Source organism: Vicia villosa, linkage group LG7 (genome assembly GCF_029867415.1).
Source record: "Vicia villosa cultivar HV-30 ecotype Madison, WI linkage group LG7, Vvil1.0, whole genome shotgun sequence".
Classification (NCBI taxonomy): Eukaryota; Viridiplantae; Streptophyta; class Magnoliopsida; order Fabales; family Fabaceae; genus Vicia; species Vicia villosa.
This window is the reverse complement of record NC_081186.1, coordinates 133,833,142-133,905,230: the sequence shown is the minus strand read 5'-3', so window position 1 is coordinate 133,905,230 and position 72,089 is coordinate 133,833,142. Positions and strand designations below refer to the sequence as shown.

General features: G+C 38.2%; 3 protein-coding genes across 3 annotated transcripts; 1 reads left to right on the top strand and 2 right to left on the bottom strand.

The window, feature by feature from the left end:
• The first annotated feature begins 3,646 nt into the window (after positions 1-3,646).
• Positions 3,647-4,741, top strand: LOC131620222 (uncharacterized). The gene has a single exon (XM_058891226.1). It carries the CDS (start codon positions 3,647-3,649, stop codon positions 4,739-4,741), a length of 1,095 nt encoding a protein of 364 aa, XP_058747209.1.
• A 40,270-nt stretch (positions 4,742-45,011) lies between these two features.
• On the bottom strand, positions 45,012-47,540 carry LOC131620221 (uncharacterized). Its single transcript, XM_058891225.1, has 4 exons — positions 47,130-47,540; positions 46,814-47,033; positions 45,355-45,691; positions 45,012-45,075 (listed from the first exon to the last, which is right to left on the bottom strand). Exons 1-4 carry the CDS (start codon positions 47,538-47,540, stop codon positions 45,012-45,014), a joined length of 1,032 nt encoding a protein of 343 aa, XP_058747208.1.
• Positions 47,541-65,054: 17,514 nt separating this feature from the next.
• On the bottom strand, positions 65,055-66,047 carry LOC131618577 (germin-like protein subfamily 1 member 7). The gene is made up of 2 exons (XM_058889769.1): positions 65,854-66,047; positions 65,055-65,720 (listed from the first exon to the last, which is right to left on the bottom strand). Exons 1-2 carry the CDS (start codon positions 65,969-65,971, stop codon positions 65,173-65,175), a joined length of 666 nt encoding a protein of 221 aa, XP_058745752.1. The 5' UTR covers positions 65,972-66,047; the 3' UTR covers positions 65,055-65,172.
• Between the last annotated feature and the right edge of the window lie 6,042 nt (positions 66,048-72,089).

Here is a 72,089-nt window from a genome sequence, read left to right as displayed (position 1 = left end):
CTTACATTCACGATTCACAAACTCACACACTCTCTTCTCTCTTCCTCTCATTTTACACTATTTCTCTCCACATTCTCCCTCTCCCTCAGTCTCTCTCTTCTCCCTCACTCATTCCGCCACCACTTGCCACTATAACAACCTTCTCCGGCCGCCATAACCAACTTCCCTAACTACCTTCGGCCACCACTCTTCCAACTCAACTTTCAACATCAATCACGTTCATCTATTGCCATCATGAAGCCATACTGAACAAGGTCATCATCTTCATCACGAGCTCAGAATGCTCAGCCAGCTAAGCTCACTTCTCGGTTGTTAGAGGAACTAGCTAGCGCACGCTCACTGTTATCATCGGAGGCTTGGATTTGTGCAGCTTCCTCTCTATACTGAATCAAGAAGTGCTCAGGTAAGCATCTGAAACTCTTTGAACCTTGCATTCAAATGCTTCAAAACTATACGCATCTGTTCATAATCTTGTAGTGTATGTCAAATCTTGATTCTGAGAATGTGATTCGTTTTACGTGCTATGCTTGCTGTTTGAATGATTGGTTCGCATGTTTGAGTTCAATGAGACGTAAGATTCATCTTGATGCCATTAGCATGAGTTTTGATGAATATGCTAGATGTTAGGATTTTTAGATTTGTACTCGGTTTTGAAGATCAAGCAAGAATCAATGAAAACTAACGCCGGATCTATCATCTACGCAAGAATCCGAGTGGAGCGGTGGTACTTTGATTAATTTCTGGAAACTTTGACTCATCTCCGCCGTAGGCTGGCCGGAGAAGATGATCGGAGCTCTGCTCCGGCGTCTGTGTTTGTTTTGGTATTTTTTGCACCGACTGGCATACGTGGCGCGTTTACATTGGCTTCTTTCCCATTGATTTGTGATTTTTGTCTTATTCCAATCATTAGCGCATGAGGTGGCATTCTGTGATTCGCTGGGAGCTTGTTTTGTCACTTAGTGACTTAAGTGATTAATTGACCAATTGAATTCTTTCTATGAACCATGCATGTCACGTATTGCAGAATAAAACCATATAATATGCATGCTGATTAAATAAACCTGAATAAAAAATAAGTGGAAATAAAGTGCAATAAAAATAGGATGGTGCAAGGCTGGGCTATGCGCCTTTGGGCCTGTAATTTTTCTGAACCACACCACTTAACTGCTAATACACCACCCTGCTCTGGACTGGGCCCTTGTGCGCCCATACTATCTTCACCCCCTTGTTTTGAGCCTTTTTTGCTATAACTGTTTTAGTTCATAATACTAATTGCTTTGACACCCCCTCTGCTGTTAATAAAAACAAATAAGAATGATCCTATTTCTTTTATTATTTTTTGCACATTAATTGTTTTTCTCCTTAAATAAAGATAACAAAAATATTTTTCAACCAATTAGATTTTTAGAAACTTTATATTCTTTTAATTGATTTTTTTAGTTATTGTTTCCTTTGGTTTTTGATTGGTTAGTAAAACCATAAAAAAAATTACTTAGTTTCTTAGTTTTAATTTCAAAATAGCTTTAGAGCATGAATAAAAAAAAATGCTATTGTTTGTGATTGATTTTCATGGTTGACTTGGATTTTATTTCTTTTAGTTTTGTGAATATTTTCAGTATTTCGTATTTTACTATTAGAATAATCCACAACAATAATTCTAGGCTTAGAAATTAGGCTAGTCTCCCCCTTTCTCATTCTTTTTCTTTTCAACACTAAAACACCTAACAAATACTCAAATAAAATCCCCATAAAACATACAAAGAAAACACTTAAAACATTAATAAAAAAGTGAAAATCATTAAAAAGGGAATGGAAGCTTGAATCTCCCTTGCTTTAGGGAATCATTCGAGTGCTTGGATCTCCCTTGCTTTAGGGAACCATTCGGGCGTAAGTTCCCAAATTCTAAAAGACACAAACCAAAGAGTAACTCGAGTTTCCCTTGCCTTAGGGATTTCCTCGAAACACTCAAGCTCTCTCTTCTCTCCTTTCTTAAGGGCATTGTTATCTCCGCTCTATTGCATCCTAGGCTGTCCCCTTATGCAAGAGCGCGAGCGTTAACTCCGCCCAACTAAAAAACACAAAAACAAACAGAAAATCATGAGCCGAACTACGGCGCTCTGATTCCTGAAAAGGATACGTAGGCATCAAGTCGCGGGGCTTGAACGAGCACATTTGTAAATAATTCCTTCTTTTCCCCGTATTTCTTTTTGCATGCATTCACATGTAGACATAGACATAGTACACACCCTTTAGATAGAAACAAACATAGGTGGATACCATCGAGTACGATGGGCGCGAGGGGTGCTAATACCTTCCCCTTGCGTAACCGACTCCCGTACCTTGATTCTCTGGTCGCAAGACCTTGTTCCTTCATTTGTTAGGTTTTCTGATATTCCTTTCCCTTATGGGATAAATATATTGGTGGCGACTCTATTCATTTTTCGCGAGCGTGCGACAACTGGCGACTCTGCTGGGGACCACCTAAGCAAGTCGATCCTAGCCTTTGTTTGTTTTATTTTTATTGGGTGTTTACTTGTTTTTTATGTCTATATCTTGTATATATGTTTGCATGTTTATTTTCTGCTTGCATATCATGTTTATTTCTGCTTGCACATCAAGCATCTGGACTATATTATGGGTCCCCGTGGGGGCCACATATTTTTTTGCTTTGTTTTGCAGGTGGGGGGTTTTTGTGAGGTAAAAGGCCCACTACCCAGGCCACTGACACATAGGATTAGCGTGGATGCTCATGTTGACTCCCGTGGCTCTTGCTACGATCGAGCTTGACATGGGGTACCACAACTGGGCGAGGTTCTTTCATGGAACACTGTGTCTGACACGCTTGTTGCCTCAAACACTTTGTACCCCACGGGAACTGTAGACCCTAGTGACCATTAGGGACCACCTGTCCGTGTCTAGAATTCATACCTGTGAGTTTGGGGTGGGACAGGACACTAGCCTTCATCATACCCTGATTTCCATTTTGCAATCTGAAGCCGGAATTTTGAACCTGTTACATTCAGTGTTACCCAGATATCCAGAGCTGCGAGGGACATTCAGTCTCTCACCACATCACACACATGACACATCATGCTATTGCATCCACCTCACTTCATTCGTGGAGAATCCTAAAGTCTATTTCCAAAAAAAAAAGGGATGTATACACTCTTTTGCAAAAAAAAAAAAAAAGAAAAGAAAAAAAAAGAAAAGAAAAGAAATAATGAAAAGACTTTAGGATTCTCCCAATGAAATGCATTCCACCATATCATTTAACATGCATGTTCATTTATTTTCAGGAATTTTTGGCTTTGTCTCCGACCAACACATGGCCCCACCAATGAAGACTGGTAGACGCAACCCCTCTTATTCTTTCCTGGATCCGAATCTGGATTCCCTTGGGTGTTTAGCAAAGAAGATTACGCCTGATGAGTCAACCAAGTTCCGAGAAAAATATGGGTATATTCTGAGCCTTCTCAAGATGCCGTTCACCAAGTACGAGCAGGAGGGAGTTCATACTTTGCTTCAGTTCTATAATCCTTCCCTTCGCTGCTTCACGTTCACCGACTAACTTTTGGTTCCAACATTAGAAGAGTATTCCCTATTTCTTGGCGTTCCTATAAAGAAGGAAGTACCATACTATGGCACCATGAAGGCCCCTGATTCCATTGAAATTGCTAAGGCTCCTTATTTGAGCAAGTCGGTCGTGGAAGCAAATCTCACCAAGAAGGGAGGAGGTCTTGGTTTTTGCATGGAGTTTTTGGTCAAAAGGGGTTGTGAGGCTGCTGAAGCAAAGGAATGGGACACATTTAGGGCTATCCTGGCTCTAAGTATCTATGGTATCATGATGTTCTCGAACGTTCCTAACTTTATTGACATGAATGCAATTCATATGTTCATTCTGCAGAATCCGGTTCCTACACTTTTGGGGGATGTTTATCACTCCATTCATCACAAGAGTAGTCAGAAGGGAGGTTTGGTTAGATTCTGTGCTCCGTTGTTATATCGCTGGTTCAGGTCACATTTTCCTGAGCGTGGCGCTTTCGTTGATAATAGGCACACATCTAAGTGGGCTGAGAGGATTATGGGGCTTAGGGCCAAAGATATTGTCTGGCACAACAGATCTTTAGATGACATGGAAGTTATTATGAGTTGCGGAAAGTTCAAAAATGTATCTCTCATGGGTCTTAGAGGTGGAATCAACTATAATCCCGTCCTGGCTAGGAGAACATTTGGATATGCTTTTATCAGTCCCCCTAAGCAGACAGAAATTGCTGAGAATATTTTCTATCATTCAGCCACCGACGGTGGGCTGATGGCAGAAGCTGTACAAGCCTGGAAGAGTATTTGTTGGAGAGATAAGAAACATTTTGGTCAGCGAGATTGTGCTACTTACGAGGATTATACTAAGTGGGTCGAATCTGTGGTTGTTGTTCGAGGGATGCCCTTCCTTCCCAAAGATCCTTTGTACCCCCCTGCTGGTGAACAACCCAACATTGGTTCCATGCCTCGTTATAATCAAACTGTGGATCAGAATCGGAAGTTGACTGAACAGGTGGAAACAATGCATGTTAAGATGAATACTGCTCGGCAAGAGAAGCTTTCCGCACTTCATAAGTTGAAAATAAGAGAAATAGAGCTTGAAGAATTGTATGCTAGAGGAAGTACTTCTCAGAAAAGGCCAAGGATGACTATAGGTGCTAAACCTACCGAAACTCAAGAAAAGAAGCTGAAAGAACATTAAGAGGCTCAGTTGGCAGATTTGACTAAAAAACTCCAGATTCAGACTAAAGAAGCCAATTCAGAAAGGGCTCGTCGAAAGAAAGCAGACAAACTCTTGTTGGAACGCCAAGGACAGATAGAGAAATGTTATGAAGAGATCCGAGAGCTGAGGGGTCAGATAAGAGAAAAAGGTCAAGGTAATACCCAAGCTCAAGAGGAAGCCAGATGTTGGGAGTTGAAGAACCGCTACATGGAAACAATGCATTTCAGAAAGGACCTGCTGATTCAAGAGATCATTAAGAGACCAACCCGTGCTGAGACAAAAAAGCTTTTTGAAGAAATGAAGACCTGGAGTTATAAGAACATTGGAGACAGCCCCCTTCGTCATTTGGACGTGGGAGATCCTGCTTAGTGTTTACTTTGTTGTAGAATCACCACCAGACTTGTTGGATGGGATTCTTATTTCTATTGCTGTATTTGTTGGCTCATGGGAGCAGAATATTTTGTACTTCAAGAACTTGGTTGCAGAATTAATCGATTATGTTTGCTTACCTTGGTTGTGCTTATCTTGGTTATGCTTCACTATTTTCTCCATTATCCTGTGTTGTTGGCCTGAGACAAAGCTAAAGAGTCTTGAAAATAATAAAACATGCACACATGCACCCATGCACTCATATCATATTGCATTTTCAGGTTTTTATCAGATTCTAATTGGGGTCCCTTCCAATAACAGATTTCTTTTTCGACGACGAAGCTGACTTTCTTACATCCTTACCGCACCAGAAACAACGAGAAGAGAATCATGGACCAATTTGAACAGAATCAAGCTGCCCTCCGTAGGGATATGGATGTTATGGGGGAAAGAATGACCCAACTTATGGAGACTCTCCATGTCGTTGTCCAAGGACAAGAAGAGCTCAGAAAGAGCGTTGCTGGATTGATCAAAGATACTCCTACCAATTCTGTTGATGGAGGGATGAAGACTAAGGAGACTCCTATTAATGAGACACTTAAAGTAGTGGATGACCACCATGAGGTTATTGATCTTGAACATGATCTTACTGCTAAGTTGACCGAGACTGCTAAGATGTACCAAGCTCTTGAAGAACGCCTTAAGGCTGTTGAGGTTGCTAAAACTTCAAGTTTCGACACTGCTGCTATGTGCTTGGTACCTGGGATTGTTATTCCCCCGAAGTTCAAGGTGCCAGATTTTGATAAGTACAAGGGAGTTACCTTCCCAGAGACTCACATTCGTTCCTACTGCCGTAAGATGGCCGCTCACGCTGAGAACGAACCTCTGCTTATGCATTTTTTCCAGGACAGTCTCACTGGAGCCCCGTTGGAGTGGTATATGAAACTCGAGAGGTCTAATGTCAGTACTTGGGGAGAACTTGTTGATGCCTTCTTAAAACAATACCACTACAATACTACTATGGCTCCTAGCCGTGCACAGCTGCAAAATATGTCATAGAAATCTGAAGAGTCCTTTAAGGAATACGCCTAGAGGTGGCGTGAACTTGCTGCTCGAGTCCAACCTCCTTTATTGGACCGAGAGTTGATTGATCTATTTATGGGAACTCTGAAAGGGTCGTATCTTCAGCACATGGTTAGTAATACTTCTCATTCCTTTTCGGATGTGGTCATCATTGGTGACAGAGTTGAGAACTGTGTCAAAGCTGGTAGCATTCAAGGTGTTACTAGTCCTAGCAACTCAAGTGGTAATGGTAAGAAGCCGTATTTTGGGTTTGTGAAGAAGAAAGAAGGTGAAACTAGCACCGCTTCTGTTGACCAAGGCCGAGCTCCTGCATATTCTGCTGTTCCACCTCCTTATTATCCGATGCCTTATGCTGTTCCTGGTCCATATGTCCCTCAAGCGTATGCTGCTGCTCTCCCGCAACCATGGATGGCACCCCAGCAGCCTTTCATACCACAACAACAAGCTGCTGCTCCTCAGAATCGTCAACAAAATCCTAGGCCTCAAGGTCAAAGGGGTCCACAAAGAACAAGGTACCAAGATAGGCGTATAGATCCGGTTCCGATGTCATATGCTCAACTTCTTCCTCAGTTGCTCGCTGGTCAGTTGGTACAACTTTGTGAGCTCGGTCCTCCACCTAGTCCTCTTCCTCCCGGTTATGATGTTAATGCTCGTTGTGAATTTCATTCAGGGGCTCCAGGCCATACAATTGAAAAGTGTAGAGCATTCAAGTTAAAGGTTCAGGATCTCCTCGACGACAAGCTAATTTCATTTACCCCCACTGGTCCTAAAATGCAGAATAATCCTATGCCTCCTCATGCTGGCACGACCAGTGCTATTGAGTTATGTGACGACCAAATCCTAGTAACTGATGTTAATGAGGTTAAGATGCCGCTTGCAACTATCAGAGAACATCTCATGCAACAAAAGGTTTTGTGTGAATTACATGACTTCTGTTTGAAATGTTCTTCTAATCCGGAGGAATGTGCTAAATTGAAAGAAGAGATTCAAAAGCTGATGGATGAAGGCGTTCTTAGAGTGGAAAGGGTTGTTTCTGGTGAAGATGTGGCCACTTTAGAGATCCCTTACTATTCTGCTGAGGTGTCAAAGACTCAAAGTACTTCTTTGGTCATTCATGCTCTGAGTACTCCTTTGGTTATTCAAGCTCCAAGAACTCTGTTGGTCATTCAGGTTCCAGATGCCCCTCTGACCCCTTCAACCTCATCTCTCGTTCTCTCTTCTGTGAGTAATTCCAAGGCTGTTCCTTGGAGTTATAATGTTGTGTATATTCGAGGGAAGAAGTATGACTGTCCTCTAGTGGGTAAGTCGAGTGTCACTAATATTGCTGGGACTAGTGGTATCACTCGTAGTGGTCGAATCTTTGCTGCCCCTCCTCCACCTCCTAAAGAGACAAACAAAGATGCCAATGCACAAGCGAAGGGGAAGCAAGTTGTTGTTGATCCTCCTGAGACCCGTACTGCACAAGATGCTGAGCAACTTCTGAGAATCATTAAGAAAAGTGACTATAAGGTGATTGATCAACTTGACCAAACTCAAGCTAAGATTTATATCTTATCTCTTTTGGTGCATTCGGAAGCTCACCGTGATGCTCTGATGAAGGTCCTGGCGTCAGCCCATGTAACTCAAGACATTACTGTGCCTTAATTTGAAGGGGTCGTGACCAACATTGCTGCTGGTAATTGTTTGGGTTTTTGTGATGATGAACTTCCACCCGAGGGTAGAGCACACAACAAAGCGTTGCATATCTCCGTCAAGTGTCTGGATGCTGTGTTGTCTCGAGTTCTGATTGATACAGGTTCTTCTCTTAATGTGATGCCCAAAGCTAGCTGAGTATGGATGGGGTTATGATGAGACCATGCACTATGAGTGTCAGAGCGTTTGATGGTTCTAGAAGGTCCGTAGAAGGGGAAATTGATCTGCCTGTCTTGATTGGTCCTCACATGTTCTACATTGCCTTCTACGTTATGGATATACGCCCTTCGTACACTTGCCTCTTGGGTCGTCCTTGGATTCACGCTGCTGGAGCTGTCACATCTACTCTCCACCAGTGTTTGAAATTTATTGTGAATGACAAGATTGTTGTGATCACTGGTGAAGAGGTTCTGATAGTCAATAACCTGGCAACATACCTGTGGACCTCCATTTTTTCGGGCCATACCTCTGAGCGGGAGAGATACGTGAACTGACTCTTTTTTATCGCTTAATGCTTTCGCATTTTTTGAAAATTCACAGAGTCGCCACCGACCTTTTATTTTATCAAATTAAGGAAAGGTTTATAAAAGAAACAGAAAAAAGACCTTTAAGAAATTCTGGGTAAGGGGGTAGGTTATACAAAGGGAAGGTGTTAGCACCCTTTGTATCCATGGTTATCCATGGGCTCTTAAGTTTGCTTAGCTCACTTGTTTTTCGATCACTTTTCAATTGCTTTAGAATGCTCATATGTGGTTTCAAATACCTTTGTAAATTGAATTTTGTAATGATCCTTGTGCGGATGTATACAAAATGTTTGTTTATCTTTCGAAAGATGTTTTGAAAAGAACGTTAACTTTGTAATGATCCGTGTTTGGATGTATACAAAATATTGTCTTTTTGGAAAGTTTTGTTTTGAAAAACAACAGTGTATGAGAATTTTGTTTGTTTTGATTTGAGCAAGCAAACTAGGAGGTCTACCCTGAGTTGTAAGGTCTTTATCCTTATTTCCTTTAGAAATCTATCCTTTCACCGGATACAAACAAAAGGTTCGATTTTGTACTCGAAACAGTAGAATTTTGACTTTGATTTTGAAAAGAATGAGAAGGGATTACCTTAAGAGGTGCAAGTGTGATTGTGTTTGTATTCAGATATTTTATCTTTGAAGTTAGTGATCTAACGATTCAATTTTATCTTTGACATACACGCAGTTTATATTTGCTGGAAATTAAAATGCGGAAATGTAAAGTGCGGAAAGTAAATCTACGCTATTACATCGATTGTGCAGGAAATGTAAACTAGCCTATTTACATGAATTTGACATCCTATACATTTATCTAGGAATTTAAATTGCAAGAAAAATAAAAGGCATGTTTTTGGATTTTTTATGATTGATTTTAATTATAATTAATGCATGATTAATTAAATTAAAATGAAGAAAAAAGATGAAAATAGATTTAAACCTAGAAATTAAGTTTAAAATACGTACAAAATATTTGTCAATTAATTTTAAAACAAAACTAATTTTTTGGAATTTTTTGAAATTGATTTGAAATTGATTAAGCTAATTAAAACATAATTATGCAAATAATTATACAAATAATTAAAACTCAGAGAGAAAACTATTCAAAAATATGTACAAAATTAGTTTATAATATATAGACAATATTTTATATAAAGAACAATTTTTTTTATGATTTTTGATTGGTTAGAATAATTAAAAAGCAAATATATAAATATATACTAATTAATTATGCAAAATATTGAAATTTTGAAGAAAATAAAATATTTTTATTTCAGAAAATAATATATTATTTTAGAAGTCTAAAAATATTTTTTGTGTATTTTTTGGATTTTTAAAACTATTTTTAATTAATTTTGCAAAGAAAATTAAAATAAAATAGAAAATAAAAGGATACATGATCATGTATGATTAATCTGAGAGTCCATGGTATGAGGATTCATTCTGGGGCGTTGGATGGTTCATTAAATGAGATCATATGGTCCAGACATTGAGGCACGTGGTAAAAGTTACACCTGCAAAGCACAGAATCAGAGACAAATTCAAAAAAAAAACACGCGCGCGTCTGAACCAATGGGGGGAAGACACGTCTTCGTCTTCAACCTCCAGACAACACTTATAACAGCGCTTTTGTAAAAAAGCGCTATAATACATGATGCTCAAACCTGCAAAATAGCGAATAGGGTCAAACGTAAAAATAAATTTGGCGCGACCTATCCATTCAACTCGTCTGATCCATACGAACTCAATGGTACCACTTAGATCCTCTAATTTTGCCTATTTCAGAAAGCCCTAATTTTGAGATTATGAACCCTAGAATGGTAACTTTGTGTGTAAGCGTCTAAAACTCAATTAAAGTTCCAGAAATGATCTACACACCACACCAAGTTCAAATATATGTCTACATCGTGCTAGATATGCTTGTGTTATGAGATACAAGTCAGTTTTAGTTTGGACAAATCGTGACCTGTAGTGTTTGATTCAATGAGTTTCAAAGCTTGCAAATGATCTGGATAGGTTCAGTGAAGTTCAAGGAACGTGTTTGAGTGTTTATTTTGTATTGAAACTAACTTAAACTTAGAATTCGAATTTCAAAATTCTTTGAATATTTTAAGAGGTTACAAATGTATTACAAGCAAGAGTCTGATTCTGAATTCGTTCCCCCTTCATTGCTGAAGTATTGTAGCCTATATATAGGCATTGAAGTGCTTAGAATTGAAGCTAAGAAGCCTTTAGTTGCCTTTGTGGAATTCTTGATTTTTTTATATTAAAAACCTTTGAATTGTTGACCAAGTCTTCTTATCTTCAATGTACTTGCCTTGCTCTTCAATTCTCTGCAGAAAATCAAAGATTCCTTGGGTGAGTCATGCTTAGATTGTAAGCTAACCATTATCCATTCATTTTTCCTTTTAATTTAATCTTAAAATAAGATAAAATTATGCCAAAAATGGATAAAAATGGTATGGGCCTTGTCTTGGTCGTGGGAGGCCCATAATATTATGGAAATGATGTTTGAACCATGAAAACTTGGCCCCATTTGAAAAAAAATACATTTTTGAGCAATGTTGGTTTCATGCATTTTCCCAAAATTTAGCCAACTTCAACAAGGTGTAAATCCCTCAATTTTTGTCATATGAAGGAGTTCTTGCACTTTTTGGAAACCTCAAAGAGTCCTCTAACCAATGCCTTTGGTCTCATGTCAAAATGATTTTTGATGCTCCTTGTGTGTCCTTTTGAAAAAAGTGTCTTTTTGTTGACTTTGAAAATGACTTGTAATGTCTTTGTCATATTTTTCAAATGGTGAATGCAATGACCATGGGATCAATTGCATTTGAAAGATAATTGAATTTCCTTCAAAATGATCAGTCAAAGTTGAGTTGACTTTTCAGGCAAAAACCCTAATTTTGAATCTTGGGGTTTTGTTGATTTTTGATCTTTCCTTGATGAATTATGATCATCCAATGATCAAATGATGAATCCTTTGACAAAATATGGACTTTGACAAAAAATTCATTTTTGACTGTCTGTTGACTTTTTGGTCAAACGGGTTGTCTGTTGACTGTTTGAGTTGCTGACGGTGCGTCTGAGTGAATTGAAGTTTGAAAATTTGTTTGATGGTACTCTGAGATATATGGATGTGCATGAAATCCATTTGAGGTCTCAAAAGCTTGTTTCTCCTGTAAAACAAGAAAACCCTAGTCAGGGACTGTTTGTGTAGGAGACAGTTAAGCGTACCTGATTTTTGTGCAGTGTTGAGTCTCTGCTAATCGCGTGATATTCAGAAGACTTATAGAACAAAAATCTTGGAATTTTGAATTGTGAAAGATTGATTTGATTGATGGTACAAAACACTGAGAATTGTACTGCCAGCAGTTTGGCTGTCAACTGACTGTTCAGGTATTGACGTAGCAGTTAGAGTGAAAAATCAACAGTCAAAGTTAATTTTCTTTTTTCTTTTTTGTTTTATGTGTAAAATTAAAGTTTATTTACATGACTTGTTAAAAACACAGACATAATAAATAACTAATATATACTGTTACTAGTACAGTCTGAGTTTCCTGATTCTGCGCCTGCAAAAAGATTTAACTCTGTACCAATTGTGTCAGTACTATTTATCTGTAAATAAATAAAATAGCATATGTGAAGTAATAAACAGTATTTGGCGTTTGCGTAAGAATAAATTCAATTGCAAGCCAAATTACTGTATAAGAAAAATTCTAAAAACTAAGTATTTCATATGTCAGGATATTTGTTGAAATAAAAATCCATGATTATATGAGACTCTTAATTTTCAGATTGGAGTTTTCTTGAAAAAAGATGCGGGCAAATTTTGGGGTATAACAGTTGCCCCTATTCAATCTTCTTAAACCTGAAGAGATTGTCTGAAATCTGAAGGTAGAAGATGATTGAATATTTAGATGCCCTGAAAATTTGCACTTACCTTGATCAGAAGAGATGTTGGAAGTTGCATTTGAATGTCGTCTACGAAACGTTGTTGGTAGATTGAAACATTACCTGAGATGGGCTTTCAGATGCCACCTGGTAAATGTGTTGATGGTTTGTTCATCAGGATGAATCCATTGATTATATCTTGATGAAGGATTTGAAAGTCTTTGTGTTGACTGTTTCGGAACCGTCCAAGGTTACCGCTTTAAGTCTAGGAGGATGATTGCTACGGAACTTGTCCAAAGTTTTTCCGCTTTAGATTTTGACAGTTGATCATTGTGGAACCGCCTGAGGTATCAGTTTTAGATCTTTGATGTTAGACCATTCTTGAACCGTCTGAGGTATCGACTTTAGATCTGCAATGTTAGATCGTTCTGGAACCGTCTGAGGTATCAACTTTAGATCTGCAATGTTAGATCGTTCTTGAACCGTCTGAGGTATCGACTTTAGATCTGCAATGTTAGATCGTTCTGGAACCGTCTGAGGTATCAACTTAGATCTGCAATGTTAGATCGTTCTGGAACCGTCTGAGGTATCAACTTTAGATCTGTGATGTTAGATCGTTCTGGAACCGTCTGAGGTATCAACTTTAGATCTGCAATGTTAGATCGTTCTGGAACCGTCTGAGGTACCAACTTTAGATCTGTGATGCTAGATCGTTCTGGAACCGTCTGAGGTATCAACTTTAGATCTTTGATGTTAGATCGTTCTGGAACCGTCTGAGGTATCAACTTTAGATCTGCAATGTTAGATCGTTCTGGAACCGTCTGAGGTACCAACTTTAGATCTGTGATGCTAGATCATTCTGGAACCGTCTGAGGTATCAACTTTAGATCTGTGATGTTTGTTTTTGAGTTGATAAGTGATCAGAATGAATCTTCGGCTTGATTATATCTGAGAGAACCGTTCATGGAATTCAGGTGAACACTGCATGTGATTGAGAACATCTTTGTTGAAGATATCTGTCTACCTGAAAAATCAAGTTAGTGATATGCAATGTTTATGATGCATGTAAATGTGAGATATTCCCGGAGAAATATGCATGTGATGTTGTGTATGAATATGCGCATGATGCATGATGTATGATGTATGATGTATGATGTATGATGTAGGACGTATGATGTATGAATGTGATGTCAAGCTTCTATTTGGGAAAATAAATTTCCGTCAGTCATCTGAATATGACTATATTGTGATTGTTGATGATCTTTTGTCTTGTTTGAGTACCCTCGGCTGGGGAAATTCTTTGAGAACCACGGTACTCTATTGAAGGATCTTTGACTATCACTTGGGGATGAAAGGTAGCTGGAAGCTCTGATGCCCTTTCAAATGGGAATGAGGGAGATGTATAATCCTCCGATGCACTATCTGACCAAGTCCGGGTGCGGGGATCACACCTTCTAAAGATAGCAATCTGGAACAACCCTGCTGGGGGATAAGACTTCTTTTGAAGAGAAAATCTTTTTGAGGAATTTGCTGAGAAATGCGTTTCTCTTGGAGACTTTCTTCTGATGGGATGATGTCCAGATAATTGGGACATTACCTGAATGCTTTTCCTGTTTTTCCTGGTAAACATCAATCATATTTAAATGCACATGTTCATTCAGAATTATCATTGGGACGTTTACGTATTTAAAACAGAAAAAGTGAAAATAGTGATTTTTGAGCCTAAGCTGCATTGATTTTTGAAAAAGAGCCATGATAGGTTGATTAGCACATGGAGACAACAATCCTAGAAGTAGGAAATTGTCATAAAGTTTTGGAAAATATTTATAAAGATAAATAGCTATGTGAAAACAATCCAGTCAAGTTTCAACTCTGCTATTGCCAATCTGTCTTCGAGCATCTCATCCCTCACTTGTTGGAAGAAAGTGATTGGACTGATCGGTGTCTTTGAGGTGTTGAATCTTGATGGTGAGTAGGCAGCTGAACGGAACATAGTTGTATGCTTCATTCCCTAACTTTTGCCTAGGCTGCCCTTTCAGGTTTTCAGCCTACCGGGAGAGTATTTGTTTAGTCTCTAATTTTTGCCTGGACCGCCCTTTCAGGTTTTCAATCCACCGAGACGCTCATTTTTTGCCTAAGTTGCCCTTTCAGGTTTTCAACTTAGCGAGCTGTTTTTTCTTTTTAAGCGAAGTACTTTTTGACTATGTCAGCATTCACAGGGTGTGGGAAATCCTCGCCATCCATGGTGGTAAGCAACATGGCGCCGCCGGAGAATATTTTCTTGATTATGAATGGTCCCTCGTAGGTGGGAATCCATTTGCCTCTGGGATCACCTTGTGGTAAGATGATGCGTTTGACAACCAAGCCACCAGTTTGGTATGCTTGACTTTTGACTTTTTTGTTGAAGGCTTTGATCATACGCTTTTGGTATAGCTGACCATGACAAATAACTGCGAGCCTTTTCTCATCAATCAAGTTTATCTGGTCCAACCGTGTTTGAATCCAATCGTCTTCGTCTAGATTGGCTTCTTTCATAATCCTTAGGGAAGGAATCTGAATTTCAATTGGAAGAACTGCCTCCATACCATAGACTAAGGAGAATGGAGTTGCCCCTGTTGAAGTACGCGCAGATGTTCGATAACCATGAAGAGCAAAAGGCAACATCTCATGCCAGTCTTTGTAGGTTACTGTCATTTTTTGTATGATTTTCTTGATGTTCTTGTTGGCAGCTTCCACCGCGCCGTTCATCTTTGGTCGATATGGAGAAGAATTATGATGTTTGATCTTGAACTGTGTGCAAAGTTCAGTAATCATTCTGTTGTTTAGATTTGTGCCATTGTCCGTGATAATCCGTTCAGGGATGCCGTACCGACAAATGAGATTGTATTTGATGAACTGGGCCACCACATTCTTGGTAACAGAAGCAAATGAAGCTGCTTCTACCCACTTTGTGAAGTAGTCAATAGCGACCAGGATAAATCGATGTCCGTTGGAGGCAGTAGGTTTGATTTCTCCAATCATATCAATACCCCACATTGCAAAAGGCCAAGGAGCCGTCAGGACGCTTAATGGAACTGGAGGTACATGTACTTTGTCAGCGTATATCTGGCATTTGTGACATGTTCGGGAGTGATGATGGAAGTCTGTTTCCATGGTAGACCAGTAATAACCTGCTCTCAGGATCTTTTTAGCCATTGTATGTCCACTGGAATGAGTACCGAAGGCACCATTGTGTATTTCTTCCATGATCTGTTCTGCTTCCTTCTTGTTTACACAGCGAAGTAAAGTCGAGTCATGGTTGCGTTTGTATAAGGTTCCATTGCTTAGAAAGAATTTGGCAGCAAATCTCCTTAGAAACTTTCTGTCGTTAATGGATGCCCCTTCAGGGTACTCCTGAGCTTCGAGATATCTTTTTACTTCATGGAACCATGGTTTTTCTTCTGTTCCCTCGGCATTGATCTCATTGCAATAGGATGGTTCATCTTGCCTGTAAATGGTGATCATAGGCGCCTCGTTGTCCCACCTGACTTTGAACATGGATGACATGGTAGCTAAAGCATCAGCTAATTGATTTTCCTCGCGTGGGATGTGTTCGAAAGTGATTTCTTCGAAGTAAGGAATCAAACTCAGCACATATTCTTTGTAAGGAATTAGATTCGGGTGCTTTGTGTCCCATTCCCCTTTGACTTGGTAGATAACCAAGGCCGGGTCTCCGTAGACTTCCAGGAATTTGATTCTTAGATCGATTGCAGCTTTAAGACCCAGAATACATGCTTCGTATTCGGCTATATTGTTAGTGCAATTGAAGAATAATCTGGCAGTGAATGGTGTATGACCTCCTGCGGGGGAAATGATCACAGCTCCGATGCCATTGCCAAGTGCATTAGAAGCTCCGTCAAAAACCATAGTCCACCGGGATCCTGGCTCGGGTCCTTCTTCTGGTCCTGGTTGTTTGTAGTCATTGACTAGCATAATGTCTTCGTCTGGGAAGTCAAAGTTCAATGCTTGATAATCATCCACTGCTTGATGAGCCAGATGATCAGCTACCACACTTCCTTTGATTGCTTTTTGTGAAGTGTATTGAATGTCATATTTTGTTAAGATCATTTGCCATCTCGCTATTCTTCCAGAGAGAGCAGGTTTTTCGAACACGTATTTGATGGGATCCATCTTGGAGATTAGGAAAGTGGTGTGATTTAGCATGTACTGTCTTAGTCGACGAGCCGCCCAAGCTAAGGCACAACAAGTTTTTTCGAGTAGTGAGTATCTTGTTTCACAATCGGTAAACTTTTTGCTAAGATAGTAGATTGCGTGCTCCTTTAGGCTGGATTCGTCATGTTGTCCTAGTACACACCCCATTGAGACTTCTAACACAGTTAGGTACATTATCAGAGGTCTGCCTTCCACAGGTGGCAACAAGATTGGAGGTTTTTGGAGATATTCTTTGATTTTGTCAAAGGCTAACTGGCATTTGTCATTCCACCTTTCCACTTGATCTCTCTTCAACAGTTTGAAGATCGGCACACAAGTAGTAGTCATGTGGGCAATAAATCGGGCGATGTAATTTAGACGTCCCAAGAATCCTCTAACTTGTTTCTCGGTACGAGGTATAGGCATTTCTTGAATGGCTTTAACCTTGGCGGGATCAACCTCAATACCTTTGCTGCTGACGATGAAACCTAAGAGTTTTCCGGATCTTACTCCAAAGGTACACTTATTTGGGTTCAGTCGCAACTTGTATTTCTTGAGTCTGTCAAACAACTTTTGTAAATGACCCAGATGTTCTTCCTCGGTGTTGGATTTTGCAATCATGTCATCGACATACACCTCTATTTCTTGATGAATCATATCATGAAATAGCGCTACCATTGCACGTTGATAGGTTGCTCCTGCGTTTTTCAGACCAAAGGGCATTACTTTGTAACAAAAGGTTCCCCAGGGTGTTGTGAAGGTTGTTTTTTCCATGTCTTCGGGTGCCATCTTGATTTGATTGTACCCTGAGAATCCGTCCATAAAGGAGAATACCTTGCATTGCGCGGTATTGTCAACCAGTACATCGATGTGTGGTAAAGGGAAATCATCTTTGGGGCTTTCCCGGTTCAGATCTCTGTAGTCCACGCACATTCTGACTTTCCCGTCTTTTTTAGGTACAGGCACGATGTTAGCTATCCAAGGAGGATAACTTACAACTTTTAGGAATCCGGCATTGAACTGTTTTTCAACCTCGTCTTTGATCTTTTTTGACATATCAGGCCTACTCCTTCGTAGTTTCTGTTTGACTGGAGTGCTACCTTCTTTGATTGGCAGGCGATGAACTACAATGTCCGTGTCAAGGCCTGGCATATCTTCATAGGACCAGGCGAATATCTCGACGTAGTCTCGCAGCATTTGAATCAGCCTTTGCTTGATGCTGTATTCTAAGTCAGCCCCTATTTTGACTTCTTTCTTTTCTTCGTTGCTGCCCAAGTTGATGACCTCAATTGGCTCCTCGTGGGCTGTATGGCCTTGTCTTCTTGTTCTAGCAGCCTTGCAATTTCTCTTGGCACTTCACAATCTTCCTCACTTTCGTCCTCAGTTTGGTAGATCGGACTTTCAAAGTCATGACGGGCAATAGCAGAATCGTTGTTGACTGGATCCAGAGTGTATGTGAATCTGCATGTTAGTTATGTGAGTGTGTGTGAAGAAAAACATAGCTATTTGAAAGCGAAGAAAGAAAGAAAAAGGATCACAAAATTTAAATATGCAAGCGTCCCATGATTTTATTGAATGCACATGATCATGATATGATAAGTCCTTATAGAAGGGCCAGTGTGCTTTGGGCAAGGCACACGACTTTCAGGCTCATGGTTCGATTGTTCAGGAACCATTTTTATCTTTGCATAATATACACAAAGAAAACAGGAAATGGCATTTACTCCTGGTCAAAGGAGATCACATCCTCAGCTTTCCAGTTGTTCAATCCACTGTTGTGAGCAGGGAGTATCCAGCTGTTCCAGTTGCAGTTGTCTTCTTCATCTTCCACAGCATTGATTTCATTAGTGGGAAAATGAGCCGGTGATCCTTCGGGATAAGGGATATACTCTGTTGGATACGAGAGCCCAGGCTGAGATATCTCTGTTGGCTGAGCGAGATGCTCGATAAGGCCGTCCCATGCAGTCGGGATGATGTTTTGAATAGAGACTTGTGCATCCTGATGAGGAGTGTATGCTGACAGAAAGCAACCCTCGTTATTTGGTATTTCCCTGGCTTTTTCAAGAGCGAAATTGTCATCGTACTGTTCATCCCATCCAGTTGGGACAATGTCCTCCATAGCAATTTGTGAGCTCGGAGGAGCGGAGTATTTCACCATATAGTCATATTTGCCGCTGGGTTCTCCTAGCGTGTCCCATACTTCTTTGGGTGGATTTTGATATTGCTCAGTGACGGGACTTGTGAAACTTTCGTCATTTCCAAATTGATCACCCCATCCAGTCGGGGTAATGTCTTCCATAGCAATATAAGAATTCTGAGGTGTGGTATACTGATAATTATACCCGTCACTTGGTTCTCCCACAGCATCCCACATTCCCATGGAAATGGGTGGAATTTCATCTGGATATGGCTGAATGATATGGTTCAAGAACACTCCTTCATCTTCAATAGCGTTTACTTCTTGGCTGACGAAGTGTGACATTAATCCTCCAAAACGAGGACCTTGATCATTCTTTTGATCTTCACTATCATAACCTAGGCCTAGCTTGTTAGACTTGTAGGGTATATCGGGAAGCTGTCCCCATACTGTGCAATCACCCTGTTCAATCAAGGCTTTGGCATCTTTGAGAGAAGCCATAGTTGTAGTTGGAGTAGCAGGAATATGCTTGGTGGTAGAGACATCTGGGGAGACCACCTCAAATGATTGGCATGGAGTTTCGATGAATTCGTCCTCCAACTCGACATATTTGGAATTGCTTAGGTGACTAACCACATATTCCTCTTCGCCATAGACTGTGACAATCTTTCCTTTTACTGGATATTTTAACTTCTGATGCAGGGTAGAAGTTACAGCGTTTTCCCCATGTATCCAAGGGCGTCCAAGTAAACAGGAGTAGGCTGGGTGAATTTCCATTACGTAAAAGATAGAATCGAAGATTTGAGAACCCACTCTGATTGGGAGATTCACTTTTCCGTATACCGTTCTTGTTGACCCGTCAAAGGCTCTTACCACAACATCACTTGGTTGTAACACAATTCCTTCGAAGTCAAGCTTTTCTAGTACTGTTTTCGGTAACACGTTCAAAGAAGAACCGTTCTCTACTAGCACATGAGATAGAGTGGTGCCATTACATTCAATGGAGATATGTAAGGCTTTGTTGTGATTTTTTCCAACAGGGGTCAGATCCACATCAGAGAAACCGAGGCCATTGTTCACGGTTAGATTGGAAACACAATTCTCAAATTGGTCGACTGAGATCTCTTGAGGCACATGCGCAGCTTTAAGGAACTTCATCGGAGCTTTGGCATGAGCTTCTGAATATTTTAGCAGAGATAGCATTGAGATTTTTGAAGCAGTGTGCCCCAGTTGCTCAACAATATTGTAATCACTCTTGTAGATGATTTTCAATATTTCCTCCATTTCTTGCTTTGATGGATCCTCAGCAGTGATCTCCACCGGGGTTTGAACTTGTTCAACTTGTGGCTCTTTGCCTCGAGCGCTGTCATCTTGATTAGGAACTGGGACTCGGACTGGACCAGCAGCAACATTTGGAGAAATTTCTGGTGAAAAGATTCTTCCACTTCTCGTGATCTTGCTGGTACCCACAATATTACCCACAGTTGGAGTAGTTAACTTTGCGGTCTCTTCAGTCGAGGTACCCTGCTTAACTCCATGAACATAAACATTAGTGTCGTATCCCCATGGGACAGCTTTGTCTGAGGAGTATGGAAATGGAGTTGGACTAGCAATGACTACTGATGCCACTTTGAGTGTAGCAGAAATTTTCAATGGAGCCTTGGCAGAGATTTTGAATGGTAAGCTGGATATCACTGAGGCATCCTCTATTCTCATCCCGTTTGCAAAGACTTCGCACAGCACGTCCATAGAAGGGAGCCTCTCAAACATAATGATACGGCGATCCATCCATTTTTGAATTCCCATCCTAAGATTTTCACAACCATTGGGCAGGCAGGAGCAGTAAAAGCAGTCGGGGTCACATCCTGGGAAGTAACCAGCTCGGATTAGCTTTCCTTTGACTTCGCAGAGTGGAGTTGATAATTCGTTCACATCATAGATGTAAACAGTGTCCAGGATAGCGTTAACAGTTTTGTCATGCTTTGGCATAGGTGCAGTGATGACATTTGGAGTTTCTGGAGGATCGAACTCAATTTCCCCATCATCTATCATATCTTGTATTTTATTTTTCAAGGCCCAGCAGTGATCTGCGTCATGTCCTGGACAGTTTGAGTGATAGGCACATGTCGCATCAGGGCGATAATTCGGAGAGGAAGTGTTGACATTCTTTGGAGGACCCTTTAATGTGATCAGATCTGCTTTTAGCAAGTGCTGCAATGCCTGAGAGATTGGCATGTTGATTCTGGTGAAATTTATTCTTGGTGCATCTGGTCGATGCTTATATTTTGGCTGTTGATCTTTTTGAGGTGCAGATGCGGAGATCAGAACTTCCCCTACAGATTGATGCTGCTCACTTTTGTGACTTTTCTGAATTTGTGTTGCATTGACCTCATTTCTCCCGCTGATGGGCCTTTTTGTAGTACCAGAGGAGGAACCTATTTGAATTTTTCCATTTTGAATGCCACTTTCGACACATTCTCCGGTCAGTATCAGGTCAGTGAAACCTGATGATGAGCTTCCCAGCAAATGGCTATAGAAAGGGCCAGTTAAAGTGCCCATGAACATGTCGACTAGTTCGCGAACAAATAAGGGTGGTTGAACCCTTCCAGCCATATCTCTCCACTTTTGTGCATATCCTTTGAAACTTTCTTTTGGTCCCATAGACATGCCCCTTAGTTGAGTACGGGTTGGCGCAAGATCAGCATTGTATTGGTACTGTTTGTAAAAAGCAGCAGCTAATTCTTCCCAAGTATGAACCTTGGTATTTTCCAGCTGGTAGTACCACTCGAGTTGTGTACCCGACAGACTTTCTTGGAAGAAGTGAATCCACAATTTGTTATCTGTTGTATGAGGTTGTATCTTCCTCACATAGGATCTCAGATGTAGTTTCGGGCAAGAAACTCCATCATATTTTGCAAAGACAGGAACTTTGAATTTTGGAGGGATAACAACATCCGAGATGAGCCCCAGATCATTGAAATCTAAGCCAGGTACTTTTTGTATCTCCATAGCTTTCATACGGTCTTCCAGCTGTTGGTATTTGTCATCATCCGGTTCGTCCCCATAATGATCATCTTCTTCATTTGAAGAGAGAGAGGGTTTAGCAGAACCCTGGTTGCTTTGATTGTCTTCTTGTTCACCATCACCGACTGTTTCAGGGATCGGTGGTTTTTTGAACTTTTTGACTGGGATTTTGATCTTCCTTTTCAGGTGACTCAAGCCTACAGATCCTTTGGGCTTCTTTTTCTTCTTGATTATCACGGCTTTCAGTTCTTGTTGCCCCTTTTCCAGTTCCAGAATTGCCACTTGAACTTGGGCATTCTGTGCTTCGAGATTCTTGATGCTTGTCTCGGATTCCATCTCTTCTGACTGAAATAAACAGCAAGGAGATGAGAAATCCGTCATGAGAACCTGTTACGCAATGTGTATGACTGGATGCAATGTATATGAATGAAATGTATGAAATGTATATGCAATGCATGAAATGAAATGTGTATGCAATGCATGAAATGAAATGTGTGTGCAATGTTTCAAGGATCTTAGAGTTTAGATTTGTTAAAGAAGAAACAAACGTTAGTTAATCAATTTATTCTTTTTTTTCTTTGCCTCATTTGGGCTTACAAGACAGAAATAAAATAAATGATCCTTCAGGTCTCCCTTGGACGCTTTCTCTTTGCCCCCAGGAATGTGTTGATCTGCCGTTCTTCTTGAAGCTGTCCGGTGAGCTCCAATATCCTTCTCTCATAGTCCTGACAGTGTGCTTTGAATGTGTCTCTTTCCTCTTTTAGTTGAACCCAAGATTTTTGCAACTCTTCTAGGTCAGTTGGCATATCCGGGTGTAGAATAACTTGAGGTTCGTATCCTTCGACCTCTGGTTCAATAGTCACAGGTAGAATAGCGGGATATGGCATGATGAGTTTCTGAGCATGAGTACGGACCCATCTGAGGTAAGGTTCCATAGGGATAGAATTCCATTGCCCCAAAGTTTTGCTTTGTATTCTATAGACACTGTCCCATGCATGTATGAACCTTCGTCGGTGTCTATGAGAATCATTCTCGTAATCAAACACAATGCCACGGATAATCATGTCATGAGGACCGTTGCTCCTTGCATATCCGAATTGGCGTAGAGCTAAAGAGGGATTGTAAGTGATGCCTCCTTTGATGCCAAGGAGTGGCACATTAGGGTACTCTCCACAATGATCAATGATAGTAATGTCTTTTTGAAAGAAGTTGTTCCACCGGATATCTGAATGAGACAAAGACATAATCCTGCGAGACCATTGCATTCTTTGATCATTTCTCAACACTAATCGGGGAAGATGAAATGTAAACCACCTAGCCAGTAGTGGTATACAGCACATGAGAGTTCCTCGTTTCTTCATGGTACGAGTGTGTAGAGAATGTAGAATGTCTCCCAGCAATGTTGGTACCGGGTTACGGGTTAGGAAAAGGTTGATGATGTGTACACTTATGAACTGGTCGGGATTTGGGAATAAAACCAAACCATAGATCAAAAGGGCCATAACTTCCTCAAAAGCTGGATAACTTTTGTTTTCTAGCAGTAGTCGAGCCTTTTCCAATAAGAACTTGGCAAGCAAACCCTTAACTCTACTCTTTGTTTCCCAATTGGACTCGATTTCTGACTTTCGCAGATGTAAAGCAGCAGCAATGACTTCAGGTTTTGGAATCCTTTCTAAACTAGTGAAAGGTAATTGATCTCGAATAGGTAATCCAATTAGCTCAGAGAACTCTTCCAAAGTGGGTACCAACTGGTTATCTGGAAAGGTAAAGCAATGATGTTCAGGGTCAAAGAACTGGAACAGGACCCGTATCATGTCTTCTTCAAATTTTGAGGTAACCAAATGGAGTAGGTGACCATGCCTTTCGGTGAATTGAACATTCCTGGGGAATTCTGACACTAAGTCTTTTAGTTCAGATGGTACCGTTGAGATGTTGATTCGGATGTAATCTCGGGTGGCGGGAGCCATTACCTGCAAAAACAAAGGTAAACTCTTTGATCCTTGAAGTGTTTTGTGAGAAAATGATATGCTTATGATGCAAACATGTGGCACACAAAAACAAATCAAACAATAGCCTTAGGTTTAAAGGCTTGCATGGAGCTGATAGGTGATACCCTCCCCACTGAAGTTGAGTTTGTTAAAACCTGTCCTAGAATAGTATTCGGGTTCTATGATCCTTGGAGGTAACATCTCAATACGGCGCTCGAGCGGCCGATCAAAATATTCCTCGAGGATAACTAACTTCGATCAATTTCAAAGCTAGCCACTTAATAGGCCACAAGTCAAGTTCAACTAAAAAGGTTCTAAGACAAATTAGTGTTTAATGACATTTCGGAAGCCTAATATACTCCTTGATCGTTTTCAAGGGACATCAGTATAAACCAAAGTATCGCACTAACGATGACTACCAGATCAACCGTATCGGTACATGCCGTACAGTTTCCTTGGTCTATTGTCATATACTTAAGGTATCTCGAGATTCGGGTTAGAATCTTTCACACAAGAAAAATACCCAAACAAACCTTTGAAAAATAGAGCAATCAAGTCAAACAATTGAAAACATCGAAGTAATCTATTCTCTTAAGGTAACCCCTTTTGAAAACATTTTGTTTTTTTGAAAGTATCTCCCCAGCAGAGTCGCCAGTTCTGTGGACCTCCGTTTTTTCGGGCCATACCTCTGAGCGGGAGAGATACGTGAACTGACTCTTTTTTATCGCTTAATGCTTTCGCATTTTTTGAAAATTTTAGAGTCGCCACCGACCTTTTATTTTATCCAATTAAGGAAAGGTTTATAAAAGAAACAAAAAAAAGACCTTTAAGAAATTCTGGGTAAGGGGGTAGGTTATACAAAGGGAAGGTGTTAGCACCCTTTGTATCCATGGTTATCCATGGGCTCTTAAGTTTGCTTAGCTCACTTGTTTTTCGATCACTTTTCAATTGCTCTAGAATGCTCATATGTGGTTTCAAATACCTTTGTAAATTGAATTTTGTAATGATCCTTGTGCGGATGTATACAAAATGTTTGTTTTTCTTTCGAAAGATGTTTTGAAAAGAACGTTAACTTTGTAATGATCCGTGTTTGGATGTATACAAAATATTGTCTTTTTGGAAAGTTTTGTTTTGAAAAACAACAGTGTATGAGAATTTTGTTTGTTTTGATTTGAGCAAGCAAACTAGGAGGTCTACCCTGAGTTGTAAGGTCTTTATCCTTATTTCCTTTAGAAATCTATCCTTTCACCGGATACAAACAAAAGGTTCGATTTTGTACTCGAAACAGTAGAATTTTGACTTTGATTTTGAAAAGAATGAGAAGGGATTACCTTAAGAGGTGCAAGTGTGATTGTGTTTGTATTCAGATATTTTATCTTTGAAGTTAGTGATCTAACGATTCAATTTTATCTTTGACATACACGCAGTTTATATTTGCTGGAAATTAAAATGCGGAAATGTAAAGTGCGGAAAGTAAATCTACGCTATTACATCGATTGTGCAGGAAATGTAAACTAGCCTATTTACATGAATTTGACATCTTATACATTTATCTAGGAATTTAAATTGCAAGAAAAATAAAAGGCATGTTTTTGGATTTTTTATGATTGATTTTAATTATAATTAATGCATGATTAATTAAATTAAAATGAAGAAAAAATATGAAAATAGATTTAAACCTAGAAATTAAGTTTAAAATACGTACAAAATATTTGTCAATTAATTTTAAAACAAAACTAATTTTTTGGAATTTTTTGAAATTGATTTGAAATTGATTAAGCTAATTAAAACATAATTATGCAAATAATTATACAAATAATTAAAACTCTGAGAGAAAACTATTCAAAAATATGTACAAAATTAGTTTATAATATATAAACAATAATTTATATAAAGAACAATTTTTTTTATGATTTTTGATTGGTTAGAATAATTAAAAAGCAAATATATAAATATATACTAATTAATTATGCAAAATATTGAAATTTTGAAGAAAAATAAAATATTTTTATTTCAGAAAATAATATATTATTTTAGAAGTCTAAAAATATTTTTTGTGTATTTTTTGGATTTTAAAAACTATTTTTAATTAATTTTGCAAAGAAAATTAAAATAAAATAGAAAATAAAAGGATACATGATCATGTGTGATTAATCTGAGAGTCCATGGTATGAGGATTCATTCTGGGGCGTTGGATGGTTCATTAAATGAGATCAGATGGTCCAGACAGTGAGGCACGTGGTAAAAGTTACACCTGCAAAGCACAGAATCAGAGACAAATTCAAAAAAAAAAACACGCGCGCGTCTGAACCAATGGGGGGAAGACACGTCTTCGTCTTCAACCTCCAAACAACACTTATAACAGCGCTTTTGTAAAAAAGCGCTATAATACATGATGCTCAAAGCTGCAAAATAGCGAATAGGGTCAAACGTAAAAATAAATTTGGCGCGACCTATCCATTCAACTCGTCTGATCCATACGAACTCAATGGTACCACTTAGATCCTCTAATTTTGCCTATTTCAGAAAGCCCTTATTTTGAGATTATGAACCCTAGAATGGTAACTTCGTGTGTAAGCGTCTAAAACTCAATTAAAGTTCCATAAATGATCTACACACCACACCAAGTTCAAATATATGTCTACATCGTGCTAGATATGCTTGTGTTATGAGATACAAGTCAGTTTTAGTTTGGACAAATCGTGACCTGTAGTGTTTGATTCAATGAGTTTCAAAGCTTGCAAATGATCTGGATAGGTTCAGTGAAGTTCAAGGAACGTGTTTGAGTGTTTATTTTGTATTGAAACTAACTTAAACTTAGAATTCGAATTTCAAAATTCTTTGAATATTTTAAGAGGTTACAAATGTATTACAAGCAAGAGTCTGATTCTGAATTCGTTCCCCCTTCATTGCTGAAGTATTGTAGCCTATATATAGGCATTGAAGTGCTTAGAATTGAAGCTAAGAAGCCTTTAGTTGCCTTTGTGGAATTCTTGATTTTTTTATATTAAAAACCTTTGAATTGTTGACCAAGTCTTCTTCTCTTCAATGCTCTTGCCTTGCTCTTCAATTCTCTGCAGAAAATCAGAGATTCCTTGGGTGAGTCATGCTTAGATTGTAAGCTAACCATTATCCATTCATTTTTCCTTTTAATTTAATCTTAAAATAAGATAAAATTATGCCAAAAATGGATAAAAATGGTATGGGCCTTGTCTTGGTCGTGGGAGGCCCATAATATTATGGAAATGATGTTTGAACCATGAAAACTTGGCCCCATTTGAAAAAAATACATTTTTGAGCAATGTTGGTTTCATGCATTTTCCCAAAATTTAGCCAACTTCAACAAGGTGTAAATCCCTCAATTTTTGTCATATGAAGGAGTTCTTGCACTTTTTGGAAACCTCAAAGAGTCCTCTAACCAATGCCTTTGGTCTCATGTCAAAATGATTTTTGATGCTCCTTGTGTGTCCTTTTGAAAAAAGTGTCTTTTTGTTGACTTTGAAAATGACTTGTAATGTCTTTGTCATATTTTTCAAATGGTGAATGCAATGACAATGGGATCAATTGCATTTGAAAGATAATTGAATTTCCTTCAAAATGAGCTTTGGTTTGAATTTTTTGGATGAAGGATGAGAGAGTTATGATCAGTCAAAGTTGAGTTGACTTTTCAGGCAAAAACCCTAATTTTGAATCTTGGGGTTTTGTTGATTTTTGATCTTTCCTTGATGAATTATGATCATCCAATGATCAAATGATGAATCCTTTGACAAAATATGGACTTTGACAAAAAATTCATTTTTGACTGTCTGTTGACTTTTTGGTCAAACGGGTCGTCTGTTGACTGTTTGAGTTGCTGACGGTGCGTCTGAGTGAATTGAAGTTTGAAAATTTGTATGATGGTACTCTGAGATATATGGATGTGCATGAAATCCATTTGAGGTCTCAAAAGCTTGTTTCTCCTGTAAAACAAGAAAACCCTAGTCAGGGACTGTTTGTGTAGGAGACAGTTAAGCGTATCTGATTTTTGTGCAGTGTTGAGTCTCTGCTAATCGCGTGATATTCAGAAGACTTCTAGAACAAAAATCTTGGAATTTTGAATTGTGAAAGATTGATTTGATTGATGGTACAAAACACTGAGAATTGTACTGCCAGCAGTTTGGCTGTCAACTGACTGTTCAGGTATTGACGTAGCAGTTAGAGTGAAAAATCAACAGTTAAAGTTAATTTTGTTTTTTTTTTTTTTTATGTGTAAAATTAAAGTTTATTTACATGACTTGTTAAAAACACAGACATAATAAATAATTAATATATACTGTTACCAGTACAGTCTGAGTTTCCTGATTCTGCGCCTGCAAAAAGATTTAACTCTGTACCAATTGTGTCAGTACTATTTATCTGTAAATAAATAAAATAGCATGTGTGAAGTAATAAACAGTATTTGGCGTTTGAGTAAGAATAAATTCAACTGCAAGCCAAATTACTGTATAAGAAAAATTCTAAAAACTAAGTATTTCATATGTCAGGATATTTGTTGAAATAAAAATTCATGATTATATGAGACTCTTAATTTTCAGATTGGAGTTTTCTTGAAAAAAGATGCGGGCAAATTTTGGGGTATAACAATACCGTTATGTGGAAATGGAGGGAGAGATACAAGAGACACCCTTTCAAGCCTTAGAGATTGTGTCGGTTGACAAACTCCCTGTGGTCGAGAATAAGAGGGAACCTGGAGCACCCCTCTCATCCTTGAATGATGCTAAGGCTTTCTTAGAAGCTGGTGTTCCCCATGGTGCCTGGGGCAAGCTGATTGATGTCTATGAGAAGCGAGACAAGTATGGGCTTGGATACCAGCCATCCTCTTCTACTCAGCTCAGCACAACCCTCGGAAAGAAGGTGATCCCCCCAATTTCTCAAGTGTTCGTCAGTGCCAGTACTAGTTCTGGAAGTCAGGTTCTCGCCGTGGATGATGATGATGAAGAAGACCTCTCCAGATTCATTTTCCATGCTGCACCTGGACAGGAACTCAACAATTGGACCATATTGGACATCCCCAGAGTCACTTTTATGGAGATGTAATTTTCTTGTTTCAATAAATCATGTGCTTCGCCCCAAGCATTTTGATCACTTGTGTAAAGAAGGGCCCCCCATGTGTTTCAATTTGTTTAATATTGAATGAAAATCATATTTTCGCATGCAATTACTGTTCCATTTCTTTCATTTTTACTTTAAAAACTTTTTCAAAAATGGCAAAGCTTTTTCTTTTTCTTTTCCTTTACGTGTTGCATTCTAAGGCATAAATCATCCATCGTGCAGATCCGGCTCGGATTCCATCAAAAATGATAATGTTATAATTCCACGTCCTGATATCCTTGAGAATCCGATTGACCAAGCTGATGAGGATAGTGGGGAAGATTGTGAAGTCCCTGAGGAATTGGCAAGACTTTTGAGACAAGAAGAGAAATCTATTCAGCCACATCAAGAAGCCATAGAAATCATCAACCTCGGTACAGAAGAAGCAAAGAGAGAAGTCAAGATAGGGGCCGCTTTGCAAAGTGATGTAAAAAGAAGGTTGATTGAGCTGCTCCAAGAGTATGTTGACATCTTCGCCTGGTCATACGAAGACATGCCTGGTTTAGACACGGATATAGTTGTGCACAGGTTACCGCTCAAACCAGAATGTCCGCCTGTAAAGCAGAAACCACGAAGAACTCGACCTGATATGGCTTTGAAAATCAAGGAGGAAGTTGAAAAACAGTTGAAGGCTGGTTTCTTATCTGTATGTGAATATCCTCCTTGGATTGCAAACATCGTACCTGTTCCTAAGAAGGACGGAAAGGTACGCATGTGTGTCGACTACCGAGATCTGAATAGGGCAAGTCCGAAGGATGATTTTCCTCTCCCTTATATTGATGTGTTAGTCGACAATACTGCTCAGTATTCAGTATTCTCATTCATGGATGGCTTTTCTGGCTATAATCAAATAAAGATGGCTCCTGAAGATATGACCAAGACTACTTTTACCACTCCGTGGGGTACGTATTGTTATAAGGTGATGCCTTTTGGTCTTAAGAATGCTGGTGCAACATATCAACGTGCGATGGTGACCCTTTTCCATGATATGATCCATAAGGAGATTGAAGTATACGTTGATGATATGATTGCAAAATCCCAAACTGAGGAGGAACACTTGGTATATCTTGAAAAATTGTTTGCTCGTCTGCGAAAATTCAAGTTGAGGCTTAATCCAAACAAGTGCACTTTTGGAGTGAGATCTGGAAAGTTACATGGATTCATCGTGAGCCAACGAGGGATTGAGGTTGACCCTGATAAAGTAAGAGCAATACAGAATATGCCAGCACCGAAGAATGAAAAAGAGGTTCGAGGGTTCCTTGGGAGATTGAATTATATAGCCATGTTCATTTCTCATCTCACTGACACTTGTGAACCCATCTTTAAATTGTTACGCAAGAATCAAGATATCCGTTGGGATGATCATTGTCAAGAAGCCTTCGAAAAGATCAAACAATATCTCCAAGAGCCGCCAATTCTCATGCCTCCGGTTCCTGGGAGGCCGCTTCTTATGTACTTAACTGTGCTTGAAGGATCTATGGGGTGTGTGCTAGGCCAGCATGACGAGTCTGGTCGAAAAGAGTGCGCCATTTATTACCTGAGCAAAAATTTTACCGATTGTGAATCCCGTTACTCACTACTCGAGAAAACTTGCTGTGCTTTGGTATGGGCTGCTCGCCGACTAAGGCAGTACATGTTGACTCACACCACTCTATTGATCTCCAAAATGGACCCGATAAAGTACATCTTTGAAAAACCGGCCCTTACAGGAAGACTAGCCCGGTGGCAAATGCTTTTATCAGAATATGATATCCAGTATGTCACACAGAAGGCCATCAAAGGAAGTGTCCTTGCAGATCATCTTGCTCATCAGCCATTAGAAGAGTATCAGTTAATGAAGTTTGACTTTCCTGATGAAGATATCATGAAACTGGATGATAATGAAGGACCCGAACCAGGAGAGCGATGGACTCTCACGTTCGATGGTGCATCAAATGCTATGGGCCATGGTATTGGGGCAGTTTTGACTTCTTCTCGTCAAACTCACATCCCTTTCACAGCTAGAATATGCTTTGATTGCACAAACAATGTCGCAGAATATGAAGCTTGCATAATGGGCCTCGAAGCAGCCATTGATATGAGGATCAAGATCCTTGAGGTTTATGGGGATTCCGCCTTGGTCATACATCAAGTAAGAGGTGATTGGGAAACACGACACCCCAATTTAGTTCCTTATAGGGACTATATCTTGGAGTTGATGCCCGCTTTCGAGGAAATCACTTTCGATCACATCCCGCGAGAGGAGAATCAATTGGCAGATGCTTTGGCTACTTTGGCAGCTATGTTCAAAGTTAGTTCCCCTAAAGAAGTGCCAGACATAAGGATCCTCCGTTACAAAGAACCTGCACATGTATTTCCTGCTCATTGTCTCACTACTGAAGATGTGTATGACGAAAAGCCATGGTATTATGACATCAAAAGGTATGTTGAGAAGCAAGAGTATCCCGAAGATGCTACGATTGGTGATAAGCGAATGCTTCGAAGGTTAGCATCCAAATTCTTCTTGTCAGGAGACGTCCTGTACAAGAGAAACTATGATTCAGTTTTGCTCAGATGCGTGGATAGACACGAAGCAGAATTGATCATGCAGGAAATTCATGAAGGATCTTTTGGAACTCATTCCAGTGGACACGCTATGGCCAAAAAGATCTTGCGAGCAGGATATTATTGGATGACGATTGAAAGTGATTGTTATGTGTATGTGAAGAAATGTCACAAATGCCAAGTGTATGTTGACAGAATTCATGTTCCTCCAACTCCTTTGAATGTCCTGACGTCGCCTTGGCCCTTTGCTATGTGGGGTATAGACATGATTGGACGAATTGAGCCACAAGCTTCAAATGGGCATAGATTTATTCTTATTGCTATCGACTACTTCACCAAATGGGTTGAAGTTGCTTCTTACAAAAACGTGACCAAGCAAGTCGTCACTCGCTTCATCAAGAAAGAGATCATATGCCGATATGGGGTTCCAAATAAGATCATCACTGATAACGGGTCCAATCTTAATAACAAGATTATGGCAGAGTTGTGCGAAGAGTTCAAGATTGAACATCACAATTCATCACCCTATCGGCCAAAGATGAATGGCGCAGTCGAAGCTGCTAACAAGAATATAAAGAAGATCGTCTAGAAGATGGTTAGAACGTATAAAGACTGGCATGAAATGTTACCGTTTGCTTTGCATGGCTATAGAACTTCGGTTCGTACTTCAACTGGGGCAACTCCCTTCTCTCTTGTCTACGATATGGAGGCCGTACTTCCTGTCGAAGTGGAAATTCCTTCGTTGAGGGTTTTGATGGATGCCAAACTTGATGAAACAGAATGGGTTCAGACGAGGCTTGACCATCTCAATCTAATTGAGGAGAAACGCTTATCCGCCATTTGCCATGGTCAACTATACCAAAAGAGGATTAAGAAAGCATATGATAAGAAAATCCGGCCTCGAGAATTCCACACAGGTGACATGGTCGTGAGGAAGATCTTGCCAATTCACACCGATCCAAGGGGCAAATGGACTCCCAATTATGAAGGACCATACATTGTGAAGAAGGCATTCTCAGGTGGTGCTTTAATCCTGACAAAGATGGATGGGGAAGACGTTCCACTTCCAGTCAATTCAGACTCAGTCAAAAAATACTACGCATAAAAGACCCGCTAGGTCGACGTACCTAGGCAAAAATAAGGGCATCCCGGCAAACCAAAAGGGTTTGGGCAAAAATTAGGGATAAAACAAAAGAGAATAACCCGCTAAGTCGAAAAACCCGAAAGGGCGACTTAGGCAAAAAGGGGTATCCCGCTGGAATGAAAACCCGAAAGGGCGATCCAGGCAAAAGTTAGGGATCAAAGGCGAGAGGCTGCAGTCTGAATACCCTTCACAAAGACCACTATACACCCTTGGCAAAGCGGACAGATCGATCCAACCATTACGCTTCTGAAGCAAAGCATTGAGAGGATCAAGGATATGGGAACTGTAGCAATACCAGTCGAGCATTTCTCTTTGCCATTTTGCTCTTTGCATTTTATTTTCTTTTTCGCAACTACCTCATTTAGGAGTTGCTTCCTTGTACAGAAGCCTATTCATAGGCATTCCATCAATAAAATGATCTTTTGATAAAAAGCTTTCCTTCCTACTTTTCATTTTTCGCATGCGAGGTGTGATTTAATTCGTTATTAAACATTGCATTGAGAGCATGGGGGATAATAATCACAAATCAAAACGAAACATGGCGTTACTTAAACATAAAAGTGCTCTAAGGGGCACCATTTGCATCCAAACATTGTTTTCTGTGCAGGTTGCAGGTTCTAGCCTTCATCTTGGCTTATGATATGTCATAAAGGTCGTCATCATCCCGCGTGAAATTTCAAGCGTATAATTCATCAGTACCGGTAAGCATGGGGCACCTGAAGAGGTCCATGTCCCTCTTCCACATGGCAGACGAAGAATGGTCTCTCAAAACTCATGATTCCCCAAGCAGTATAGGATGTAAGGAAAGTCGAGCAAAGTCACTTCCTCCCCAACAGAGTTATGTTCTAATCCTCCACACAGTTGCCAATAATCTTTGGCACTATGAGGTTTCCAACGCCCACCCACAATGGCATCTCAAGAGAACAAGCAACGGACCCCAATGATCCCGCTCCGCTATCTCTTCAATGCCTTTATTTGGCAATCTGCATATAGTGTTCACTGCATATAACTTTGCATCCTCAAAAGCGTAGCGTATCCATTACAGTGGATCATTACGCCATAAACTCAAACATGCATACGAAGCATAAGCCAGATAATGCGATTCAATGTTGAATCAAAACAATGACACATCCCTACAGAAGTTGTCACCATTACAAACTCCACATGATATCTGCTGTAGTGCCACAAACACTTTTAAGCTGCGGTGCCGATACGAGGTATCCTCAATCCCCGATAAGTGCCTGACACAATGACTCTCTGCTTGTATCTTCTCTTGTTGTCGAGTCGATGTTGAGTCGTAGATCGCACGAGATCTATTCCCCTTTTCGTCCTAAAGATCGTACGAGGTCTTCTCCTGATGTTGAGTCGTAGATCGCACGAGATCTTTTCCTTTCTGTCCTGAAGATCGTACGAGGTCTTCTCCCGATGTTGAGTCATAGATCGCACGAGATCTTTTCCTTTCCGTCCTGAAGATCGTACGAGGTCCTCTCCTGATGTCGAGTCGTTGATGAGTCATAGATCGTACGAGATCTTTTCCCTTTCATTCCTGAAGATCGTACGAGGTCTTCTCCCGATGTTGAGTCATAGATCGCACGAGATCTTTTCCTTTCTGTCTTGAAGATCGTATGAGATCCTCTCCTGTTGTCGAGTCGATGTTGAGTCATAGATCGCACGAGATCTCTTTCCTTTCAGTCTTGAAGATTGTACGAGGTCTTCTCCCGATGTTGAGTCATAGATCGCACGAGATCTCTTCCCTTTCAGTCCTGAAGATCGTACGAGGTATTCTCCCGATGTTGAGTCGTAGATCGCACGAGATCTATTCCCTTTCTATCCTGAAGATCATACGAGGTCTTCTCCCGATGTTGAGTCATAGATCGCACGAGATCTTTTACTTTCAGTCATTGTTTCATACAACCATTCCCTTTGAAACCCTGTATTGGCACCGTTACCACGTTACATACTGCCACCATTCAAATCAATTACTCACTGTAAATGCTTCCACCAGAAAAAACAAAAATTTCCATTTCCCCAGCAGATATCAAAACAAAAATAAATATAACACTTACACCATCCTTTCAGGACAAATTTCCGGTCTTGGTATTTAATCTTCTTCCACCTCGAATGTTCGAAAGGCTAACGCCAATCTCACCTTCAGGTTTAAGATGATTAAATAGGGGCAGCTGTCATACCCCAAATTTGTCCTACCCATTACTTCTAACTGGCTTAGGCTTTGCATTCATATACATACATCACTTAGGTCATAATCCATACCCATGCATACATATCATTGGTACTAATCAGAGACTAACAAGAAAGAGCTCTATTGCAAAGAAGTTTTGATCAGAAAACAAGAGGACTGAGGTGTAATCTTGTGGCTCTATGTTCATTGAAGTCCTCCTGGATTAAGGTTTTCTCAGTCTTAATTCAAGGCATTAATTGAAGGGTACAAGCTCACAAATCATCTGGTCTCCCAAATCAGGGTTTCTTTGACCAAAGTCAACCAGTTGACTTTCTGGTCAACATTTGATCAGGAATGGACTCTATGAGTGGGAAGCTTCTCATACTGACTATTGGGAATTTCATCAATAGTCGGAAAAATCAGAACAGTTGACTTTTGAGTCAAAATCAGAAGAATTATTCAAATATTGACTTTTGGTGGAAAATCAATCAAGAAAAGTCAAAGAATGGAAAAAATCGGGAGTTCGACAAAAGTTGCCAAAAATAGCAAAAAAGACAAAAAAAAAAGAATGTTTCAACACTTAGAAAATATTTTGGCATTTTGAACCTTGGTGAGCAGTCCACTTCAGCCCTGATTTACACGTGGCAAATGACATTTCTTGAAGAAATTTCCAACATCAAAGTTATTCCCCTCATGGAGGAGAATAACTTTGTAGTTGGACACTTTTTCATTTGAAGCTTGTATGAAGAGTTAAAGTTGCTTGAAGTTACGGAAAATTCATTCAACCCAAGTAATAATCCAAGTCACAAGTCAGGTCATGACCAGGCATTTCAACAAACACATGGCATGCCAAATCTCAAGCCAGTTTCAGAGCTCTACAAAAAGGCCGTGGAAGCAAACTTGGTATCATTCTAATCCTTGCCATGTCTTCTTTCCAACAAGCCAAGAATTGGGTCAATTGAACAAGTATTGAGTGAGATGCAAGTTTTCAAAGTTGTGCCCTTACACTGACTAAGTCCTGCATCCAGCCAAGGCAGATTTCTAGGGCACACGCATGCATTTCAGCAAACACATGGTGTGCCAAATCTTAATGCATTTTTCTTCCTCCACAAGTCTCCACATTGAACAAGCATGATCTTAAATTGTTCCTTGCCATGTCCCCTATCTATCGAATCTAGTTTCATTAATTTTGGACATGTATTGAGCAAGTTATAAGGCTTTGAAGTCACCCCTCGACCCAGTCACATTCCTGCCAAAGTACATGCACAAGATTCAAGCCATGCTTGTGAGTCTCATTCCAGGTGCATGAATCATGTTCCAACTTATTTTTTTGAAGGATGTAGGCACTATTACTTGAGCATACCAACATCAAACTTGCTCTATCACACACCCTCTTTGCAATGAGCCCAAGAATAGCTCAATTGATGAACCATGGTGAGAGATATACGCATGGGAAGAAGGCACCTTGAGCATTCCTCCTGGCACGAGGCATAGGTGTAACATCCCGATTTTTATTAATATTTTTATTAATTATATTAGTAATTATATTGTTTGGTGTTTTTAATAATAACTTATTTATTTAGTTATTATGTGATATAATAATTATTTAAGTATTTAATTATGTGAGTGTTTGTGTTGTTTGACTTAATTGAGTTATTAGAGAGATATAACTAAATGGGCCTAAGTGATAGAAACATAATGGATGGATTGGTGGGTTAAGCCCAATTGACATAAGTGAGATAGTAAGAGAAGGTTAGGGTTTTAGAGGTTACTATTTTCATTTGGGGGAAAAGATAGGAAGAAGAGAAAAGAGGCAAAAGGGAAGAGAACAATGGTGGAAGAGAAAAGCTAGAAGAAACCTCATTTTCGCAGCAAGTTTCAGCATTGAGTCACCTTAGCAAAACGGATGTATCTCTCAATCCAACCGTTGGATCGTCGCGTGGTTTTGACACAACGTTCCTGACTCATAGAGGTAAGTTCTGACCGGAGCGATTTTGATTTTGAGGATTTTAAGTTCGCCTGATAAGCTGATTTCCGAACTGGTTTTTAGGTGTGTCTCCAAATTATGTTTGAAGGATTTATTTTGGAGAAAAGCTTAGAGTTATGGTGAAAGATTTCATATTTGCCGAGGTAAGGGTGGGGTTCTTTCATGCTAAAGGGTTGTATGATAGTATGTTATAGTGGGTTTAATTCTATACTTTGATATCCATGTTCTTCTATGTTGCAATTTTGGGTATTTGATGATTGTTGGAATGTGATGATATAAATGTGATAAATTGTGTGCAATTGATAATCTATGTGTATTAGATTGTTATGTTTGTTGTGAGTAAACCATTGATAGTGAAATAATGGGTTTTGTTATAGAATTGGAAAATAATGGAATAGAAATATAATAGTTGAATTGAAATTAATATAGTTTAATTATTAATTGGATAGTTAAATTATTAGTTGAATTGATTCCAATAAGTCTATGTGATTGGAATATACTTGAACTTGGACCAATTATTCGGTTTATCGGTAAATTACGGTATTTTGAGAAATTGTTTGTAATTGTGTTTTGGCTTGAATATGTATGTTGAGAAATATATATTGTCATGCCAATGATGTTTTGATATTGATTCTTTATGGTTAGTTGGTTAGCATTAATTCTAATGACTAATTGCTTGATGTTGAAAATGTGTGTTCATGTATAATTGATAAAAATGAGAATTAACATGAGATAGTATGATTACTAGTGTTAATTGGATTGTGTGAATCGTAATTGATTAATTGGCCTCTCATATGTGAATGATGTGTGTGTGTGTTGTGAATGTTGTGTACAATTGGTGGATAATTCATAGAGTTGAATTGTTGTGATATGTGGAAAGTTAAGATGGTAGAGATGATCTTAATTGCATATATTTGTGAGATTGTACATACATTCATATCATAGTGTGCCTTGAAACATAGGTGGAATTGCTTTGAAACACAAGCGTGGCTTGGATTCTAGAGTGAATCGGAAAGCGGTAAACTATATGTTTACATTTGGTGGCTTTGGTCTTGTCCGGATCTGAAGCGTGGCTAGATTCTATATGAATCGGAAGCGGTGGAACTTTGGGTCCATATTGGGTACCACATGCATAGAGTCACATGTCTTGCATTGAGTTACATTGGAGTTATGTGATGTTTGAATATATGTAATTATGTGATTAGGTGATTTTTATGTGTGCATGAGATGTGATAATTAAATTTGGTGATGTTTGATACATGATTTTGGTGATATATGTAAATGAAACGTATATGATGAGAATGCAAATATATATATGTATTAATGATATATGTATATATGTGGAATATATGAACCATGTTTTGCCATTGTTGATAGTTGTATTAATTTACATTGTGATTATGAAGTATATGTTATTATGTGCTTGAATGACATACTTGTAAACTTGAATACATTGTTATAGTTGATAGTTAACATTATTGTTGTGATGCAAATTGCTTATATTGAGAAGTGGTGAATTGTGTATGATTTTATCTTTGCTATATGTATTATCATACTTTCCTTTATAATGTTTGATATCTCACCCCTTCTGCTGATGTTTCCCCTACCATGGGAAATGGGCAGGTACTCAAGTATAGCTGTGGAAGTTTGTAGATTCATCGTGTCTGGTTGGTGTGTCGCTCTGATACGTAGCACTCGGGGGTTGTCTATATTGTTGTTTCTATGTTGTTCATGTTTTAGTTGTTGAGTTCCAAATTGGATAATGAGAAGTACTATGATGTTTGAAGTTGTTTCCGATTAAATAAGATGATTTGTTTATAAATTCGAATGTTATGATTCCGCTGCATATTAAAATGAAGTTGGTTTGTCTAAGAGATGTTATAGGTTGTTTTGTGCTTCTCTGAGATTAAAGTGCTATGTATCTGTTTATGAGTTGTTTATAGGAAGTAAATGTGATATCCCAAATGCATTGTTGATAGTTTTTAAAATACTCTGATTTCTCGCATGATATTTTTGGGTAGAATTTGGGGTGTTACAATAGGCATGGTTGAAAGCTGCAGCATGCTTTGATAGCATCAATGCACCACCACCAACTTTTCCTCATTGAACCATGCATATATGACATATGTGAAAGCATTGGGAAGACTTACCACAAGTGTACAAAACTTGCTCACTAAGCATTACTTCCTTAGTCCCACACCAAGAAAAACAATGCTACTGCAAGATGCTTATTCACAAGCCCCACACTCATGGAAGCCTCACCACTCTTTCCACACCTGCCCTATAAATAAAGCTGCATAGCCCTCACACTTACATTCACGATTCACAAACTCACACACTCTCTTCTCTCTTCCTCTCATTTTACACTCTTTCTCTCCACATTCTCCCTCTCCCTCAGTTCTCTCTCTTCTCCCTCACTCATTCCGCCACCACTTGCCACCATAACAACCTTCTCCGGCCGCCATAACCAACTTCCCTAACTACCTCCGGCCACCACTCTTCCAACTCAACTTTCAACATCAATCACATTCATCTATTGCCATCATGAAGCCATACTGAACAAGGTCATCATCTTCATCACGAGCTCAAAATGCTCAGCCAGCTAAGCTCACTTCTCGGTTGTTAGAGGAACTAGCTAGCGCACGCTCACTGTTATCATCGGAGGCTTGGATTTGTGCAGCTTCCTCTCTATACTGAATCAAGAAGTACTCAGGTAAGCATCTGAAACTCTTTGAACCTTGCATTCAAACGCTTCAAAACTATACGCATCTGTTCATAATCTTGTAGTGTATGTCAAATCTTGATTCTGAGAATGTGATTCGTTTTACGTGCTATGCTTGCTGTTTGAATGATTGGTTCGCATGTTTGAGTTCAATGAGACGTAAGATTCATCTTGATGCCATTAGCATGAGTTTTGATGAATATGCTAGATGTTAGGGTTTTTAGATTTGTACTCGGTTTTGAAGCTCAAGCAAGAATCAGTGAAAACTAACGCCGGATCTATCATCTACGCAAGAATCCGAGTGGAGCGGTGGTACTTTGATTAATTTCTTGAAACTTTGACTCATCTCCGCCGTAGGCTGGCCGGAGAAGACGATCGGAGCTCTGCTCCGGCGTCTGTGTTTGTTTTGGTATTTTTTGCACTGACTGGCATACGTGGCGCGTTTACATTGGCTTCTTTCCCATTGATTTGTGATTTTTGTCTTATTCCAATCATTAGCGCATGAGGTGGCATTCTGTGATTCGCTGGGAGCTTGTTTTGTCACTTAGTGACTTAAGTGATTAATTGACCAATTGATTTCTTTCTATGAACCATGCATGTCACGTATTGCAGAATAAAACCATATAATATGCATGCTGATTAAATAAACCTGAATAAAAAATAAGTGGAAATAAAGTGCAATAAAAATAGGATGGTGCAAGGCTGGGCTATGCGCCTTTGGGCCTGGAATTTTTCTGAACCACACCACTTAACTGCTAATACACCACCCTGATCTGGACTGGGCCCTTGTGCGCCCATACTATCTTCACCCCCTTGTTTTGAGCCTTTTTTGCTATAACTATTTTAGTTCATAATACTAATTGCTTTGACACCCCCTCTGCTGTTAATAAAAACAAATAAGAATGATCCTCTTTCTTTTATTATTTTATGCACATTAATTTTTTTTCTCCTTAAATAAAGATAACAAAAATATTTTTCAACCAATTAGATTTTTAGAAACTTTATATTCTTTTAATTGATTTTTTTAGTTATTGTTTCCTTTGGTTTTTGATTGGTTAGTAAAACCATAAAAAAAAAATACTTAGTTTCTTAGTTTTAATTTCAAAATAGCTTTAGAGCATGATTAAAAAAAAATGCTATTGTTTGTGATTGATTTTCATGGTTGACTTGGATTTTATTTCTTTTAGTTTTGTGAATATTTTCAGTATTTCGTATTTTTCTATTAGAATAATCCACAACAATAATTCTAGGCTTAGAAATTAGGCTAGTCTCCCCCTTTCTCATTCTTTTTCTTTTCAACACTAAAACACCTAACAAATACTCAAATAAAATCCCCATAAAACATACAAAGAAAACACTTAAAACATTAATAAAAAAGTGAAAATCATTAAAAAGGGAATGGAAGCTTGAATCTCCCTTGCTTTAGGGAATCATTCGAGTGCTTGGATCTCCCTTGCTTTAGGGAACCATTCGGGCGTAAGTTCCCAAATTCTAAAAGAGACAAACCAAAGAGTAACTTGAGTTTCCCTTGCCTTAGGGATTTCCTCGAAACACTCAAACTCTCTCTCTTCTCTCCTTTCTTAAGGGCATTGTTATCTCCGCTCTATTGCATCCTAGGTTGTCCCCTTATGCAAGAGCGCGAGCGTTAACTCCGCCCAACTAAAAAACACAAAAACAAACAGAAAATCATGAGCCGAACTACGGCGCTCTGATTCCTGAAAAGGATACGTAGGCATCAAGTCGCGGGGCTTGAACGAGCACATTTGTAAATAATTCCTTCTTTTCCCCGTATTTCTTTTTGTATGCATTCACATGTAGACATAGACATAGTACACACCCTTTAGATAGAAACAAACATAGGTGGATACCATCGAGTACGATGGGCGCGAGGGGTGCTAAATCTTCAAAAGGCAGAATCGGATATTGATAGGAGAGTCTACAAAACTCAAGACGATCAACCTGTGATTGAAGTTTCAGATTATTTGTCGGAGTGAGGCGAGGATGAGTCAAGTGCGGAAATTTTAACAGGAGAATACCATAGCCACTCATGCATCTGTACCTTCACATAACAACCACATGACAAGGACCTTCTCCATACACCGTCACCAATTCATTCAATTCACCCTATCCTGCATAAAATACAAGGCTGCAAATCAAAAAAATAAACCTCATAACATCAATAATCATTCAAAAACAACAGCCCTGCATCAACAAGAAAAAACCAGCTCAGTGCAAAATCTACAAAATTAAGAAATCCATAATAGGAATAAACCAGATCAACCAACATAAACCATTCAGCCCCTGCATTAATCACCCCAAACTCCAAACAGCTTCAAACCTACAAAAAATCCAGCAAAGTCATAAACCACATAACTACCAAACTAGAATTCATAACTGTCTCAACCAAAAAAACAGAACTCTAACTGAATCCCTAACTTCCTAACCAACTTAAAACAGTTTTCTAACTAACCAATAACTACTTCTTAACCTCCTAACCGATTCTATAACTGTCATAACATCCCTAACTCACAAAAACCTAACAGAAAATAACAGATTGGTAACAGAATTATCTCACTAACCGATTCAGTTGTAAGCATAACAGAAGAGCAATTGCAAGAGATTGATAATAGAGATCAGAAGAGTTCAACAGAAATCAGAAGAAAACTCACTTCTATAAATCAGAATCTCTTCACTTCATCACTCTCTTCACTTCATCACTCCCTTTACTCCCACTCTCCACCATTTTCACCAATTCTCCACGGTTCCTCACTTTCTCATCATCTTCACCATTCACACACACCATTATCAATTCTCACAGCTCTCATTCTCCACACTCCATTCACTCTGAAATTCTCTCTCAAATCCCACTCACAGAACCTCACCCATAGCTGTCTTCCACGGCCGTGACAGCTTCCACATTGGAAGCTCTGCACGGTTGAGCTTCAACCTCAACTTTCCCTAATTCAGAGATACAACAACTATTCATCTCACTCAACAACAATTTCGACACTCACGGAGAAAGAATCAGAAAGAAGAAAAGAGGAGAAGAAGTGTATGCAAGAAGGAGAAGAACAAGAGACTACCTGAACTGATTTGTCGCGTTTATTTCGCCAAGAATCTCTGGTTTTCTGCTCCATCGTCCTCAATCATCATCCCAGGTAAGCTCACATATCATTCATTCTTCATCTTTATGTATCGTTGTCATTTCTCCAATCGTCTCCCAATTTGAGCGAAGCTGGGGCAGAGAGAATAGAGAAATTGAAGATGAGAGTAGACAAGGTGCGACGAGTTCATGGTGGTGTTAGGAATCTCCGATCGGAGACGGAGAGGACGCCTCCGCGAGAATCATGAGAGAAGGGATTGGGATCGTCGCTTTTGATTAACCCTAGCCCCTTTTTTGTTCGTTTCAATTTCTTCTTCTATTATTAATTAACAAATGAATTAATTAAGTTAATGGAAAATGTTGATAGGAGTTAAGTCTCTGATTAATTGTCATTAATTGCTGATTTAAATTAGTTATGATAATCTGAATAAAACTAGATCAAGACAATGCACATTGGGACATAAGAATTCATTTCCTACACCTCCCCCTAAGGCCCATGTTGTTTTTTGGCAATTCTGAACAATACCACAAAAACTATGCTGTTGGGCCTGCTCAGACTGGGCCCCGCGCCCCTTTGCTAATCACACCACTGTATTCAGTCCTCACCCCCCGGTGTACATATTTTCATGTTAGATTTAAGTTCTTTTTTCATATAGTTTTGTATGCTAATTTTAGGTGATGAAGGATAGAAAAACACTTAGAAAGGGGGGGGGTTTGAATAAGTGTAGTATCAAAACTTGTAAAATAAAAACAACTTGCACAATTATTTTTATCCTGGTTCGTTGTTAACTAAACTACTCCAGTCCACCCTTATCAGGTGATTTACCTCAACTGAGGATTTAATCCACTAATCACACGAGATTACAACGGTTTTCCACTTAGACACTGCTAAGTCTTCTGATCACAACCTGATCATTCTAGGAACAATCTGCTTAGATACCCTCTAAGACTTTTCTAGAGTATTCTAATCTAACTGATCACTCTAGTCCTTTACAACTTAATGTAAACAAATTCTAAGAGTATTACAATGCTTCTTAAAAGCGATAATCACAACTGTGATATTTCTCTTACAGTTTAAAGCTTACTCTCACTATATTATTATAACAGCAATAAGTGAGGTTGAAGATGAAGTTTGAGAGCTTTCAAAATGAACAGCGTTTCAGCCAATTTTTATTAAGAGTTGTATGCAGTTTCGTTAACCATTGCTTCTCTTAAGAACTTCATTTTATAGGCGCATGAGAAGATGACCGTTGGGAGCATTTAATGCTTTGCGTATTCCGTACAGCATTGCATTTAATGTTTCACACTTTTGTCAACTACCTCGAGCCTTGCTTTTGCTGTGACTACTGACGTTGCCGTTAATAGCTTCTAATGTTCCTTTTGTCAGTCAGCGTAGCCTGCCATCTTGTACTTGTTTCTGATTGATCTTTTGTAGATACAACGTTTGAATATCATCAGAGTACAAACAGCTTGGTGCATAAGCATCTTCTGATCTTCTGACCTTGAAGTGCTTCTGAGCGTGATACCATTACTTCAGTGCTTCTGCTTCTGAACTCTAGTCCTTCTGATGCTTCCATAGACCATGTTCTGATTCTGCTTGACCATCTTCTGATGTCTTGCCAGACCATGTTCTGATGTTGCATGTTGAACCTTCAGAGTCAAAGCTTCTGAGCGCTGATTTGTGCATACTCTTTATATATTTCCTGAAAAGGAAATTGCATTGGATTAGAGTACCACATTATCTTAAGCAAAATTCATATACATTGTTATCATCAAAACTAAGATAATTTGATCAGAACAATTCTTGTTCTAACAATCTCCCCCTTTTTGATGATGACAAAAACATATATAAATGATATGAATTTGCAATCAGAATAACAGACGGCAAAAGACAATTACACATTTATAGCAATAGCATATAAACATAATGTGTGAATGTGTCTCCCCCTGAGATTAACAATCTCCCCCTGAGATAAATAATCTCCCCCTGAAATAAATACTGGAAGAAATTTTGCATAAAGAACTTCCCTGAGTATCTTCTATTTCAGTTGAGACGATCACACATGCTTAGATCTTCAGAATATTCACAGCTTCTGCTTCTTGCTTCCAGAGGACAGCTTCAGAGCTTGAATTTCTTCTTGAATCATTTCATGCTAGATTGTATCAGAACATTGTTGAATGTACCAGAGCATCATCAGAGCATCTTCTACATTCTGAAATGTTACAGAACAAACTATACGACAAAAGTCAGAGCATGAATGAATCAGAGCATAACACCTATATATATCAGAGCATAAAATATGTATCAGAACATACAGAATGCATCAGATCATATATATATATATATATATATATATATATATATATATATATATATATATATATATATAGTAAAGCTTAAACAAATATATCAGAGCATATAAGGACAGAGAAAAAGTTAGTGCATATTCCATCATTAGAATATCATAACATCCTTCCTTCTTGCTTCTGATTCTGAAGCTTCATAGCACTCAGCTTGCTTCAGTTTCCATGAGATTATTCCCTTTTACAGAATTGCGTTTCCCCATGGTTTTGCTTCTAGTGTTGAGCTTTGAAAGATGTCTTTAATCCTGCAAAACACTTAAACAACACAGAACTTACAAGTTCTTGTTAGAAATGTGGGGACTTTCACCCAGTAACTGATAAAATAAATCAGATCATTTATCACATTTTCTCCCCCTTTTTGTCATAACATCAAAAAGAATATAAAAGATTCAGATGTAGAAAACGACAAACAGAAGAACTTTTCATTGATCAAACAAACAGAGGTACAAAAGATATGCAGAGAAAGATAGATGCAAGAAGCAAAGAGATAACTAAGACTCAAAGACTAAGACCCTAGCTTATACATAATCTTGGCCAGCATAGCTTGAATCCCAGCATTACTCTCATTCTGACTTTGGATGAAGGTGCGAAACTCAGCATTGGTTTCATCTTGCATATGCATCCGAGAAGCCATCTCAACCTGGGTCTTCTGAATGACCTCTAGAGTCCTTGCCAGAACAGAGGGTTCACCAGAAGAAGCTTCACAACTTCTGTTCAGAGGATCAGCATTGATCACCATTGCTTCCATGGCAGTCTTCTGAGAGAGATCATGAGAAGGATTTTCCTCAACAGGAATTTCTTCAACAGAATGATCTTCAGCTTCAGCATCAGCATCTTCCATCTCAACATCATCTCCGTACACTGGAGTAGGAAGATCAGAAACTCCATTCTCAAGAGCTTGCAGAATGGCAGCTAGATTCCTTGGGGCAGAAGGACCTTCAACATCTGGAGGAGCAGCAAATTTTGGAATCACCATGTCAGGATCTTCTGCAGAAGGATTTGCTCTCAGAAGGTCAAACAGCCATCTGAAATCTCCAAGCAGCACTGGATACTGAGGTCTCCAGACCATCATATCTCTGCAAGGGTTAGCTTCCATTGCAGCAGCAAGTCTTGCTTCTTCAAGTCCATCCACAAATGGCTTCTCTTCAAGACAGAATCTTCCACCAAGATGAGTAAACAAGAAATCTTCTGATTGCCTTAAAAAGCCATTTGGTCGAGGAGCAAGTTCTACGCAAATTTCTTGCAGTTCTCGAAAGTAGGCATCTGCTTGTCTTCTAAAGAATCTCCAGAATCTCCTCATAGCAACATCATTGAGTCCTCCATGATGAGCTATTTTGATGGTGTCAAAGACTCTTCTGACATTCCTCTTTACCATTTCAAAAATTTCACCAATAGGATATGCTCGACGGGTTTTTATTTGTGTACGGGCAGAGACAGGTGTTAGAAGGGAATAGGGTTGAGGTTTTCTATCAAGACACAAAGATGATTCTGCCTCATTATCAGGATCTAACACTACAAGCTCAGGCTCAGGTCGAGGCTTGGGAGTATGGTTGCAGTCACGGAGCAATTGCTCATGTGATGCAGAGTCTGGTAGGTCAGATGAGGGAGATTTATTTTGAGGTTGAGAAGAGATGGGTTCAAAGTTCGCATGAGGTGGGGGTTGAGAAGAGAAGATATTTGTGTGAGGTGGAAAGAGAGTTTGAAGGGGTTCAATCTCAAGAATAGGATTAGCAGGGGTCTGGTCAGAAACATGGTTTGTTTTGGATGGAGAAGAATGGATGGGATCATTTGTGACAGGTGAAAGAGAAGGAGCAGGATTATTGGTTACAGGGGTAGAGGGAGGTGTGAGAACACGGACATTGATGGGTGATTCTGATGGGGCTTTTTCTGGTTGTTTTACTGGTTCAGGGTTTTGAGCAATATTAATTGATGCAACTTCTGAACGTAAAGCAGGAACAGAATCGGGTTCAGAAAGATGTATACCTTTGGACACCTTCTGAAGAGCTACAGTCACAGCCTCCAGTTTCCTCTGCTTCTTTCTCTTTGGCATTTCCACAACCACTGACTTCCCAAGAGAGATTTCTCTTCTCCTTGCAGACTCCGGATTCTCCTTCTCACACTCAGCAGTCTTCTGACCTTCAACAGTTTGAGTTGTTGGTCTTTGACTAGAGACTTCTGGCTGATTCTGAGCTTCTTCTTCTTCCTCTTCATCAGAATCTCTTAGAATCAGTTTTCTTCTTTTCTTGGTTTTCTTCTTCTCAACAACAACTTTCTTTGACTTCTTTTTCTTTTTCTTCACCTCCACTTCTTCTTCTTCTGCTGCTTGCACAGGGACAGGATCTGCTTCAACAACAGCTTCTTGTTCCGCAACATTAACAGTAGCAACAGTAGCAGCTTTTACCTTTTCCTGATTATCAGAAGAAGGATCAAACTTTCTTTTTGTTCTCTTTTCTTTGTTGACAGCAACAGTTTGAGTATGATCAGAGGCTTCTTCTGACACAACAGTGCTAGAAGTGGATGGCCTTTTTCTTTGGACTTTCTTGGGAGCTTCTTTAGGATCACCAGTATTGAGAGAGTTAAGATACTGAGTCTTAACTTCTGGAATTTCACTTCTGAAGAATTCTTCAAATTCAGCAAGAACAGGATCTCTTCTATCAGTGGTTCCGGAAGGAGGTGTTGGAGCATGACTGATAGTTTTAATAACATTCATCTTTCTCAAGGTGAATGCATCCAAACAACTTCCAGTACAAACAGTAATATCCTTGATGGTTCCTTCAGCTTCCAGTTCCTCAACAATCTTGGAGTGTACCAGAAGATTTGTAATGATTCTTTCAAAAGGAATAATATTACTCTTCTTTGATCTGAAGGCATCTCTAGATTCCTTCACAGTTTTACACATGTGTTTGAAAATGATATAGATGATATCCACCTTCTTCTGAGTGGCAATGCAATACAGAATATATTGCTATTCTTTGTTGATGAAATCTGCAGAATGAGTGACTTTTCTGTGGTAGAAACAGCCTAGCAGAATTTTTGTCCAGATTTGATAAAGCTCCTTCAAATCTTTGACAGGCTTGTTATACTTCCCATTTGTATACAGAGTAGACAGAACATTATCCCATTTTTCTCTCTTATCAAGTTCGTAAACTCCTTCAGCAGATTTGAGATCAAACATTACTCCCAGAATTTCTTCAGTAACCACCACTAACTTCCCATGAACAAACGATAAAATTGATTTGGGGCCAACAATAGCATGCACCCAGAATTCCTTTACCAGTTATGGATAAACTGGTCCACAGAACTCAGCAAATAACGAGGTCCAACCTTGAAAGATCATATCGTCTTTAAGATGATACTAATGTAGTTCGATATTATCAAAATCCACCATGAGTTCACAGATGACTTCTAACTTATTTCTAGGGATAGAGCAAGTGATAACAAGAACAATAGGTTGATCTGTTTCTTTAAAACTTTGAGGAGCAGAAGAGCCAGGATTTTGAGAGGATGAAGCAGCCATTTGAGAAGTACTGAGATTCTTAGAATACTTTCTGGGTTTTCGCTTAGGGTTAGAAAAGACAGCAAAGAGGTTGCAAAAGTGCATGCAAGAACAAGGAAGATGAAAAGAGAGCGAAAAGGAACCCTAATGAATTTGAATGAAATATATAGAGGCGGATTTGAAAAGAATATGTAATGCATTTATGAGAATGAACAGTTACAGAATCAATTAAAATCAATAGCATTAAATGATGAATGACGTTAGGTGAGAGAACGTGGTAATTGAAATGATTTAACACAGTTACCTAGGGCGATGTCCCGTCAGATACACTCACGCTTTTACCATCCGAGCAAACACGTGTTCTCTACCAGAAAATACTTGATGACAACTGTTAGTCAAGAAGGTAACTTCTGATTCTAGGTAAACTTTTTCATCTTCTTATTCTGATTACTGATTTAGACTACCATTCTTTATGAATGATCTGGTTCTGATAGGATCATTCTTCTTTCCAAGAATGACATCTTCTGAATGAGCAGAAGTGAGTCTGGAAGATCTTCTGACAGTTGGTTCTTCAGAAATGCTTAGATTCTCCAAAGAAGCTGCAACTTGACATTCAGATTCCTTACTTCTGAGAAGTTCTGCTTCTGATGCTTTGCTTCTTGGTTCTACTGCTTCTGATATATCAATATCAAAATCTACAAAATTCTCAAACTGCTTTGGCTTTTCAAGACCAAGCTTATCATCAAACCTGATATTGATTAATTCTTCTACAACCAATGTTTCAGTATTGTATACTCTGTAGCCTTTTGAGCGTTCAGAATATCCAAGAAGGAAACACTTTTGTGCTTTAGAATCAAACTTACCAAGATGATCTTTAGTATTCAGAATAAAACATACACATCCAAAAGTATGGAAATATGAAATGTTGGGCTTTCTGTTCTTCCACAATTCATAAGGAGTCTTATTTAGAATAGGTCTGATAGAGATTCTATTCTGAATGTAACATGCAGTGTTTATTGCTTCTGCCCAGAAATGCTTAGCCATATTGGTTTCATTGATCATGGTTCTGGCCATTTCTTGTAGAGTCCTATTCTTTCGCTCTACAACTCCATTTTGCTGTGGAGTTCTAGGACAAGAGAAATCATGGGCAATGGCATTTTCTTTGAAGAACTCCTCAAAGAATTTGTTCTCAAATTCACCACCATGACCACTTCTAACCTTTATGATTTTGCACTCTTTCTCAGATTGGATCTGAGTGCAGAAATCAAAGAACACTTAATGAGACTCATCCTTGTGTTTTAAGAACTTTACCCATGTCCAGCGGCTATAATCATCAACGATGACTAATCCATATTTCTTCCCTCTGACAGATGTTGTTTTGACTGTACCAAACAGATCAATGTGCAAGAGTTCTAACGGCCTTGAGGTAGACACAACATTCTTAGACTTGAATGCAGGTTTGGAGAACTTGCCTTTCTGACATGCTTCACAAAGAGCATCTGATTTATATTTCAGATTAGGGAGTCCTCTGACAAGATTTAGTTTGTTAATCTGAGAAATCTTTCTCAAACTAGCATGTCCTAATCTTTTATGCCAGACCCACTGCTCTTCAGAAACAGACATAAGACAAGTTATCTTCTGATTCTTGAGATCTTGAAGATCTATCTTATAAATGTTGTTCTTCCTCTTGCCTGTAAATAGGATTGAGCCATCCTTCTGACTTACAGCCTTGCAAGACTTTTGGTTCAAGATTATATCATAACCATTGTCACCTAATTGACTTATGGACAATAAGTTATGTGTTAATCCTTCTACAAGAAGTACATTAGTTATGGAAGGAGAGTTACCAAACTTTATAGTTCCAGAGCCAATTATCTTGCCCTTCTGATCTCCTCCAAACTTGACTTCTCCACCAGATTTAAGCACCAGGTCTTGGAACATAGACCTTCTTCCTGTCATGTGTCGCGAGCATCCAGAGTCCAGGTACCATGACATGTTATGCTTTGTCTTCTTTACAGCCAAGGATACCTGCAATAGGAATAATCTTTTCCTTAGGTACCCACATTTTCTTGGGTCCTTTCTTGTTAGTTTTCCTCAAGTTCTGATTGAACTTGGGTTTGGCATTATAAGCAATAGGAGGAACAGCATGATAATTCTTATTCTGAGTTCCATGATATTTCTTAGGTTGTGTCACATGCTTCTTGGTGTGTGTTATGTGAAAGCTTTGAGCATGTGATGTGTGCCTAATATCATGTGAGTGGCCATACTTGAACTGATCATACAATGGCTTGTATGTGATTTTCATATCATCTACAGGTTCAAGTTTGTATGGGGTTTCACCCTCAAAACCAATGCCAACTCTCTTGTTTCCAGAAACAGCACATATCATAGAAGTTAGCTGACTTCTGCCAATACTTCTAGATAGGAACTTCCTGAAGCTTAAATCATATTCTTTCATAATATGGTTTAGACTAGGAGTGGACTTTTCTAAATCAGAAGAAGATCCAATGTTGTTGGATAATTTTAAAACTTTTTCTTTTAATTCAGAATTTTCCAACTCAAGCTTCTTAGTTTCAAGTTCAAATTGCTTTTTCAGCTTTTTGTATTTGATACTAAGATGAGCTTTTAGTTCAAGAAGCTCTGTTAAACTGAAAACTAACTCATCTCTAGTTAGTTCAAAAAATACCTCTTCAGAATCTGATTCTGACGTAGATTCTGATCCATCATTGACAGTGGCCATCAGTGCAATGTTTGCCTGCTCATTTTCAGAGTCTGATTCATCTTCTGACTCATCCCATGTTGCCATAAGACCTTTCTTCTTATGAAACTTCTTCTTGGGATTTTCCTTCTGAAGTTTTGGGCACTCATTCTTGTAGTGTCCAGGCTCATTGCATTCGTAGCACATGACCTTCTTCTTGTCAAATCTTCTGCCTCCATAAGATTCTCCTCTTTCAGACTTCTTTGAGCTTCTGAAGCTCTTGAACTTCCTCTGCTTGCTTTTCCAGAGTTGGTTAACTCTTCTGGAAATCATGGACAATTCATCTTCTTCTTCTTCTGATTCTGATTCTTCAGAATCTACTTCTTCAGCCTGAAAAGCGTTAGTGCATTTTTTATAATTAGATTTTAATGCAACAGACTTACCTTTCTTATGAGGTTCATTGGCGTCAAGCTCAATCTCATGACTCCTCAGGGCGCTGATCAGCTCTTCCAAAGAGACTTCATTCATATTCTTTGCTATCTTGAATGCAGTCACCATTGGGCCCCATCTTCTGGGCAAGCTTCTGATGATCTTCTTCACATGATCAGCCTTGGTGTAGCCTTTGTCCAGAACTCTTAATCCAGCAGTTAGAGTTTGAAATCTGGAAAACATCTTTTCAATGTCTTCATCATCCTCCATCTTGAAGGCTTCATACTTCTGGATTAGCGCAAGAGCTTTGGTTTCCTTGACTTGAGCATTTCCCTCATGAGTCATTTTCAAAGACTCATATATGTCATGGGCAGTTTCCCTGTTAGATATCTTCTCATACTCAGCATGAGAGATAGCATTCAGCAAAACAGTCCTGCACTTGTGACGATTTTTGAATTCCTTCTTTTGCTCATCAGTCATTTCTTTTCTTGTGAGCCTCACACCACTGGCTTTAACTGGATGTGTGTAACCATCCAACAGAAGATCCCATAGATCAGCATCTAGACCAAGAAAGTAATTTTCAAGTTTATCTTTCCAGTATTCAAAGTTTTCACCATCAAACACTGGTGGTCTAGTATAACCATTGCATTTCCATTGTATTGCTCAGCAGAGCCAAATGTAGATGTAGATGTGTTTGTTGGAATTTCACCAGCCATCTTTTACTGAAGCGTTTTTCTCTTCCTGAATCTTTTCTAAACACGGTTAAGTGCATGCACCTTAGAACCGGCGCTCTGATGCCAATTGAAGGATAGAAAAACACTTAGAAAGGGGGGGGGGTTTGAATAAGTGTAGTATCAAAACTTGTAAAATAAAAACAACTTGCACAATTATTTTTATCCTGGTTCGTTGTTAACTAAACTACTCTAGTCCACCCTTATCAGGTGATTTACCTCAACTGAGGATTTAATCCACTAATCACACGAGATAACAATGGTTTTCCACTTAGACACTGCTAAGTCTTCTAGAGTCTTCTGATCACTCTAGGAACAATCTGCTTAGATACCCTCTAAGACTTTTCTAGAGTATTCTGATCTAACTGATCACTCTAGTCCTTGACAACTTAATGTAAACAAATTCTAAGAGTATTACAATGCTTCTTAAAAGCGATAATCACAACTGTGATATTTCTCGTACAGTTTAAAGCTTACTCTCACTATATTATTACAACAGCAATAAGTGAGGTTGAAGATGAAGTTTGAGAGCTTTCAAAATGAACAGCGTTTCAGCAAAGTTTTTGTTAAGAGTTGTATGCAGTTTCGTTAACCTTTGCTTCTCTTCAGAACTTCATTTTATAGGCGCATGAGAAGATGACCGTTGGGAGCATTTAATGCTTTGCGTATTCCGTGCAGCATTGCATTTAATGTTTCACACTTTTGTCAACTACCTCGAGCCTTGCTTTTGCTGTTACTACTGACGTTGCCGTTAATAGCTTCTAACGTTCCTTTTGTCAGTCAGCGTAGCCTGCCATCTTGTACTTGATTCTGATTGATCTTTTGTAGATACAACGTTTGAATATCATCAGGGTACAAACAGCTTGGTGCATAAGCATCTTCTGATCTTCTGACCTTGAAGTGCTTCTGAGTGTGATACCATTACTTCAGTGCTTCTGCTTCTGAACTCCAGTCCTTCTGATGCTTCCATAGACCATGTTCTAATTCTGCTTGACCATCTTCGGATGTCTTGCCAGACCATGTTCTGATATTGCATGTTGAACCTTCAGAGTCAAAGCTTCTGAGCGCTGATTTGTGCATACTCTTTATATATTTCCTGAAAAGGAAATTGCATTGGATTAGAGTACCACATTATCTTAAGCAAAATTCATATACATTGTTATCATAAAACTAAGATAATTTGATCAGAACAATTCTTGTTCTAACAACAAAATCATAAAATCAATATAAAAATCTCCTTGTTTTCTAGATCATTTTAGGATTTAATTTTAGTCCTTGTAACCAATTTCTCCCATAAAAATCAATAAAATAATAGTAGTATTTTTAGTTTATTTTTGTACCATGTTTTTGACTTGCTACTTCATGCTTGTGTATAATTTTGTACCATTGTATCCTTACTCAATTTTGCTCATGTATCTTACTTATGACTTCTAATTGTGGCTTTAACTTTCATGTTCCTTTATTCCTAACCTTTAGGTAGAAACCATGATAACATTAGGATCTAGAAATTCCCATTTTAACATTAGGCTAGTTAATTCATATTAGGCTAGTTTCCCATTTCTTTTCCTTTTCAACTTCAAAACACTTAACAAATACTTGATTTAATTCCCCTTAAAAGATACCTAAAAAATGACTAATAAATGCTTGACTAATGAAAAGGGAATGGACACACTCGTATCCCTTGTTTAAGGGAACCACCTGAGTGAAAGTTCCTAATCTAAAAAACACCAACAAGAGTAATTCGAGTCTCCCTTGTTTAAGGGGTACACCCGAAACGCTCGACAAATCTCTCTCTTCTCTATCCCGCCTCCGAGGCATTCTTTCTCCTAATCGAACACGTTATTTCCGCTCCATTCCCAGCTTAAGACTCTAGAGGTCGAGCGACGGAGTGCGAATGTAACTGTTCAACTAAAAAACACAAAAACTAAAGAGTCGAACTACGGCGCTCTGATTCCTTAAAAGGATACGTAGGCATTAGGTCGCGGGGCCTAAGCGAGCACAATTATTTATAAACCTTATTTTCCCCGTGTTTCTTCTTCTTTCATTTGCATACATTCCCTTAGCATTAAGCTCTAGATTTATAGTACACACCCTTTAGATAGCAACAAACATAGGTGGATACCATCGAGTACGATGGGCGTGAGGGGTGCTAGCACCTTCCCCTTGCGTAACCGACTCCCGTACCCTATCTCTGGTCGAAAGACCTCGTTCATATTCATCTTAGGTTTGTTGGTGTTCCTTTCCTTTTAGGATAGATATGTTAGTGGCGACTCTGTTGTTCATCATTTCGCGAGCGTGTGACAGTTGGCGACTCTGCTGGGGGCGTTAGACCTATTGCGGGTCCGTACTTAGCGAGTCGATCCTAGCCTTTGTTTGTTGTTTGTTTATTGGGTGTGCTTATATATTGTTTATGTTTTGCATTGTTTAGTTTATGCTTGCATATCATGTTTATTTTCTCGCATTCTGGATTATATTATGGGCCCCCGTGGGGGCCACATATTTTTCTGTTTGTCTTTGCAGGTGGGGGGTTTTGTGAGGTAAAAGGCCCACTACCCAGGCCAGTGACACATAGGATTAGTGTGGATGCTCATGTCAACTCCCGTAGCGTTTGATACGATCGAGCTTGACATGGGGTACCACAACCAGGCGAGGTTCTTTCATGGAACATTGTGTCTGGCACGTTTGTTGCCTCAAACACATTGTACCCCGTGGGAATCGTTAACCCTGGTGACCATTAGGAACCACTTGTCCGTGTCTAGACTACATACCCGTGAGATTGGGATGGGACAGGAAACTTGACCTTCATCATACCCGGATTTCTGCTATTTAATAAAAGGCGTCGAACCTTTGATCTTGGGACATTTGACTTATACAGAAGTTCTACATCAGTTATATATTAGAATCAACATTGAACCTCTGAATATGGAGGATTCGACCTTATTTGACTTATGCACAAGCTATTTATCCAGAAAGCAACGTCGAACCTCTGAATCTGGAGGATTCGTCCATATCTTATTGACCATGAGAAGTTGTTATCCAAAGAAGCCTTTATCCTTGATCCTGATTTCTGCTGCATTTGCATCATTATTAACATTTTGCATTCATGCATATGCATACATGGTTACCAAGACTCTTACCATTCTTCCTTTTCATCAGATCTGTCAAGACGATTCCCCGACACTGATATTTGACCAGAACCAACATACAAAGAATCATGGGAGATTATAAACAAGATCAAGCTACTATCAAAGAATCCCATGCCTCCTCATGGGGCACCTTCCACCAATGGAGCCTAGAAACTTTATGTTTGTCAGAGAACATTTCATTTGCATTAGAATAAGGCTAAGCTTGCCATTGTATAGATTTCTTTAGTATTTTCAATTGTATTACTTTTGTTGTTATCAAGTACTTCTCATTGTAAGAAACTCATTCTGTTTGAATAAATAAAAATAATGCAATATACATGTTTTTCTCTCAAATCATTTCATCTTTGTCATTATGTTCATTGATACTTCACTCATTTGTCTTAAGCAACTAAAAAAAGGAGAATGATGAAAAATCAAAAAACACATGAACTACTAACTGTATGCTTTTGGAACAAAGATCCCGCTGACGATGTACAGGCATTGTTTCAATTCCTTAACACCGGAGTTATAAGGGAGTGAAACCTTCGTTAAACCCTTGAGCCTAAGGAGTAGTAGTTTCTTTTCAGAAAAAAATACAAAACCCTCAATCTTAACCAGGTGCAGGGTAGTCTTCAGTTAGTGCGACCAAGCGCTCAACTTTCAGGTATTCCATCAGAGGATCAATCATATTCCATCTCTCACAACAAAATAAAAAAGAGCACAATCCACAATAGATGTCTCTCATTCACCGAGAAGAAGGCAGTCACAACCTTTTCATCAAGTCATACAACTTGTTCCCGAACGAGACAAAAAAGAATGAAAGAAAGTTATGAATAAAAAAAATAAAAAAAACAATAGCCCGCTAAGTCAAAAGAAAGGAAAGCTTTAAAGCAAATGACTTAGGCAAAAATTAGGGCATATCCCGCTGGACAACGAAGACCAAAATCAAAAGAAACTTTTTGTCCAGGCAAAAATTAGGGAAAGCAAAAGAAAAAATCCTCCAAGGGACAAGTTGTTGTAACCATCAACGAAAGTACCAAAGGGTGGCTGCCACCTCCATCAAAGCCATAAAGGATCCTCATCCATCATAATCCTTCTTGAAAGGTGAATACTCGTGTCAAACTAACTGAACGTAGGACTGGAGAACATCACGAAGAAGGGGTGGGTTAAGTAGAACTTGAGCCTTTATCCTTTGTTTCTCAAACCGTGAACCCGACCACGTTACAACCGTAAAAAGTCCTAATTGAAGCAGGGTTCGTTCCGAAAGCATACAAACTGTAAAGTAATGTCAAACTGACTCCTAATGTTGCTGTGTCATTTGCGTCAGTATCAGTACAACATTACGACAAATAAAAACTTTTTCTTTGAGATTAACATGTGCATTGCATTCTCATTATCCTTTTCAAAACAGAATTGTCTCTAATCAGAGAATAAGTGCTTGATACCAAGGAAAGTTCAACATTGAAATTCCAGTGAGTGATCTTACAAGGGAAAAAGTTGGTCATCCACAAGGAAAATATCTAAAGCATCCATTAAGTGGAAGAGTTCCTTTCAATCTGGGGCATTCATTCCATGATCTACACTGGGGCAGACCATCGCAAATCTCCATGATTCAAGTATTATCAAAGTTCTATCTCAAGAGATCATACATGCTGGGGCAAGCTAGTAACAATTCATCTCTTCATCTTCAATCAAGTGTCATATATCAAGACAAGTGTCAAGGAGTCAAGCTAAACACCTCACCTTCACAAGGGCTATCCTTCAAGCTATGACATTTCTACAAAGGCACTCTCCATCCATCCCTGGTACCTTGGAAACAAATCATTCCATTCATAGTCATGCATGCATCATGCATATCATCGCATTTTCATTATCATTTCTCCCACATGATCCAATCATCAATAATACAGGGGCATCCACCCTATCTTGAATCAAGCAAAGTTCAGAACTCCACTTAACCTATTCCCATACAAAGCAGAAACCCTGAACGATCAATCAGTACACTACATATAGAATTCATTGCATTGCATTGCATCTTCAGAAGTGCATAAAATAAATCAAACATTTGCATATGAAAAATAAAGCCAAGTTACTCATCAGATGAGGTCCCTACAAGCGTTCAATTAATAATCCACCTGGATCACTCAGAGTTACCATTGTGGTGTCATCTCCCCAAGTCAATCGTGTTCATCTTTCTTCAACCCCGAGTTGATGTTCTCGATTTCAACCCAGAGTTGGTTCTCCTTTCATCTTTTAACCCCGAGTTAATTATTTTTTCCCTCTCACCCAGAGTTGACGGATATTTCTTTTCTTCTTTCCCTCTCACCCAGAGTTGACGGATATTTCTTTTATTCTTTCCCACTCAACTCAGAGTTGACGGTTATCCTTTGTTCAATCCAAAATTGATTTCTTCTTTTCCCACTCAACCCAGAGTTGACGGTTATCTCTTGTCTTTCCCACTCAACCCAGAGTTGACGGTTATCCTTTGCCTTTCCCTCTCAACCCATAGTTGACGGTTACCTCATGTCTTTTCCCTCTCAACCCAGAGTTGAAGGTTGTCTCTTGTCCTTTTCCTTCTCATCTAAAGTGGACGGATATTTCTTAATTGTCTCTCCTTTCCCACTCAACCCAGAGTTGACGGTCATCTTTTACTCAATCCAGAATTGGCTTCTTCTTTCCCCACTCAACCCAGAGTTGACGGTTATCTTTTATCCTTTTCCCACTCAACCGAGAGTTGACGGTTATCTTTTATTCGACCCGGAGTTGATTTTTCTTTTCCCACTCAACCTATAGTTGACGGTCATCTTTTATTCGACCCAGAGTTGATTTTTTCTCCTTTCCCACTCAACCCAGAGTTGACGGCTACCTTTATTTCATCCCAGAGTTGATCCTTTCCTTTTCCCACTCAACCCAGAGTTGACGGTCATCTTTTGTCTTTTCCCACTCAACCCAGAGTTGACGGTCACCTTTTTTCTTCCCACTCAACCCAGAGTTGACGGTTATTTCTAATTGTTCATCTTTCCACCTCCAACCCATAGTCATTATCCAATTACTTTCTCTCAATCAAGAGTTGATCTTCTTTCTTTCCTTCTCAACCCAGAGTTGACCCACTTTTTTGTTTCAACCCAGAGCTGACGTTTATTTCATTTCTAACCCAGAGTTAATTTGTTCAACCCAGAGTTGATACGATTTTCCTCAGTGGATTTGACACCATTCTTTTCTCCAGTGGATCCTATCTCATCAGGCAAATTTTCAGGTTCACTTAGTATTTAATCTTCTTCTACCTCGAATGCTCGAAAGGCTAGCGCCAATCTCACCTTCAGGTTTAAGATGATTAAATAGGGGCAGCTGTTGCACCCCAAAATTTGCCCATCTAATTTTACTTCTAACTGGCTTATGCATCTTATAAATCCATTCATTAAGTCATCTAATACCTCATGCATCATTAATCAATAATTTGGCGTTGGGATCAAGGGTCTTGAAGAGATAGGGTTATTATATTACTTTGAAGCTCTCACTCTCATTAAGAAACTCATCAATCAAGGTGTTCTATTCATGATTACTTGGATTTCAAGTCATTGGTATCGGGATTCAATTAAGAATTAGGGGGAGATAATGTGTATTGAATCATTATTGAGAGTAAGGTAATTTGATAAGAGCTTTGACTTTTGGTCAAAGTCAACCCTAAAGAATTGACTTTTTGACCAATAGCATCTCTAGACTATGTTGGGATTTTTTATTGATTCAAGAGTGCAAGTGGAGATTTGAATTGGAATCAAACAGCAGATGGAGGGAATTGGTCCACTACGTGGGAGAGAATTACACAAAGTCAACATCCCTTTTTAAATTTGAAATTGCCAATTTCAAAATTCAAGTTACTTGCAAATATATTTCAAAGCATTGTCCTTTACAGTACAACACCTTACATCCAAGCAGCATTACAATTCCAAATCTACATCATGCTGTACAAAAAAAATAATACTTTATTTTTACAAGCAGAATCTTGTTGTAAACAAATAGAACAAGTCTCCCAAAATTGATGATAATGTTGACAAAAATAGTGTTGCTGCTGAGTCTGAGTTCACAGCAGAAGAGAGTGGCTCGAATATTGGTATTATTGGTTCTAGACTTGACCATAACGTATTTGGCTTCGAGGTTTCGGTCGACGGGTGATGATTCTTTAATTTTGTCGAAGCTTCAAAAGGCAGAATCGGATATTGATAGAAGAGTCTACAAAATTCAAGACGATCAACCTGTGATTGAAGTTTCAGATTATTTGTCGGAGTGAGGCGAGGATGAGTCAAGTGCGGGAATTTTAACAGGAGAATACCATAGCCACTCATGCATCTGTACCTTCACATAACAACCACATGACAAGGACCTTCTCTATACACCGTCACCAATTCATTCAATTCACCCTATCCCGCATAAAATACAAGGCTGCAAATCAAAAAAATAAACCTCATAACATCAATAATCATTCAAAAACAACAGCCCTGCATCAACAAGAAAAAACCAGCTCAGAGCAAAATCTACAAAATTAAGAAATCCATAATAGGAATAAACCAGATCAACCAACATAAACCATTCAGCCCCTGCATAAATCACCCCAAACTCCAAACAGTTTCAAACCTACAAAAAATCCAGCAAAGTCATAAACCACATAACTACCAAACTAGAATTCATAACTGTCTCAACCAAAAAAACAGAACTCTAACTGAATCCCTAACTTCCTAACCAACTTAAAACAGTTTTCTAACTAACCAATAACTACCTCTTAACCTCCTAACCGATTCTATAACTGTCATAACATCCCTAACTCACAAAAACCTAACAGAAAATAACAGATTGGTAACAGAATTATCTCACTAACCGATTCAGTTGTAAGCATAACAGAAGAGCAATTGCAAGAGATTGATAATAGAGATCAAAAGAGTTCAACAGAAATCAGAAGAAAACTCACTTCTATAAATCAGAATCTCTTCACTTCATCACTCTCTTCACTTCATCACCCCCTTTACTCCCACTCTCCACCATTTTCACCAATTCTCCAAGGTTCCTCACTTTCTCATCATCTTCACCATTCACACACACCATTATCAATTCTCACAGCTCTCATTCTTCACACTCCATTCACTCTGAAATTCTCTCTCAAATCCCACTCACAGAACCTCACCCATAGCTCTCTTCCACGGCCGTGAGAGCTTCCACATTGGAAGCTCTGCACGGTTGAGCTTCAACCTCAACTTTCCCTAATTCAGAGATACAACAACTATTCATCTCACTCAACAACAATTTCGACACTCACGGAGAAAGAATCAGAATGAAGAAAAGAGGAGAAGAAGTGTATGCAAGAAGGAGAAGAACAAGAGACTACCTGAACTGATTTGTCGCGTTTATTTTGCCAAGAATCTCTGGTTTTCTGCTCCATCGTCCTCAATCATCATCCCAGGTAAGCTCACATATCATTCATTCTTCATCTTTATGTATCGTTGTCATTTCTCCAATCGTCTCCCAATTTGAACGAAGCTGAGGCAGAGAGAATAGAGAAATTGAAGATGAGAGTAGACAAGGTGCGACGAGTTCATGGTGGTGTTAGGAATCTCCGATCGGAGACGGAGAGGACGCCGCCGCGAGAATCATGAGAGAAGGGATTGGGATCGTCGCTTTTGATTAACCCTAGCCCCTTTTTTGTTCGTTTCAATTTCTTCTTCTATTATTAATTAACAAATGAATTAATTAAGTTAATGGAAAATGTTGATAGGAATTAAGTCTCTGATTAATTGTCATTAATTGCTGATTAAAATTAGTTATGATAATCTGAATAAAACTAGATCAAGACAATGCACATTAGGCCATAAGAATTCATTTCCTACACCTCCTGTAACACCCCAATTCTACCCAAGCATATAGGTACAAATATCAGAGTATAAAAATTAAATTCATAAAAACAATTAGGGCGTTACACTTAAGTAACCACATTACCAAACATAACATACTCGTAAAAGATGCGTAACACAAGTAATCAAAGAGGAAGGATTCTCATAAACACTTGATAGTATTCATACTTATATACATGCATCGGTAAACAGAATATCCACAACATTCCTCCAAAATACAACGTATGATAAGGTATTCAAAATGCATAATACGAATACATCCAAAGGATCAAATATACATCAAAAGGATCCTATAAGCATCATCTACAAAATAAGTGTTCGACCCCCCCTAGGTGTTACGTATCACGAGCGGACGACACCAAAACGGACGACTACTAAAAGAGCACCTACACTTGCGGATCACCTGCGCATTACCCACGAGTAGGTAACGTTAAGGCAGAAGGGTGAGAATATAATTCAAAATGAAAAGCATGATAAATATAGTAATTCCAACAAGTATCATTAAGAATCATACAACAAAGTAATCCACTAAGTCAACCACAATCAATATATAAGTAATGCGACACATGAATGATAACATAAATTATAAGGACAAACGATGATGAATGAGACTCGACTATGCATATGCATGTGGTACCAAATCCGGAGTAAAACTCCTCCTTGTCATTATGACAAATACACCTGCCGAGCATTATGCTGGGACTTTATTCCACTCAGGAAGCCCGCAGGCTGTCGTCATCGAGCATTTAGCTCCCACTAACGACCTCTTGCCACTCAGGCTAATATACCGTTACCGAGCATTAAGCTCCTACTGGTAACCAATGCCCGCAGGCCATCTGTTAACAGCATTTCGCCATTAACGTATTGAAATGTTATGCTGTGCATACAAACGACTCGATTACATAACAACAACAACAATAATATAACTCGGTCACATATCCACATCACACCGATTATATTAATCCACACGGATACATCACCAAAATTGCCACTCAGGCGTTCAAACTCACACAGCACACATATACCGTCAAAACATACTTGATTAGCAAATATCGTTTTACAAAAATACATTTATGAAAAATTCATTCAACCACCAATACACTCCTCTTTATCATAAAGCATACTCAAGGGTTCCCATAATACTTCAAACGGCGCGTAGAAACGACCTACGGTTTAAAAGATACGACGAAACGAAGTTTGGGAAAATCTATATTTCGCACAGTCCGCTTGAGCTCCGCTCAGCGGACCCAGACAGAAAATTATCAGACAAAATTGCAGAAAATCCGCTCAGCGGACCTCCACAGAGATTTTCCTGCAAAAGAACCTCCGCTCAGCGGACCCTAGGCCGCTCAGCGGACCTGCGTAAACCTAGAAAAATCAGTTCTGCAACAGACCTGCAAAATCCCACCCAATCATCTCAAAACCTCAAATAAGCTTCCCTACACATCCTACACAACCCATACATGCCATATATTCACTCTAACAATCAATGATCCATGGTTCACTCACTAAATGTCAATAACCTAATAATTCCTTCATGAGCAAGAAAACATGGAGAAATGAAAAAACAAACATGATCAATGGGGATATCTATCATCATACTACACATACACACCACAAAATCAAGTTTATAACTTCAAAACTCACAAAACACCCAATCCACCATTGTTGGTCAAACTTAGAAAAGAGCAAGAACAAGAACAAAACAAACAAAACTATAAGAATCATACAATCAAGATAAACTAGATTCACCCCCTTACCTTGGTTAATCTTGATTCTAGCTTGGTTGGGATTTCTACAAAAATCTCTTCTTCTCTTTGTTTTTCTCTTCTTTCTCTTCTCTTCACAAGTTTTCTTTCTTTCTCTCCAAAATATCTCTCTTTCTCTCTATAACTCTTTCTATTTCTCTACTTATCATTTTCACCCTCTTAACTCTCATTAATTCTAATTTTGGCCCAAATGTTACTAAACATTATTTCTAACCAATTAACACCCAAAACATAATAATTACACACATGGAAAGTAATAAGTAAAATATTAGCATAATTAATATTTACCGACTGACTCGACTCAAAAACGGTAAAATTTAGGAAAATGTAGCAAACATCACAATTAATCAGAAAAACACATTTACGGGTGTTACACCTCCCCCTAAGGCCCATGTTGTTTTTTGGCAATTCTGAACAATACCACAAAAACTATGTTGTTGGGCCTGCTCAGACTGGGCCCTGCGCCCCTTTGCTAATCACACCACTGTATTCAGTCCTCACCCCCCAGTGTACATATTTTCATGTTAGATTTAAGTTCTTTTTTCATATAGTTTTGTATGCTAATTTTAGGTGATACAAAATCATAAAATCAATATAAAAATCTCCTTGTTTTCTAGATCATTTTAGGATTTAACTTTGGTCCTTGTAACCAATTTCTCCCATAAAAATCAATAAAAAAATAGTAGTATTTTTAGTTTATTTTTGTACCATGTTTTTGACTTGCTACTTCATGCTTGTGTATAATTTTGTACCATTGTATCCTTACTCAATTTTGCTCATGTATCTTACTTATGACTTCTAATTGTGGCTTTAACTTTCATGTTCCTTTATTCCTAACATTTAGGTAGAAACCATGATAACATTAGGATCTAGAAATTCCCATTTTAACATTAGGCTAGTTAATTCATATTAGGCTAGTTTCCCATTTCTTTTCCTTTTCAACTTCAAAACACTTAACAAATACTTGATTTAATTCCCCTTAAAAGATACCAAGAAAACACCTAAAAAATGACTAATAAATGCTTGACTAATGAAAAAGGGAATGGACACACTCGTATCCCTTGTTTAAGGGAACCACCTGAGTGAAAGTTCCTAATCTAAAAAACACCAACAAGAGTAATTCGAGTCTCCCTTGTTTAAGGGGTACACCCGAAACGCTCGACAAATCTCTCTCTTCTCTATCCTGCCTCCGAGGCATTCTTTCTCCTAATCGGACACGTTATTTCCGCTCCATTCCCAGCTTAAGACTCCAGAGGTCGAGCGGCGGAGTGCGAATGTAACTGTTCAACTAAAAAACACAAAAACAAACAAAAACTAAAGAGTCGAACTACGGCGCTCTGATTCCTGAAAAGGATACGTAGGCATTATGTCGCGGGGCCTAAGCGAGCACAATTATTTATAAACCTTATTTTCCCCGTGTTTCTTCTTCTTTCATTTGCATACATTCCCTTAGCATTAAGCTCTAGATTTATAGTACACACCCTTTAGATAGCAACAAACATAGGTGGATACCATCGAGTACGATGGGCGTGAGGGGTGCTAGCACCTTCCCCTTGCGTAATTGACTCCCGTACCCTATCTCTGGTCGAAAGACCTCGTTCTTATTCATCTTAGGTTTGATGGCGTTCCTTTCCTTTTAGAATAGATATGTTAGTGGCGACTCTGTTATTCATCATTTCACGAGCGTGCGACACACCGTCCATAGTATAATCTTTCTCCCAACCATGATACGATATATATTCTATTGTAGTGTTTGCAGCCAATACGCTGCCCCATAAGCTTAATAAAAACCTTCTTCCCCCAATGGCAATTAATTCTTGAATCTTCTCTTAAAGATAGTAAGAAGGTAAGATTATCATACATTAGGTTTATTTCTATTATTAAGATCCTCATTCTTTAAATTTTGGAGTTAATTTATATTTTCATTATTCGAAAAGTTGTTTTTTGCTAGTACGTACAGTAATTTTTAGTTAAAAATCACTCATGAATAATTCAAATTTACATGAGAAGGGGACATGTAGAAATTGAATATATTACAAAAATCACAACAACAATTATTATTGAACCACATGAAACTCAAAATAAAACAACTATGTATTCAAATACATAACCAATACATTTATTTAGTAAGAAAACTAACAAGTAGATAAGGTTGATTGCATAAGGTGACTGAAGAACTTATCAAGTTTTCAAACTAGTTGTTGTCATACCAGGTTTGCCCTTGAAGATAATCAATGATACTCTTATCAACTTGAAAAGCTTTAGTAAGAACCTCATCAGAAATAAGGGGATCAGATTTAAACAAAGCATTTGCAATAGTGATAACTCCTGGATTTTGACTACTAAGTCCAGCGATGGCAACGGCGTTGCCATATCCCACATTTAGTTGAAAGTGAATTAGACCGATTGGGAACACAAACACATCACCCTTGTTGAGAACTTTGGTGAAAAGACGATTTTTATCTTGATTGGATGTGACAAATCCAACATAAAGAGTACCTTCAAGAACTGTAAGAATCTCAGTTCCTCGAGGGTGAATGTGGGGTGGATTTAAACCTTTAGGTGCAAAATCAATGCGAGCCAAAGATATTCCAAGTGTGTTTAGACCGAGTAGTTGGTCTACAAATACTGGAGTCACTTGAGAACCCAATGCATTTACGGGATTTGCAGGGTCAATATGTTTGAAGAAATCTTCGGCTTTAACTTGTGCAGGGTCTTTACAGAACTTTCCGTTCACAAAAACTATAAATTATCAAAGCATAACAGTAATATATCAAAAACCAAGTAAATAATGTTATTTCTTAACTTAAGCTAATTAAACAAGTAAGCCAAATTCAAATTTAAATAGTATGATTTGGGAGGAATGTATACATACCACCATCTTTGGGATCTTTGATTGCAACACAAAAGTCTTGGAGAGGGCTTGGGTCATAAGCAAAGGAAACAGAAGATGCCAAAGCCAAGATGCTAACAAATAAGTAAAGAACTTTCATTTTGCAATTCACTACTACTCTTTAATGATTTTTGTTATTGTGTAAGTTATTATTTGCTTGTAAGAATTGAATTATGTTGCATGTATAGCTTGCTATTTATAAGGTAAAACATTGAAGTGGTTTCCACTTGATTTTTACCGTCATTAATTTTCTATTAAACAATGAACCGTTCTTTAACAACTACCGTGCTAAGTCTCCCCACCAAAGTCAATCAAATTTTAAAATGAAATGCTTTGGGCTAAATCAAAATAAGATTTAGACTGTGTATTAATATATGGTTACAAGGCATCCATAAATAATTAACTAGGGTTTTGATTACAAATCAAATTATTATAATATAATATATTCTTAGTAACTTGTTTTATTTCCGTATTGAATAACTCAACAGCTTTTCTTTTATAAACATGAAAGTTGAATTGGTTTGCAATTGATCTTTATCTTAATTAATTTAGTATTTGGATAATAAGTCATTCTTTCATAACTTGTATGTGTGCTTAATTGCCTCACCAAAGTCAAGCAAATTTGAAGGCATTACTTTGTCTACTTGACATTTGATTTAGTACATGTTCTTGTAATGGTAGTTTTATTTTGAAATATTCTTGGCAAATTCAAATTAAAATCAGTAACGTCTTCGTCTTAGTTCTGCAGACATAATTTTTGAGTTATTTGGTCACAAGTCACAATCATAGCATCACGCTAATATATGTTCCCAAGGCAGAATAGAAATACCATTTCAAAGTTAACCAGCCAATATATAATTAACTTGGTCTGTGGTGTATTTTGATTTCTCGTCTTTGTGCGGGTATTTTGTTTTTCCGTTTTTGTACGGTGTTCATTTGTTTCAGGTTGAAAGATTAGTTTCGATCTAGTGCAGATTCAATCAATGACTTTGGTGCCGTCAACGCTACAGATCCGGAAGCATGAAAATTTCGGACATCTCAATACAGTCAATACATTAATATTTGTAGGCATATGCAATTTGCCGTTTTATGCTATTAACATGGATGTTGTGGATTTGTTCGCAGATTCATCCTTTTTGTTTTTGGCGATTTTGAATTTGTATTGCAACGATGTACTCTATCCATTTGAATGAATGAATATCATTTATTTTCTGTCAAAAAAAAAAACTTGGTTTTCACTGCAATCCAAAATATGAAAAATAAATAATAAAAAACATCTCACGCTAATTAAGAATGATAGATAATTTTGTTTAAAAGGTGGTGCATTGATCTCGCTATAAATTTAGAGAATTTCTTTAACCATCTCCCTCTTTTCTTGGTCACCTCTGTTAAAAAAATTCAAAATACCCTCACTTCGGAAATGCATTTCCGAAACGTTTTTTTTTTTTTAAAATTTGTCTTATTTCGGAAATACACTTCCGAAAACACGAAAAAAATGTGTTTTTGGAGATGCATTTTCGAAAACACCCACTTTTTTGGGTTTTCGGAGATGCATTTCCGAAAACACCTTTTTTTGTTGGGAGAGGGGTGTCTTCGGAGATGCATATCCGAAATATTCCAAGACCAAATTGGTGTTGGAATGTTTCGGATATACACTTCCGAAAGAATTCAATAATTATTCAAAAATTAAAATCAAGGTGAATCAATACAATTAATAGGTATAAAATCAAGGTGAATCAATAAAATGAAGGTGAATCAATAAAATCAAGGTGAATCAAAATTTTCTAAACAATTTTAAAGTTAAAAATTATTTTACTAACTTATATAAATCAAAAACATTTTAATTCCATAAATAAATTTTGAATTATATAGAATTAAATATAAAATTTATTCATTAAATAAAATTAAGACAAAATCTTTTTTTAATTTTTTTAAACTAAATAAAAAATTATAACTCATTTTTAATTATGAATCAGGATAGAAATATATAAATTTATAATAATAATTATTAATTTTGTAAGTGAAATATATAAATATATAATAATTAATATATAAATATATAATAATTATTATAAATTAAAACACTAATTTTTTTAATTTTTATAATTATTATATAAATATAAAAATATATTTATAATTAATATATAATAATTATTATATAAATATATAAATATATAAATATATATTAATTTGTATAAATATATAATAATTATTATAATTATTATATAAATATATAAATTAAAACACTCGTTTTTTTAATTTTTTTTGTAAATACATAATAATTATTATAAATATATAAATATATAAATAAAAAATTATAACTCATTTTTAAGTGAAATTATATTAGTTTTTTTAATTAAAATTATTTTAAATTTTAAAATATGAATCAGAATAGAAATATATAATAATTATTATTCATAACTTATAAATTATATCAAAATATATAATTATTATTATTCATTACTAAATTATATAAAATTTATGATATATGAATTAATTAATATCCTAAAATTAATTTTTGGGATTTTTAGATTTTTTTTTTGTTTTTTCGGAGATGCATCTCAGAATTAATCGAAATCTCAATTTTTGGGATTTTTTCGGAAATGCACTTCTGAAGTCTGGAAAAATTTAGAAAAAAAAATATTTCGGAAATGCATTTCCGAAGCAGGGGTAAAGTGGGGTTTTCGCTGGGGGTGACCCCCATAGGGAGGTGGGTAAAGAAATTTTCTAAATTTATAGCCGGATATTTTATTTACTGGTTTATAATATATTTGATGTATTGATATTGAAAATTTGAAGTGTTATGCTACCCGAATTCGGCCTAGTCAAACGGTTCAATAAGACTGACCTAATTTGAAAGTTTCACTACAAAAAAGATGCTCTACAGCGACGTGGAAAGCACATCGCAACATGCAACATCACGTGGCAACCAAAAAACAGCGACGTGGGCCAATACGTCGCAGGAGCCAAAGTGGCAACTTTGTAGTGACGTGGAGAACACGTCAGAAAGTAGCGACGTGACTCCCACGTCGCAACAGGATAACATGGGGAGCAACTACCTGCACACACAGCAGGTGTGGCAGGTGTTGAGAAGTGTGTTTGTTGACCATTGTAGCGACGTGGTTCTCACGTCACTACATTAAATGCTTTTTTTAAAAAAATTTAATACGCAGGAGCTATTTGATTTTATATAATTAATTTATTTATATAATAAAATTAATATATAATAAAATATATATATAATAAAATTTATATAATAAAATATATAAAATAAAATTTATATAATAAAATCTATAAAATATAATTTATATAATAAAATTTATATAATAAAATTTTATGAAATAAATTCATATAATAAATTTATATAATAAATTCAATTAAATAAAACTAAAAATTTAAAACTAATATTTTAATGAATTAAAATGTATAATAAGTTACATAAAAATAAATTAAAAACAAATAAAATACAAAATGTTTTTAAGAGGCATCATCATCCGGAAAATAATTATCCGGATTAAAATCATCAGCCACTCCATCATCCTCCGGCTCTTGAAGAGGAACATTACTGTAATTTCCACCTCCTTGCATAAACCGTCTCATCTGCTCCTCCATCTCAACTTGTTTCTTCAGAATGCCCTCTATCTGCCGCGCATGCTGCTCCTCCATATCAGACTGCTTCTTCCGCATCATCTCCAACTGGGCCTCATTTTCACGTCTCGCCAATTGCCTTATTAATTCAGTTTGTTCCTGTGTCAGATTTGGTTGACGCGATCCACCCTCTCCATCCTGAACTCTTTGAAACAGATAGCGGTCACCACGTCTATAGCTGGACGCCAAATTTCCAGCCCCAAAAAAGCAACCATTAGGCCCTTTTTCTTTAATAACCTCACACCAAATGCAGTGATCAACATCCGCGTTAAGCGGCTCCCCCTCTGCTGGCATGAATTGAGGATTATTTTCCAGAAAAATGGCAAGTCGTCTATCATATTCTTCCTGCACACATATTCAATAAAAAAAATTTAAGTTAAATATTTAAATGCATATTTAATGATACTAAATAAATATGTACATACTATAAATTAAAATATATTAAAAAGTTGCCACGTGATTTTCACGCCACAACTTATGATTTGCCACATGATTTTCACGTGGCAATTTATCAATTGCCACATGAAATTCACATCACAAATTTTGTATTAATATAAAAAAAATAAACAACGCAAATTTCACTTACAAGATACATCTTCGTGCGCTCGTCGACAACACCTCCCGATCTCCTTGCCCGGGTCCTCGAAATCAGCTCAGGCATCAATGGTCTTCTCCCCAACTCCTTAGCCTAAATAATATAATTAAAAATAATTAGTAAAATATATTATGAATAAAGATGTAACTTAAAAATTTTAAAATTTTTACCAATCGTCGGGCATGCTCGGCGGTGCTAATACTTCCAACTGTGTTGACACAACCGCCCTTTTCAGATGCCCTCATCTTCTTAAAAGTTTCTGATTTAGCCCGGAATTCTGGAGTCCTCCAATATATTACAAGCTCCTGAAAAACCTCCTCGCCTATCCAGCTAGGACGGATGCCGTGAAGCTCATAATTCTCCCTTACTCGCCGCAGCATATCAGACATTCTTTTAGAGCATCTGGTATTGAAAACTTTCTGAACGGCTTTTTCACTCAATGGATCCCACACACATTTCTCCTGCAATAATGTTTTGTATGACATTAAAATAAAATGTTAAGTAATTATAATGAGAATTTCATTTAAATAACCATAACTAAAAAAATAAATTAAATGCACAACTTAAATAAATAACAATACCTTAAACATTCTAAACCATTCATCTTTATTTTCGACGTCCCCATAGCTCTTAAAAGCTGATTTATACATCTGCTGAATTATATAGTTAACAATCCTAGCAGCAGTCCGACTCGGCGTAAAACTGAAACAAAAAATGAAAATGTTAGATATAAATTTATACAAAAAATGAAAATGTATACATACTATAAAAGTTTTTAAATAGGAAACTTAATTGCTTCCTTCGGGATGAATCCAAAATCTACCGTCAACGACATGAATCTCATCGGGATCATCCCTCCCACGAAGATCAGCTCCATCTATCTCATCAACTGCCTCATCAACCTCACGGGCTGGTACATGTGTGGGATGTGGAGTGCGTGAGCCTCCAACCTGTGTGGGGCGTGGACTAGGAGATCGTCCAGCCTGTGTCGGACGTGTACTGCTGGATCCTCCCGTCTGCTGAAAGGATTAAGTCATCTGCATGGGATATGAAAAACCGGATCCTCCAGTATGGTGGAAGGATGAAGGCATGCCAGTATGGGCAAATGGAAAGCTGGGCGGGGGCACACCAGTATGTGTGAATGGAAAGCTAGGTCCTCCCGCTTGCTGGAAGGACGAGGGCACACCAGGATGCTGGAAGGAAGGTGGTACCGCTGAGTACTGGAAGGATGGCGGTACCCCAGACGGGAATGTGTGGGAGGAGAGTAATGGGGTAAAAGCCTGAGTACTGGCTAAAGACATAGGATCAACACTCTGAGGGCGGGGAGACACGACCATGTGAGGCGCGTCACATACTACTATCCTCGGACGTTGAGACTTCTTACCACTATCTTTACTCTTAGGTGGCATTTTACCTATTTTATTATTCATCAACAAAGATAATAAATTCATTAAGATCAATATATATTCATTAACAAATAAATAGATATTCATTAACACATAAATATATATTTAATAGATATCCATTAACACATAAATAGATATTCATTAACACATAAATAAATATTCATTAACACATAAATAAATATTCATTAACACATAAATATACATTCAATGTTTAGTTATTCTTCATCTTCGCTATCCACATCATTCTCTTCATCATTCTCTTCGTCGTTCTCTTCGTCATTCTCTTCATTGTTGTCATCGGATTCAAACTCTTCATCATTCTCTTCATCCACATTATTTTCAACCAACAATATAGATGCATCAACTTGATGTCCCTCAACAATTGTATCAGACAAACTTGTAATGTCTTCATCTGCAACCACTTCATTAATTTAATCAACATCATCAACTTGATAGGCAACATCTTCTACTTGATCGCCATTTTCAATATGACCTTGCGGTTTTGTTTTTATTACAACACACCATCCTCTTTTACGTGTCACAAATGAAGGATAAGGTACATAATAAAC

What these genes read in the sequence shown, in the direction of transcription:
- LOC131620222 (XM_058891226.1), top strand. Translation starts at nt 3,647, where the DNA reads ATGAAGGCCCCTGATTCCATTGAAATTGCTAAGGCTCCTTATTTGAGC.
- LOC131620221 (XM_058891225.1), bottom strand. Translation starts at nt 47,540, where the DNA reads ATGAATGTTATTAAAACTATCAGTCATGCTCCAACACCTCCTTCCGGA. An exon ending in CAGAAGAAGAAGAAGTGGAG is followed by an intron (nt 47,034 to 47,129) that starts GTGAAGAAAAAG and finishes TCTGATGAAGAG; the next exon opens with GAAGAAGAAGAAGCTCAGAA. An exon ending in GCTATGCTGGCCAAGATTAT is followed by an intron (nt 45,076 to 45,354) that starts GTATAAGCTAGG and finishes AGTGTTTTGCAG; the next exon opens with GATTAAAGACATCTTTCAAA.
- LOC131618577 (XM_058889769.1), bottom strand. Translation starts at nt 65,971, where the DNA reads ATGAAAGTTCTTTACTTATTTGTTAGCATCTTGGCTTTGGCATCTTCT. An exon ending in CAAAGATCCCAAAGATGGTG is followed by an intron (nt 65,721 to 65,853) that starts GTATGTATACAT and finishes GATAATTTATAG; the next exon opens with TTTTTGTGAACGGAAAGTTC.